General features: G+C 35.7%; 4 protein-coding genes across 15 annotated transcripts; 3 read left to right on the top strand and 1 right to left on the bottom strand.

The window, feature by feature from the left end:
- Positions 1-8,200: 8,200 nt before the first annotated feature.
- Positions 8,201-16,901, top strand: LOC113499169 (probable DNA mismatch repair protein Msh6; the record flags this gene model as incomplete). Its single annotated transcript, XM_026879530.1, is given in 13 exon segments — positions 8,201-8,340; positions 8,784-8,918; positions 9,447-9,636; positions 9,850-10,156; positions 10,393-10,548; positions 10,883-11,129; positions 11,584-11,739; positions 12,069-12,203; positions 12,546-12,767; positions 13,188-13,367; positions 13,788-13,965; positions 14,589-14,740; positions 15,168-16,901. Coding segments are annotated over 13 exon segments (2,480 nt in total), but the record flags the coding sequence as incomplete, so codon positions are not given.
- An 842-nt stretch (positions 16,902-17,743) lies between these two features.
- Positions 17,744-32,004, bottom strand: LOC113499166 (palmitoyltransferase ZDHHC15B). 8 transcript variants are annotated; one of them, XM_026879520.1, is made up of 10 exons: positions 31,763-32,000; positions 31,557-31,678; positions 29,151-29,257; positions 26,577-26,814; positions 26,254-26,337; positions 24,645-24,783; positions 23,706-23,783; positions 23,097-23,223; positions 21,904-22,011; positions 20,105-20,250 (listed from the first exon to the last, which is right to left on the bottom strand). In XM_026879520.1, exons 1-10 carry the CDS (start codon positions 31,926-31,928, stop codon positions 20,175-20,177), a joined length of 1,245 nt encoding a protein of 414 aa, XP_026735321.1. In that variant the 5' UTR covers positions 31,929-32,000; the 3' UTR covers positions 20,105-20,174. The 8 variants fall into 8 exon arrangements, with proteins under 8 accessions (XP_026735323.1, XP_026735328.1, XP_026735321.1 ...); XM_026879522.1 differs by lacking the exons at positions 20,105-20,250; positions 21,904-22,011 and adding an exon at positions 17,744-19,472 and having other exon boundaries at positions 31,763-32,004; XM_026879525.1 differs by lacking the exon at positions 23,706-23,783.
- A 221-nt stretch (positions 32,005-32,225) lies between these two features.
- LOC113499168 (dynein light chain Tctex-type) lies at positions 32,226-33,308 on the top strand. The gene is made up of 3 exons (XM_026879529.1): positions 32,226-32,386; positions 32,464-32,629; positions 32,788-33,308. Exons 1-3 carry the CDS (start codon positions 32,351-32,353, stop codon positions 32,934-32,936), a joined length of 351 nt encoding a protein of 116 aa, XP_026735330.1. The 5' UTR covers positions 32,226-32,350; the 3' UTR covers positions 32,937-33,308.
- Positions 33,309-35,408: 2,100 nt separating this feature from the next.
- On the top strand, positions 35,409-65,577 carry LOC113499164 (putative transcription factor capicua). 5 transcript variants are annotated; one of them, XM_026879518.1, is made up of 31 exons: positions 35,409-35,936; positions 43,109-43,258; positions 44,883-45,563; positions 46,794-46,949; positions 47,477-47,666; positions 50,164-50,263; positions 50,572-50,802; positions 51,854-51,993; positions 52,386-52,539; positions 52,876-52,969; positions 53,044-53,745; positions 54,121-54,207; positions 55,269-55,353; positions 55,799-56,002; positions 56,324-56,454; positions 56,765-56,944; positions 57,412-57,513; positions 57,690-57,812; positions 58,116-58,276; positions 58,508-58,617; positions 58,928-59,166; positions 59,603-59,729; positions 59,899-60,033; positions 60,515-60,620; positions 60,989-61,086; positions 61,443-61,632; positions 62,171-62,307; positions 62,742-62,900; positions 63,296-63,477; positions 63,957-64,077; positions 64,415-65,577. In XM_026879518.1, the coding sequence occupies exons 2-31, from the start codon at positions 43,157-43,159 to the stop codon at positions 64,420-64,422; spliced, it is 5,235 nt and encodes a 1,744-aa protein (XP_026735319.1). In that variant the 5' UTR covers positions 35,409-35,936; positions 43,109-43,156; the 3' UTR covers positions 64,423-65,577. The 5 variants fall into 5 exon arrangements, with proteins under 5 accessions (XP_026735319.1, XP_026735316.1, XP_026735317.1 ...); XM_026879515.1 differs by having other exon boundaries at positions 35,410-35,936; positions 60,518-60,620; positions 64,420-65,577; XM_026879516.1 differs by having other exon boundaries at positions 35,410-35,936; positions 61,455-61,632; positions 64,420-65,577.
- The last annotated feature ends 3,034 nt before the right edge of the window (positions 65,578-68,611 follow it).

Raw genomic sequence — 68,611 nt, 5'->3', positions numbered from 1 at the left:
AGCCGCGCTTTATAACTTCCACGAACCGCATTATTTCTGCTTCATCTGTGTCTACGTTAATTAGGAATATTTGATACGAAAATTGTAGGGTTGAAACTTGCTTGGAAATAGATATCAAAACTGCATATACATATGTATGTTATAAATATTGTAATATGGATGCTGGAAGTAAACAGAAAATCGACTAGTTCACAGTAAAGCAGACACTGTTCAGCAGGGATTAGGTCTATGCCAGCATATGCGAATAAAAGTACAAAAAAATTACATGCAGCTATTAGTCAAACGAAAACGCTTCAACTCAACTCGACGGGGGCTTAGCGGGGCTCATTGTCGGCGCAATACCGTCCGCCTTCGCGAAACGAAAACTTTTCGAAATGCCCCGTCGGTCGAGCCTTTATTAAAACCTACCCAGCATATTGCATAACTGACGGCAATAAGTAAGGCGACCGCCTCTCCTCGCCACAACGAATTCAATATTCAGAGCGAGTTGGAAAGTTTTATTATTGCGGCGTAAATATAATGAGTGCAGGTGAGTCAGTTTTGTCTGCCGGGATTTACGGGCGGCCATTATTCCCGAGCCGGGAAGACAGCGCACGCTGAAATTAACTTATGCCGCGAGTACTTACTTAAATCAGTTGCTAGTTTTAACATTGACTGAGAAGTCTTGAGATGCGCTGAAACCACTTCAGACATTGACATTTTAACTGAATTTTATAATTAAATATTTTATATAATCTTCAAGTCCGAGTATATTAACCCCAGTCTATTAATAAGTCAGCTAACAACCCATAAAAAGCTCTAATTAAATTAGTACCTCACTTTGAAAGTGGATCATTGGACTCCGGTCTCATCCTACTTTTGAACATCTATACCTGCTGTTCTAAATGCAGAACTGAAACAGCTCCTTTTGATTCCAAGTAACGTTTTTTGTCTCAGAATCAAAAATAGAAACTATACACAACTACTACATTTGCATAAGTAAGACAGAGATAGAAATAATAGGAAGTGAAGCTATAATGTATCGATGGTGTGCAAGAAGCACCACAAATAGCGCAATCGCATGTCATTTTTGTACGATATAAAAGACATTTTATACGTCTCAGCATTTATATTGTACACCATTACAGCCTTACTTAGTTATGACAAACGACTTTTATGAGCTCATCATAATAAAGACAGTTCTAAAGCTCCACATGGATGCAGTAATAGAATATTTATTGAAGAATAACTACTACTAAATGAATACGTACAGTTCTAGGTCAGTTTGAAAAGTACAACGCATAAAATCCATCAATTTTAGCCATATATTTTATAATTTCGAATTTTCTTAGATTTATAATAATATTTGTATTACATTAAATAAATCAATTTCGAATAATGTTGTAATTTAACCTTAATTCCCATTATCGGATACTCCAACAAGTAATCCACCTGGTCTCAAACAAGGTAATCCCCATCTAATGTGTTTACCTTGTCTACAGACCAATTACCCACCACAAAACCATGTCGTCCTCAAGGCTAATGACTTCATTAAATATTATAACGAGGTTATAATAAAATTACCAGCGGGTCGCATGTGTGGCGTTTTGTGGGTTACCTTCGTCATCTAGCGCCCTGCCTTTTGGAGGTACGTCTGGTTAAAAACCGCTGTTCATAATTTTATGAACATCATTCATTTACAGTATGAATTGCTTTTGAGTTTCTCTCTGTATTACTGGGTCATGTCTACAGAGCGAAAAATCATGTAAATTAGAGGTTTTTGTTCGCTGAGCATAATATTTATCGTTTTTTTTTAACTCTGAAAACATGTTATTTTGTTCCTATTACATGAAATTGCCATCTGCTTTTTATCTCCTCTTAGCACTGATATCCTATCAATCCAAATCCATTTTGAAGCATTCCACCTTTTCATATTTCTCTACAATCAAATCCCTCCCTATCCTATTATCAGACAATTCTGTAACATCTAAGTTCATCTTCCCCTGCACCGGAGCCACCGAACAATATTTAATGCAGATTTCCGTCACATAAATCACAATAGGCCCAAGGTGCGCATATTTCATACTTAATTCTTTCCAACACTGGTTTCTGGTTTACGAGCCTTCAGTCTTTACCGCTGTTAAATGCACCTGTACTGTTATGTTTTTGGTAAATTTATTTTCGTTATGGCTGTTTGTTTAAGGAACTTATTTTTATAGAATTTATTTTTTCGATGTATTCATTTCAATAAATCACATGATTTAGACCTATGGTCTCCAAATATTAGAATAGAATATTCTTTAATGCACACCATGTAAGTACATCTGTTCATTTTCGTTAACCAACTTTATCTCTCTTCTCTTTTTATTCAAAAATCTGCCCAAAACCAAACCATTAAGCACATACACACACACAGCATCAAGACATTAATTTCGTAAACGTGTACCTTCAAAGTCAAGTAAAGAATTATGGATAAAGTTAATGCTGTATCTTTAGTGTTCAGCATTCAAAACTCATAAACAAAGATTTGTATATATATCTGACAAAACATGTAGTTATAATGCTAACCTCTGTTGGACAGCAACGTATTATTCGTGGGGCTATAAATCAATTCGTGTGAATCTCAGCTGTGTGGTCTCCCTCGGCGGCCATATATCGCGGTACAAGACGCCGGCCAAGACGCACTTTCACACAACCAAGACTTGAAGCTAGACGTAGAGCTATAGAAGTAGGGAGGCTGGGATTTTGATTTATGATTTACGTACGTTTATATTTAATTGTTATATTATTGTTTTTTTTTTAATTGTGTGAAGGTTTTGTTAAGAGGCAGCGTCGTAAAGATATTTATTTCAATCCAAGATAATGCAATTGCAATATCTTGTGAAACGCGAATGTAATGAGAGAGAAAAGCTGAGTTATTCACTTTATTTAAATCAAATCTCAAGCTGACTCCTAAACCCACCAACCTACTAACAAGTCCCATTCAAAAACATACGTGCTAATAAATATGCAACAATTCTACACATTCGAGACTTAATTAGGGAGAGACCGTCCTTCACTCTTCAAAGCTTAAACTTGCGAATGAGTTATCAGCAAATTGTGTATAGGTGGTGTCCCATGTAAATGATGGGCCATCACAATAGACTCAGAACAAGTTCTGTAGGCTCTTTGATTTTCAAATTCACACCCCGTTTTACGCTCACTAATTTTCTTGTCCGGACACAATTTCGGCGGCCGTGGACCCTTCACAATAATAATTCGGACGGGAACTATTATAGTCGATCCTCTCTAGCCAGTAATTAATTTCGCCATAAACTGGGTCAATTGAAGCGTAAAGATTTCGTGTAGGCTGACTTGGCGGAGTTTTGTGAATGGTAATTAATTTGGACCCGACGCCGTTGTATTTTTAACAAAGTTTTGTTGAATAAACTGAACGTTTTAGAGTTATCAGTTGCGAGTAATTTATAAGTCAATTAAATTTTATTATCATTGATTTTGTGATATTATGTTTCATTAATTTGATTTTTTATGAAACTTAATTAAAATCGAAAAACATCTTGGGACATTCTTGGATAGCAAAATATGAAAAAGTAAATAGTCTCCATTCTTCGAAACTTATTCTCTTGGAAGTACTAGGAACACATAGAAATGCATAACAAAGTGAGTGTTACCTTTACGACGCCGCATATGCAATAAGATACATCACAATACCGGCGAAGTTTCGAGAACAAAGCCACAACTTGCGTCCTCCACTTATATTGTACAAGTACCTATTCCTGCATTGTCGAATTCACTTATACGTCAACTACACAAGAGGGTTTAGTGTAGCGAGCGTTAGCAAAACTTTTATACAAGACTTTAATAACGCAAAGTAGGTACGCTTCTTTTTTTCTTTAAATAAGTAGACTTGCTGGTAGTGTAAAATGTTATCAAAAAACAAAGTAATTACTGTTTTTACTGACAATTTGTAAAAAAGTAAATCTTTTTTTGAAATCCCAAATTTCAAGACACAAATATTCCTGTTCCAAAAGAACGCCGACGTAACATATAAAATCATCCTTTATTTGATATAATATACCAAGTTACTCAACAAATTTTTTAACTTAATTTAATTTTAAACCCTGTTTCTCATACACTAGCTAAATAGTGTCTAGTGCAGTCTCTATACAACTAAAAATATACTATAACTCCTTACCCCGCGCTTCCTAAACTCAAATACAGTACATTGAACTGGTTTAGTTAAAATATTGGCATATTTGAATGGCAGTATGTGTACAAAGTTAACATGGGCATTATTGGTTCGCGGGCAGCGTCTAGCCAGTTGGCGTCTAGCACATTCTCACCTGGGGCCCGACTTACTAAGACTTCCCAACTCTGACGGCCATTCCTGAATTACTCAAGGAACGCCACAATCGAAGCCTTTTGTGTGATGTGTCAGAGTTACGTAGTTATTTAGGGTGTATAACATTTGACGTAATATGAAATTCGGATAATTTGTTAACTGTATATTTTTTTATGTTGTGTCAAAATGAAAAAGAATTCAGTACTAAATAAATAAGCTACAAAATATACTTAATAGCGACCATTACAGGCAACGAAATTTCATTATTTTATAAGCCGATAGTAACATTGATATTATAGCCAGCAGCTTATATCTTCATAAAACAAAACACAACTAATAGAGAATTCCCTCACAACTAATAAACCCCCGCGCTGTTCGACACGTCGACATCACTTCAATACTTTACTCATCCTAATTAACACAGCACGACACGCGAGAGCCACGTTCACCATAATACAGCAAGAAATCGGACCATCCCATAAATTCCCTCTCGTAAAAGGCTGTGCGATTATGTTAGAGGGTGGTATTAGCAAAGTTTGTCCGATCGTAGGGTGTTCCCCCCTCTTATAATACATTTTTCGTTGATGTAACACGATTTCTCGTCGAGTCTCGGTTACGTGATGGATTAAGAAGCGGCTTGCTCTCCGCCACCGACGATTAAGACGAAGCTTTAATATTTAGGGCATCGCCAGCTAATATACAATGTTTGCCTGTCGATAGACTTAACGGAAATGCGATGGGTGAAGGAATCTAAGGGGCCTTTATTTATCTTCATAACTTGTAACATGTGTTAACGGTGCGAAGGGGATTTTGTTGTTGTAAATATCCTTTTGCACGTCAGCGGTTCCTCATAGGATAGCCTTTGTTTGAAGAAACACGTAGCGCAATATATTCAGGTATATTGTTTTCTAACAAACGACCTCAATTTCTGGTAGCATACACTACCATGGAACAAAACTTTACACACAAATATATCTACTACTCTCAATAGATATAAAATCAATTGTAACTAAACTCTAATATTTCGTTTTATGAAAAAAAAACAAATAAACAATACACCGCCTTCCCAAACATTATTCCAATTTAAACGGAGATTTAGTCAACATTATTTCCTATTACCGGAGCGAAATAAAACAGTTTAAAACAAGCTCCTTCTTGAAGCAGCCGCATTACCCTAAAGCTCTGGCGCCTATTCTTTACACGTAAGTTGAGACAATAATCATAAATACATTACGCACGATCAGCGACGTTATCCTGTCGTAAACAAAGAGGCTTTGTTACCAACTCTTTGGGACCTATCTAACTTGGCGGGATTTTATTAATACCACCATCTTTTAGTTCGCTTCGAATTCGATTACAGTATTCATTCTTATTGGAAATCAATTTGCGAGAATATGTTCGGAGAAAGCTTTTTCGTCACGAGTTTACTTGGTTTTATAAAATTATTTTCTTGCAAATGTTTGAAAATAAAGTTGTAAATAACGATTCTTATTTCGTTCAATATAAGTACATAATTAAACGACTTAATACATTGTTAAATGTATTCTATTGGAGTTAATGTTATTCTTAGAAAGGGTTATACTTACAATATTGATGGATGCTAATTACAGCAAATTTTACAAATTTTCCTTACATCGGTCGACGTCTAGAGACGAGTGGCAGCCCCCTAAACGTATAAATACTGAATAAGCAGTAAACTGTATTACTTCGGCGAACCCTTTTCACTTGGCGAATTAGTAAAAAGCTACTGGGGAGTGAAAATTTTAACTTAAATGCGTCCGTAAGCTGGCGTACCTGCGAGTGTGTTTGACAGTCCGAAGTGATTACATTGCATACCCTTCCTTTTGTTTGTTTTGATTTGGCTTAATTTGATTCGTGACATTTTTCACTCTTACCCACCGTGAAAACGATTAGCGCTGTTAATTATTCGCACACGTTAAATGGCAATTAGGGAGAGCTTATTATTTTGTGTTTTCTTTGGCGCTCCGACTGGCGAGGCCACTTATCATTCTCAATAAAAACACTCAAGCAAACGAGAATTAGACAACAATGATGTTAATTGTGTGCTTTGTGTAAATGCTTGTTAAGCGGCCCAGTGGCACAACACGCCCGCTATTCCAGACAAAATTATCACGCGTAATTAAAAATGCCAACATACTCGCAGACGTGCCGGAGGCCTGTCTAATTAGCAAAAAGTTAATAAACAGACGTACGGGCTTGACAGTGACAAGCTCCCGTGAAAATGCCAAGATGAAACACGTTTAATTTGCATACTCGTACGGCGTGCTCGTAACTCGACGACTAGGTAGCGGCCACACATGACAATCAAGCTAAATAGAATACACCGTTTAGTCCCAGGTAGGGTTGTTGAATCAGGGACTCTAAATTAACTAATTTGTCTACTTTCATAAAGTCTTGATGAGAACTGTAGATGCCTCAACATTTATAGTTTTTGTTTACGATTCTTTGTTACACAGTCCATTGTCACAATACCATGTTATTTAAAGCTGCATCTTCATACAGTGAAGATAATTCTACCCATCAAGACCCACCACACACACGCGTATTCCTCTTGACATTTGATCTTAAGCTCAAACAACACGACACAGTAAGCCAACTAGGCATAGCTATAAAACTTAAGGGCAATAATGTATTCACCACCACGACCTGAACTCTGTTCATTAGGTTGGCTACCAGCCTTTTGTGTGCAAAATAAAGGGTGAAGCCACTGGGGTGATGTGTCTTATACTCACACATTCAAATATAACGTTTCCGTATGTCATAATTTGCATGCAATCAAGCGTTACGTTATTGTAATGCTATTTTTGGGCCCCTCACTAGGTACTTGGTAATTTGTAGACGGTACGTAGTTTATGAGTTCAAAGAAATAGTGAAACAAAAGTTTCAACTCGCAACCTCGTCGCTACACGTTTTAGATGCAGTGCTAGAAACTATTTTTTTTAAATTAAATTGTTTAACAATTTTGTCAAGGAGTAAACTTTGTCAGCAATTTCAAGAGTCTTGCAAAAAAACAAAGTTATTCTTCAGATGCGTATTATTATAATGGTAGATAAATGGCAAAGAAATAAAAACAAATCTCTCTGACACCTTTTAAAAATAAATTCTGACATTTATTGCAGTCATTTCCAAATTCCTTCGTAAATACTTACAGATCGCTCCACTGCTAACAAGCTTCATTCAACATCTCGGTGTTCTACTCTCCACTCGCCCACATTCATCTCAATTATGACACATCATAGACTTCCTCTTAGAATGATCGTACGACGGGTCATTAAGGTGACCTCACACGACCGAAGACGCGCGACCATCCATCGATCTGTCAAATTAGTTGGCCGAGATCGAGGACCATCTCAGGTGCTGGAACGGGTAACAAAGCCAATCAGGCACACGCCCTAACGGATAATCTATCATAATGACATCGATTTCCCATCTGTCTCCGTACGTGACGACTTGGGATGCATCTTGAGGGTACTTTTGAAGTGCCCTTCAGTACATGCGTAAGTGGGCTAGGTGTATGTATTGTTAAGTCCTAATTGCGTGTGGTCAGATTGTAGTTTAGCAGAAGTTGGAATAAGTAAAATTTAGGTTTAAATTAAACTTTGATAGGTTCCTTTTCTCCTTCAATTAAACTATGATTTATTTTTTTATATTATTTTCATTTGTGATCAATTTGAGAAATGATTTTCACTCAGAACTCATTGGACTTCCCTTTCTCATATTAACGCCACAGCAATCTTGCTCGCATTATCCCAAAAAAAAATCAAAAGCAGCTTATGTTCTTTCATCTATTCCACCACAAAATATTATATCTATACAACTGTTTATCAACCATAAAATATACTTTTCTTTGTTTAACAGCGGGTCAAAACACGAAATGGGATAAGGTGGTCCGTCGCGAGATATGCCAGGTGACGATGCAGGGCGCGCAGGTGTGCGGTCTGCAGGACAACGGCCCTGCCGACCCCACTGCCGCGTACATGATGGCGATAGCTGAAGAGGTGAGTTTGCTATGAAAATGTAGGAATATTGAGAAAAGGTTCGAGTGCAGATTGCATTATTAACAGCACGCCATCTAGTCTCAAAGTAAGCAAAGCTTGTATTATGAGTACTAGACAACGATAAACATATACAACGATATATTCTAAATACATGCATATTATACAAAAATTACACCCAGACACAGAACAAATGATTGTGCAAACTTTCTTCACACAAACATTTGTCCTGGGTGGGATTCGAACCACCGACCTCCGGTATAGCAGTCAGGGTTCCCAACCTCCAGTGGTTAGGAACCCTGACTGCTATACCAATAGGCCAGTCAAAACAACAAGCTAGTAACAATTAACTAGCATTCACCTTAATGGCATAGTATTTTTTTTAGTTTTGTAGGATTTTGTTGGATTTATGGTCATAAATTGATTTGTAAGTATGTTTGTCTCAGGAAAGCAACGGCTGCAGTACTTACGGCATATGCTTCGTGGACACGTCAATAGGTTTGTTCCACTTGGGGCAGTTCCAAGATGACAAGCATTCGTCGCGACTGCTCACTACACTGGCGCATTATCCACCGGCATTGGTAAGCGAAACAATCTTATAATCAGATGTTTACTCAAATTGACTATTTTTCACTCACTTTTTGTTTATTTCTTTGTCGTTCCGGTTGGATCTTTACTAATAAATTTTGTGGCACTTCCCGATAAGCTAACAGGCTAAATTTTGCGGGTAGCTTCAAACCCGATGACAATGCTATTTACAACTATAAAACGGCTGGACCGAATTTGATTTTGATATTTAAAAAAGTGGGCTTTTAAACTTTTTAAATCTATAAATTTTTTAGGGTTCCGTACCCAAAGGGTGAAAGCGGAAACTATTACTGGTCTATCACCAGGCTTCAGAACCGTGGTAGCTAGACATTTAAAATTTTCATAAAATTTCTACCAGTGCTTTGTTTTAAAAAGCAATAATTATCTTTCATGTATATTTTGTACTAAAGAGTTTACTATTACAACATTTAAGCAAGTCCAACTTTTCCAAGAATACATTGATCACTAGCCACGTTTTTCCTAATTCGTTCTTATTTTTTCTGTAATAAAAATATCCACAGCTAATATACGACCGTAAAACAACAACAGCTCGTACAACTAAATTGCTGAGTACCCACTGCCACAGTGCAAGACGAGAGCCTCAAGCCATGTGGACCCCTGAAAAGACCCTCAAGACGTTAGCGGAAAAGTATTATAGGACCAACGCTGATGGAGAGTGGCCCGACGGTATTAAGCCATTCCTGCACGAAGGTAGGTGTTGCCATCTATTTGTGTTTTAATGTTGCCATGATAATTGGAAATTTTGAGTTTGGACTACTGATTTGTTTAGCTCAGCTGGTATTAATATAAATAAAAGAGAAGTTAAAAGCAAAATGTTTTTTTTCATGTAAACTCTTTCTGAAAGTGTTTTTTTTATGTAATTTACAATTAAACCTCTGCTACAAAATCTCTATACATTTTCAGGCGATGCTTTAGGCCTAACGCCAGCTGCGAACTGCTACCTAGCCATCAAAGCATTAGGAGGCTGCGTTTCCTGCCTAACAGACTGCCTTCTCGACATACAAGTATTAGGCATGAACCAATTTACCTCCTACGCACCTCCCGACGTGCTAAACGAGACCTTATCGCAAGAGCTGAAGGATGAAAATCGCTGGGAAGGCGGCAGCACGATGGTCTTAGATGCTATTACGTTGAGGAACTTAAGAATTGTTCAGGATGAAGGATGCCTGTACGAAAGGTTGAATTTCTGTTCAACTCATATGGGAAAGAGGTTTGTACAATCCCTATAGTGTATTTGCATCTGGTTTTATGTTTAAAACTATTTTTTTTCTTTCTATACAAATCAAAACATTATTCCGAATCAATTCGTTATAACTATGTTATTATAGATGGACTCATTAGTTTTCAGTCGGATTCCAAAGTAAAAGAGCAATATAAAATTTCTTTTTTTTTATAATACCTCGCTTCCCTTGGTTGCTAAAATATGATATCTAATATGATGTACAGGTTACTTTACCAATGGGTTTGCGCACCAAGTTGCAATCTGTCGGTGATCAAAGAGAGACAGGAAGCAGTGAAGGAGCTATTTGAAAACCAGGAGATCTGCCAAGACGCTAAGAGCATACTAACTACACTACCCGATTTGGAAAGGCTATTGGCCAAGTAAGTATAGCCTACATGTATAGTTTTAGACATTTTAATTCAACATTATCCTAATCTTTTCCCAACTATGTTGGGCTCGGCTCCCAATATCTGATCTCAACCCAGATACCCAGGCAACACTATACTCCTGTTTGTTTTCCCAAATAAAATACATAAAAAGACACAATATAAATTTTATTGAATATAAGAAATAATGTATAGACTTTATCGTATAGTCTTAAATATTTAAAACAGACTTCAAAAAAGGAAGGAAAATTATTCTTGTTCATTTAGTTTTTATTAGTTAAAGCACCCCAGTATTTAATTGCAAAAAATAATAATATCAATCTCACAGGGTCCACGCATTAGGTAACCTCAAGCGATCGAAACAGCATCCTGACGCGAGAGCAATCTTCTACGAAGAGAAAACTTATTCTAAACGGAAAGTTTTAGACTTTATATCTGTTTTAAACGGGTTCACCGCGGCTTTGAAACTTGTTGAGTTGTTTAACGGTACTGATGCTAAACTCTTGAAGCGGATCATGCAGTTCCAGCCCGATGGGAAGTATCCCGATTATAGAGATACTTTGAAGTTTTTTAAGGTAAGGAATTTTGAGTTTGTTTCTTTGAAATTATATTGTTGAAGGTCCCACTGAGTTCCACCAGCCATTTCCTGACCGCTCTTTGAAACGGACATCAAAAATCAGGAGGTTCTCATTCGACGGCATTTTTTTAGATGTTACCTCAGAACTCCTAAATTAAGTAGCTGATGTTATTGATTCCTTTTTCATTTAACCTGAAAAAAAAAACTTTAAGTTTGGCTTACTAGTTTATATTTGAAGTCGGTTGTACGTTTTTATTCTTAAAGAAATTAATAAAGCGCTCTGATATGCTTCAAAAACAATGCTCAACTTAGCTTAGACCTTACAATAGTGTGTGACTCAACCGCCAAATCATCATCATCATCCCAAATTCGTCCACTGCTGGACATAGTCCTCCCCAATTGCACGCCATCGAGATCTATCTGGCCACCAAATATATTTTCATCATTTGCAGGAAGCTTTCAATCAAACACAAGCTGAAAAGGAAGGTCGTATATTACCGGGCGAGGGTGTTGATCAAGAGTACGATAATACCATCCAACTTATTAAGGAAATCGAAGAGGAATTGAAAGAATACCTCAGCGAACAAGAAAAGTATTTTAAATGTCGGGTAAGTTTTATTTTTATGTTTAAAAAACATTTAAATTTTAAGTATCATTTGGCCTGTCTCTAATTTTAGGATTAAAAGTTTCGGTATAGACATATATTTTTTTAATGCAGCTTTGGATAATAATTAAATGATTACCGTACTCAAGCATTTATCGAGATCGCTCGACTAGTTTCGGACATGACCCGAGTTTCAAATCGGACGTCGGCTGCTAATTCGTGTTAGTGAAACGTTGCATCATCTTCAGAAAAATATAGCGTTTGATTAAATTTTCTTTACAAGTATTGTTAGATTGGCTTTTTTTCAATAAGTCTCTATTAATAAAATTCCAGTTATCTTACGTGGGCAGCGACAAAAAACGGTATCAAATAGAGATACCACAAAGCGCTGCTGCGAAAGCTGGCTCCAAATACACTATGGAAGGCGCTAGGAAAGGATATAAACGATTCTCCACCCATGAAACAAAGGTAAGAACTTAAATAGATGCATGTCTTTATCCATTCCGTAAAAATATTAAAAATTAGTCTCATCTTCATTTATTTAATTTAATGATTAGCATGGCTTGAAGCCAATTACATACAATTAATTACATAAATCACATAATAACAGCCAGAAGTCGCCGACTCGATTCCTGGCTTAACCTTGGTTTTAGCCAAACCGCAGTGGAAACACTCTGATAACTTAAAATCCGAACCGAGACCATAGGCGTAAGTTTACATTCATTTCAGCCTGTAAAAGTCGCCCAAGAAAAGGCCTATTCCCATAGACAGAATGTTGGTCACGATTCGTTAACTGTTTCCCATTTTCAGGAGTTGCTAGCACGCATGATAGCTGCTGAAGAGCAAAAGACGAACGTCTTAAAAGACTTGAGTCGTCGAATATTCGAGAAGTTCTCCTCACACTACAACCAATGGGAGACCGCTGTACAATGCTTATCGACGTTGGATATCTTGCTGGCATTCACTGAGTTCGCGAGGCAGCAGAGCGATGGAGTTTGCTTACCGGAGATCACGTATAATGAAGATCAAAAGGTATAAGGTCCTTTGGCTCTTGCAAAGACATAAAAGTTTAAAAAAAACGCCCCCGCATTTAGGAATTTAATTTTACTTGTGTCGTGGGGGGTTACATGAACATAAATTTTATATGCAACAAGACGAAACGTCGTCCTACGCGGGGAACGAACCCGTCGCACACAGTGTGTTGACGTGATGACCTCAACCACTCTGCTATCCGTGCAGTCGGTTTTTAAGTATCTATGTAGAATTGTAGATGTTGCATTACCTGATGTCTAATTTGCTTGGTAATATCGGGTTACTATACAAATTGTATAAAGGAATCAAATATTCACTTTCAGTATAGACTAACACTAAAAATGACGCTGCTTCAACATATTACACACATAGATGATCAAGATGTATATTATAGCACCTAATCTTGCATTTCTATTCCAGCCTTACATAAACATAACAGAGGGTCGTCACCCGTGCATAGCAAACGTAACAGACTTTATTCCTAACGATACGCGGTTGGGTATGGACGGGACCAGCCTCTTACTACTGACTGGTCCCAACATGGGCGGCAAGTCCACGCTCATGCGGCAAGCTGGACTCATCACTGTGTTGGCACATTTGGTAAGTAAGATGACAAACTTATTTTTTAACGACAGTGGTACGGGTGGGACCAACCAGTTATTGCTGTGTGGTCCCAATATTTATGCGGCAACCTTGACTCGTTACTGTGTTGCTGTTAATGTTATAACTATTTCGTAATAGTGAACAAAATACATCAACAATTAACGCACGAAGTCACACAGTTACAAGACTAAGACATAACAAAATACCTACAGTAACTCGGTATTGGGACTAGGTAAGGACACATAACTTTAACATCTACTGAAAGATTTCCAAAATATTAAGAAGTAATTAGCATTATAACCATCTACAATTGTAAACCATCTACAAACGCTAAATATGTCTATAGAATTACCATTTAATTTAACCACACTTACTATTAACACAGCACATGCTTTATAATCTTGATACTTGTTACAGGGTAGCTACGTACCAGCAGAGCAGTGTTCCCTAAGCCTAGTGGACCGTATCTTCACGCGGCTCGGCGCCTCAGATGACATCTTCTCCGGACAGTCCACATTCCTCGTGGAAATGAACGAGACAGCAGCTATCATTAGACATGCGACTTTACAATCTCTTGTACTGCTTGATGAGTTGGGTATGTGGATGTTTTGTGCTCTTGTTAGTGGAGCAATTTGGTTAGATTGTTTTTGATCATTCGTATTTAAGTAACTGATTTGGCTTTATTTTTCCCACGCTTTTATACTCACTTTTCTTAACAAACACTTAACTTGTTTGTTTTTCTTTCCGGTTGAATTTTTGCAACTCAATTTTGGGGCTCTTTCTGATAAGCTAGCAGGTTGACATTTTTAGAGTAGCTTCAAACCCGATTAAAATGCAATTTATAACTATAAATTGGCCGGACCGATTTTTATAAAATTTGAATGGTGACAATAAAAACTAGGGATTTAGATTTTTTAAATCTATTACTTATAACATGCGTCAAGGGTCTTCTAATCTCGCTAAATTGAGTGAGACTCAATTTACTTACTAAAAACTAAGTAAAAATCTACGAACATCGGCTCCTGTTGCCCATTTTCCCCTCAGCCTTTGAATCACCACTGCTGAGTTAGAATTGTTTTTGTGTATACGCAAAGAAGCATCTGACTCACAAACTCTGGCAGAACGACGTTTGCCAAATCAGCTTGTATCATTAGATCGAACTAAACATCCCCAATCCTAAGTACCACTAGTTTAGTAAGTAATGTATCCGCTTGGCAGGTCGCGGCACGTCCACGTACGACGGCACGGCCATAGCGTCGGGCGTGTGCGCGGCGCTGGCGGACCGCGCCTGTCGCGTCATATTCTCCACGCACTACCACTCACTCGTACACCATCTGTCTGCACATCCGGGGATCATGTTGGGACATATGGTAAGTACTGAGCTTTTGTTACTTTTGATATACAAGTGAGCTGTTTTACCAGTGTTTTTTAAGTGAAAGTTGTTTATCGGCTTTGACAATATTTTATGCCACGCGGCCTTCTTTTTTTAAATGTTACTAATGCAGTCGTAGCACTGTCTCTTTGGTGTTGTTTCAGATGTAGTTTCTGTACTTAAAAATAAGTAACTTTGAACATAAAGCATCACGAAAACAATCATTTCTTAAATAAAGTAGGCTATTTACATTACGGATGTCACAAATGTAGTGCCACCCATTATACAAAAATGTCAACAATCAATCATATTTTTCTTGGTATTCCCAGATATCTCTTAGATGTATATTTCCATATGAAAAATATAAACATGTTGACTGCACAAAGCTAGCAAAAAAGTATTTCATAATCCTCTTTTCAAAACAGGCGTGCATGGTAGAAACAGACGAATCGACACCGGACAGTGAAGACCAGATCCCTGAAGAAACGATAACATTCCTTTACAAGTTGTCCCCCGGCGCTTGTCCCAAGTCCTACGGTTTTAACGCCGCACGCCTCGCTGGCATACCTAAGGAAATAACTCTAAGAGCACACAAAATATCCAAAAACTTGGAGAAAGAGGCCACGTGTGTGCGGGCCTTTAGGGATATCTTGAAATTTGAAAAGACAAGCGATGTCCGCTCTATGTTGGCAGCCTTGAGTATTTAATGTTACCAGCTTTATTTCAGTGTTGTCAGCACTGAATGAGTATTGACAGTTATCGTACTCGTCTGTTTTATTTTGTGCCAGTATTTTTTGAATCTTTTTAAATGTTAGATTATTGTTACTGTGCTATCAGAATTAATGATATTTTGCATACTTGTGTTTTCTCATCTCAGTTTTTATACGAGACAAAGACATGTTTTATTCGTTCTTTATTTGTTGGTAGACAGTTCTGATAGAATTTGTTTAATGTTATAAAGGCGTGAAATTGTTATCGCCTGATATTGATAATGTGATTATTTTGTGATCATTATTTTACCTGTATAAGCTCCCACCTATTTGATATTATGATTCTTCATTAAAAAAATAAGAAAAATAATGCTTTTTATTGTTGTAATCATTTGACATCATTGCAGGCGAAAGTCTCTTTCTAAGATTTAGACTGCTGTCCGTGTCGTTGGAGACATTAAAGAATCGAAGTCGTATTGCATCCTCTATAAAGGGGCTTAAATATTAGCAAGAAGGTTTAAGTTAAAACAAGTAAATAATTTGTTTTCTTTATTTCACACATCACCATTGTACTTAAATTACAAAATCATTGCACACCATGCCATCTCATATTCCAAGGATATTCAAATTTATTTACAGCCTGATAAGCATCAACATATAAGAAAATAAATATAGAATATAATTTTGTGATTCCAATTCGCTTATGAATATTTTATTTATAAAAATGCTTTTGAATCTCACACATAGAGGAATAAACCGTTTGTGACTAGTACGTGAAGAAGTAAATATACATATTTATATTTTTAATGATATGCCGAAAGTAATTCAAATGCTTAATTTTGTTTTATGACGAAACACATTTAACTATTTTTTATCTGTATCTTTACAAATTTAACATAACAGCAAGAGTGAAGGACGTATTATTTAGAATCTCGTGTTGCTTTCTAAAACTATTTTAAGATACGTATCTACACATTAAGTAATGAAATTATTGAATATTTCGTCCTAATATTAAGACTTTGTACACGAGGCATGGCAAATCTCATTTTATTTTCTTTTAAAAGCGAGTTCCGTATTAATGAATTCATATTATCTATCGCAAGGAGTTTCACAGATATTCAAGTCACATGCACAAAGATACCCAGGTTCGGAACATGCATTCGTGGATCACACAAATGCTTGTCTTAGGGATTCGAACCCGCGTCACGTCGCGCACAGTGGATTTGGCGTGTTGACCTCAACCACTGGGCTCTCCGTGCAATCTATAACGTTATCACACGATGCGTGTAGAACGCTAACTTGGAGACAAGGCTTGTATTACCACGTGTACATTAGTCTTCAGTACCAATAAACAATTACGTATATTGATAATAATATTAAATTCTCAATTTGCCACTGCTTAAGCTTATATTGAAAATAATTGAAAAAAAAAAATGCACTCTAAAAATACTTTAGCTATTTACGAAAATAAAAGCTACATCAAAATCTAAAAAAGAAAAACAATTTAAAAAATAAACGTGATAAATTTATTCTGTTAATTTTAAAAACTACTAAAATGGTATAAATTCATTGTGGAATGTCATTCAATTAATACTGTTGTGAAATACAAGACAATAAGAGAGCAGGTACAGTACAAATAAATAAAGTAATTTTATTTGTGTTCGTACCCTTGGTTTAGTATATAAAAAATGGGTTATTTTCATTACTTATACATCTTTAAATATAAAAATATTTAAACATTAATCTCATCACTTATATAACACAAACACTATGTATTGTAATTTACTAAATATATAATGTTATATTTTTAATGACAAGATTATCATTTTTAAACCGGTAAAAGTTGAGGTTTCAATAAACAGAGAACAAGAGGGACTCTCACTTATAAACAAAGTCAAATAAATTGGCAATCGTTAGATACATCCGAGTTATTATAAAATGGAAGAAAACTTAAATATTTTTATACTTGAAGAGAACCATACATACTTTACAGGAAAAACACTTCAACAGGATAAATAAAAATTTCATTATAACAGATTGCATAAAGCCCTTCGTCCATGGATAAATCATATTTTTACAAGCGTTATCGATACTAGATATCGCTCAGATTTGTAGACATTTACTCGATATGCCACGTGACTAAGAGTCGAAATAAAAAAGCCTTGTCACATGGTCATTATATAGAATGCCAGACGGCTCGATTTATTTCCCTTACGGCATCAACGGTGGTTTCAACAATTTCTACCAGTTTCGTGTAATGATCGCAATGGATACAATTTGGAAATTGTACTGTGTTGTTGAATCCGTTCCTAACAGGCTCCTAGTGACTTATCTTTAATGTCTTTTTCACTATCACTTTCTTTTCCTACGGCAAACTCCTGATATTTCAATGGTTCGGTATATAGTTGACACCTGAGCGATTCGATCGGCGATAACGATTGTCAAAATATAATTAATCTATGGAAATAATACATCATTTTAGACATATTTTCTCAAGTTATAGTAACACCGCTTTTAAATTAGAATGAATAATTTCCCAAAATAAGGACTTAAACGGTTTTATCCGTTCAAATATTGATCGTCTAATTCGTCTATCGTTTGAAATATGCACTTTATTGCAGTCTTGTCATTAATAAGCATAACTTACATAGTTTTACAGTATTATGATGTGTTCTTTGACCCTATGCTAAGAATTAAGTAAGATAAAATATGGAAAATGGAAAACAGTTGAGTATAAGGTTTTATTTTGACAGATGAACAACGTGTAATAGTAAGAACTTATATTACAAGCCTCTTAGTTTAAAAAAACTATGTATAGGTTATTTTTTTTTCAATAGTAAAACAAACTCCTTTACTTACAAACTGAGTATCACAGGTTATGGCAGAATATTATAGGTGGGTATTATACAGATAAAACACAAATTAAAGTCACAACGAAGAATAATGGAGAAGGATAACGAGTTTTGCATAACAATCCAAGAGTCTGACATAAAACAAAAATAAAAAATAAAAATAGACATTCAAAAAAATCTTAGCTTTAAGACGTCCTTGTCTATCAGTCGCTACGTACTACACAGAGTGACAGGGACAAGACGAGCTTACTTAAACCCAAGTAAGATTTCAGTATTCGTACACAAATTTGTTCATCTGCAAAATTAAAACAATGGAAGTCTCAAAGAACACTGACTGGACGCTAAATAAAGATTAAATATATCTTTAACTATTTCCTAGAATTATATACTAAACAGTGATGATATAACTTCAGCATTCTATGTCTGGTTAAGCCAAAGCTGACTACCAATGACCAAATTCACTGTTTCATAACATTATATCGTTCAGCACCATTTTACTCAATTTACCTAATGTACAATTCATACTTTACCGTTGGCGTTGTGAACGGCCTGAAGTGCAGACTTGCCACAACATAAGTACAAACTATAAAACTATATGGCTGACTTTGTACTAACATAACAGAGTTCCAATCTTGAAAGTATTAGCGGGGCTTACAGAAAAACACGTAACGTTCAATTATTATCTAATTTCGAGCAAATATCTAGCATTTATAAGTAAAGAAAGGGAAATTCATTAAATTCGACAACAAACTCGCTTCACATACAAACCAGTATAATGGAAAAGCTTATCCTAACGAAAATACTCGCCCATTAGCAAACTCCAAAATCATACCAGTTTATTACCAATCTATTAAAGCTGAACTAAAGGTTGGGACATACTTGTAGCAGACTACGCGTTTCGAAATAGTCGAAAGATTATTAAGTACTACAATTGAGCACGTGACGCGTGGTATGTAACAAGTGTGTGCTAGCCTTTTTCCTGTATTCCAAGCCTGCACTTCACACGGCCGCTACAACGGCTTACACTCATAGTTCGTCGAAGGAGGAGCTCTCGCGCTCGTCGAAGGGTCGCGCGCGCTCGCCCCAGCGGTCCCACCGCTCCGAGCTGATGAGAGACTCCGACTCTTCGTCCAGACTCGGCACAGGATACACGATGCCGTCCCCGAAGCTACACCGTCCATGTTTCAATTATATTTGCATTTTTGATGAAACATATTTGTGAATATGATGGTTTGTGTAGCTACCTATTTTTTATTCTGGTAATCATTTAAAAGTAACTTTGTGTCTTAATTTTGTACATTTTTAAACTAAGAATATACCTATTGTCTTTTTTATATGATACGATTGTGTATTGTATGCTTATATAACATTGTTTCGTTTTTTTATTAGTTAACAAATGTGATGTTAATGTAATGAATGTAGTTTGAATCGGTTGTGTAGTGTACTAAGATTACATAATTAAAATAACAGGTATATTATTTTGTATACTGGGACATGTTAGTGATCATTGCGGATTGTGGTTTAACTCTACAACTTGTGCTACTACACAACTGAGGCAATTCTACAGCGTGCTATATATAACAATACAAGCGCAAATTATCATCATATTGCGCATTTTAGCATCTAAATAAAGCTCCTAGGGACAGCTAAAAAATTAGCATGCAAAGGGACACCAATGGGACAGCCTACATAAAAAAGAACACCAATAAATGGGTCGCCTACATAAAAAAAGAAGTGAATGACATAATTTTGGAGTTTCTATCAAAAAGGTTGGATGACGCCAATGAATGAAAAGCAACGTTAATTAGTCGAACGGATTTATTTAAATATCGTAATAAAATATAGCGAAATGGTAAATGTTTTAGGATCCTTATACTATTTGCGGGACGGTCCTGCCCTTTCTCGGACAGAGTCTCCATCTCTCAGTCTCGCGGGCCATCTCCGAGCTAAAAATGTTAATAAATATTCTTATTTTTCTATAATAACTTAACCGGTACAATATAATAGAGTTTAGAATATAAGAATAAATATTTGAAAAAATGAAGCGCAGGTACTACAGATGGTGAAGTTTTATTTTTAAGTTGTACTATCATGTCAAAAGTACAAAGTTTTATTTCATCATAAAACTAATAAAAAAAATGTAAGTTTTTATATTAATAATTAAATAATGCCCGTTTTTTTTGCATAGCTTTCGAACTTAAAAGAGAAAATAAATATTTTATTCGCATATATTCTGAATTAACGCATTTTAAATGTATCGCGACACACATCTGTAATACCCAAAAACATGCAATAGACTGAGAGAATAAGAGAAAAGAGTACTTAATTTTGAGATAAATGTAAATCAAATATACAGCACACAGACGTTTCAAATTAGAAAAATTAGTAATACACTCCCAACGATAATGATCTATGTTTAAATAATATTATTGGATCCATTTGCTTGCTAATTACTACAAGGAGTCTAGCCAAGAAACACTACTGCAAAATAACGCCAAAATGCAATCAAATGAGGTTTCAAGCCAGGAGACTCAAAACGTATCATTTCAAAACATTTTGTCGTTTCAAATACTTGTTTGATTGCAGCAATGTCACGTGACAGCTCCCAAATATCTACGCTAGCGTGTGTACGGTAAACCGCCGAAGCGCTGTGTAGCATCGTGAAATAAAAAACAAAATCAAAGAACAAAATATTTTTATTGTGCACAAAACATACTTACAAAATACATTTCTAACTTTATCAGTCTTGTGTGTTGTATATAGCTCAGAAATAAATGCATTAAAAAGCAATTTGCACGTTGGAACAGTATTCTTCGTTATTGAATCATAATTATTAAAGTATGAACACATGTCAGCCGATACTACACGTTACTTGAGCATATTATACATAGCAACAGTATGTGGTACATACAGACAACATTATACTCGCCTTAAGTATTAAAGCTTTGTCAATTTAAAATATTGGAAGACATTCTATTAAAATGTATCTATAAAGTTTAATTGAGCACTTAATGTCAAGGCACTGTGTAAATTTGATTGATGAATAGTATAATTATTCTATTACGTATTAAATTTTAAATATATTTTACGATCGATATTATGCACAACTCGACTGAACAACCGAAGATTTATCATATAATTCCTTAAGAGTATTTAAATCGCCGATGATTGCGATTAAAATCGCTATAAATATTCGAGTACTCAAAATCGACTATAAAGAGATGCCAATAAATAGAAAATTAGTTTTATTTATGCTGGCAAGATTCGAAGACATAAATGCTATGGAGATTAAATTCATTCCAATTAATATTAGTTAGCGTTCGTTATATAGACAGCATTTCGTGCTCACCTTTTTATCTAAAAGGAACAACACTAGAATTAAATAGGTCTTCAACACCTAAAGAGTATATTTACTGGAACCAATCCAGTAGCGTGTAATTGACCTATTTATTTTCTAAGTAAATAACCATACGCGCCACGTATCAGCAGGTTACAATTAATTGCTTTTGACCGGTGTGTTTTTAAGTTCTATTTTTGGGGTGATAATATCCTCAAGTATGTGTTTGGAGCTGGCTGTGCCGTGTTCGTCCTTGTCTGACCTTGACCGCGTGGTGCCCATGGACTCGTACCCATGAGTCTCCTGGGGCGTGGTAAACGTCTGGAGTTGGTGCTCGCGTCGGACAGGGAATTCGCACCCGTCTCCGAGGCTGACAAAATGATCACCATTTGAAAGGGTGTAGACATACGTGGCGAGGACGACCCTTTGGTCTTAATATCGATTAAACGAAAGTGGGAAAATAATTATAACAGAAAACTATGTGCGAAATAACTAAAGTGCCAAAACCTACTAAAAAAATGAATAAATATGTAATAAAACTGAAAAATTTGGCTGTTGAAAACAAAAAATCAATCAAAAGCAAATAAAATAAACAATAATCCAAATTTTCGACCCCGCCACGTCAGCGTTCGCTAAGGACATACTAAACCTTGCCATTTCTATTCACAATATATACAATAGCTTGCCTAAAGTGGCAGTTAGCAAGTGGGATGATGTTAAGAATATGACGGATGATATGAAAAGGAATGCTAGACTTTGTTACTTCTATAAATAGTCCAAATACCCAATAAAACTCAAGGCATTGCTTTTTTATTTGTTAATAGCAAACCCACATACATACTAGCGTTATAGAAAGCCAATTTTAAATAGCCCTTCTTAAAATTGACTAAATCGAGTTACCGAGTAAATCAACTAATTTAATGTGCGTTGGTGAAAGATGCTATTTTGGGAGAATTTATACATAACCTTAAAGTGACAAAAAATAAATAAATATCATATTCTACTTTAAATCAATTCGACTTTTCGGTTGTAATGGCAAGCCGCAATGCTATTAGTATTGCATCGTACATATAAAATATTGTTACATTATTAGTGTTCCAATTCCGATGTTTTGTGAGACCCTGCCTCATGCCTAGTTAGTATTTGTTCTCTCCTTCAAGAACATGTTATTTCCAGAACATTTCTACACACTAACATCTGTTAGATTTGGTCATTCACTTCTTTTTTCACACAATTTAAGGGGCATGCACACAGCAACACATCGCTAGACATATGTTACATAATTTACAACATCCGATATTGAAAAACACCTAATATTTAATATACGTGCGCATTTTCTACTCTTTATCCAAACATGCTGTATCAGGCCAAGTTCGGTGTTACCACAGTCATATCAGTGTTGCCAGAACCAAAATGGCCCATGATTTTAAATTTGATGAATAAAAAAGGTTTTACCTGGTGAAGACTGGTACCATCCAGAGGTTTGGACTGTTACCGAAAACCTCCTTGAAGTTATTGAAGGCACCGATTGAGAAGCCGTTCTTGTCAGCGCCTCCTCGGAACATAGGCGCTCTAAACGCTTCTGAAATTGTTAAGTCGAAGGATTTTAATATTTAAATAAAAACTCATTGAGCTGATAGTCGCTTCAATCGCGCTTAAATCTACAATACGTAAATTCTACACAACATTAAATAGTTATTACCGTTTATAAATCGAATATCATTGCGATGATTAGTCAACACCAACTTCCAACATTAGTTTAATACTTTCCTACGAAACATAAAGATGTCTCATATATATATATATATATATATATATCCTGGGACAACTCACACACGGTTATCTGATCCCAAGCTAAGCAGAGCTTGTGTTATGGTAACCATACAACAATAAATACATACCAGACAACTGATAAACTTACTTAAATATTTCTAAATACATACATATTATAGATAAATTACATTTATTAGATAAAATATATCTAAATATGTTCCACAGACTACATACAATTAAATTCTAAAACAAATCTAATGGTAACAACGAATTGGAAGTGACTGCAATTACCATTGACCAAAGTCTTAAGCATTGTGTTTATGATCTGTCCTGTAGGACTGCCAAGGCGGCGGTAAGATACGAGCACATCTGAAATAAAACTATAATTTAGTCTTATAATAATATCTAGTTTTTGACCAGAAAATAATTTAAACGGTCATTGTAATTGCAGTCAGCCTTTGAAAAAGTTACCAATATTTTTTCAGTAAGATGGCTTACAAACAGAATATACATAAAATAAATACACAAACACATACAAAACAAATATTTTCGCTGGATTTCACTTTCTAATCGAGATTGTTTACAAAAACAACAGTTATGAATTCATCTGAGACTATGCAGCAAACAATTGCTAGTTTATATTGAGGATAGACTGAGGCGCTGCGCAAATGTGGACACTTTATGTTGGCCTCACGGTACACCGTCTTAGGGAGTGCTGTTACTGTGTTGTGGCGGTGATAAGAGGCAGTCGAATAACAACACTCCTGGTTTGTTTTAATTTCCAGCTTCCAACATAAACCAATTTTTGATGGCTAGGTCACCCTAATACATACTGTATTTAGTGTAAACAAGTGGAAATAAATATATTTATGCGCGGGGAGTGGATGATTACTGGATGGTACTGTTAATGTTGAAGTTACAGGTTTCATAGAAGTATAATATTCATATATAGCTATCTCACACAAGACAAAAGTATCTATGTTTGCGCCCTGCCTAAAGCTCAGTTTCTCAAAGAATCTGACTTTTACGAGTCTTGCATTACGCATGTTCAAAATTATGTTGTGACGACAGTTGTTTTATAATTTTTAAGATTCTAGTGAATAGATATCGCTTGAGTTAATGGCTTGTCGCACAGCTTCATTGAAGCTATATTTAATGTGTTACTGTATGTTGTGTAACTTAAAACTATGAACAATTTACTATGCTACATTAGTTTAATATTAATCTTACCTAATGTAGTCCTATTATTTGCGACGAGGTAGCAATGGTACCCGAATAGCGAGCCCAGCGATATAGCGAACATTAACGCTACAAAAAAAGCGAAGACTATGTGATATCGACCCGCGCTCGCAGCTGTACCGAAGTCACCCTGAAATCATACTCGCCACATTACCTTATATTCAACATGTTTTTTTTACGTATAGCAACACCGTTGATGTAACATAGACATGACGTTTCACTGACGTTTATGTGCAATATATATTATAAAGACGACACTAAACAATAAGCTCGAAAAATTGCCCTGATTTTTCAATGCTCGTGTGATGCTTCAGGTGCATGTTCAATGTTAATTCAACAGTATTGAACGTAATTCAATATTTGGATATAATGAGGAACAGTATGAAAAAAGTTATAAATTTCAGTCAATTCTAATTTGGAACTTTTTTCCGTAAGGTTGGCCAAGAGAGAGTCTGTCGCTCGCAGGTTAGAAATTTATTCGCTTTTATAGAACAACGGGTGGATTTTAGTATACATAAACATTTTCCAGCGAATTACTCACATCCATGTGTTTAAAGTTATCGCTATTTTGTTTACATATGAAATGTTTTCAAAACTGGTAGATACTGGTAAGTAGTAGACTTACTACCTTGGCCAACCTTACTATTAAAAGATATTGGTATAATATTTTATTGTATTTATATTATTTAAAGGCATTTATTAAGGTAAAATAAATACATATAAAAAATAAGAGCAAGGCGAAGAACATTTTTCATTAATCATACACGATTCATTATAATCAAACGGTACTTTCAGGTACTTTAAAAATACATTTTCATGATAATCTGATTCACTAAGAAATCTTATCTCCTACTCTACACTACATGCAGTAAGTACGCGATAAGCAATGGATTAAAAAAAAAAAGATTCTTGCACTGATATTGAAAAAATAACATCAGATAAATTCCACACTGTTTAAATTTAAGTCAACTTTTTAATTAAAATAATTAAAGTCATTCCCACTGCGATACCGGTATAGATGAAATAAATTTAAACAATGTGGAAAATATGACTCAGTTAATGTGTTCTGGTCCTGATGGATTTAGCTAATTCTGATAAAGTCTTATCAATGGTCAGGTAGATAAACAAGGAATCATATTTTGATAGCAAACTACGTTTAATACCAATGGCTTGACGCAACAACTAATATGAAAAGTGATTGTTTGATGCATGGGTCGGAGTTGCTTGACAAGGTTTTAATGATACCGTAATTAATTTATGAAAGCTAATTCATAATAACTTGATTATCCACTTTATTCTGAACGAAAAAAATCGTCATCGTATTGATATCGTAAACAACCGTGGTAATGATAATCAACCATGTAAATCAAGATTGAGATGGATTCATTTTTAACCTTCGGTATTGCCTTTTCATTTTGCTGATTACATTAATTCACTTGTCGCCCAACGTCGATACATGATAACGTTTACTATAATTGGATACGAATTAAACTTTACACTGCGCAAAACAACAAAATCTAATCTAAATAGCAACAATTAACCTATTGAACGTGTCAAAGCAAAACATGCTTGTGTTATGTGAAAATAATTAAACAATTACGTTAATCATATCCATGCATATTTTAGAAACAGAGCCTTTTTCAATCAAACGGTCGCAGTGGGCATGCTTGTATTCCTGATACATCTGTAAATTGGCATCCCGTTACAAATCATAAATTAAATACTGAACGTAATTATTACGTAATACCACTGCTTCCAAGAAAGTGCAGTTAAATAGCAACTTTTGACAAACTATACACCAAAGATTAATCACACTAGAAATTAAAAAAAAACTAGCAAAAAAAGGGTTCAATAGAGGTGTAAAATTTAAGTAATTGTGGGCAAAATTAAAAAAAAATGTATATTAGGGAAAAATATAAATACCTTCCAGAATCGAATGAAGTAAGGCAGGCACGTTGCCATGATGAAGAGACAATACATGAGAGCGTAGCCGAGGAAGAGCATGAAAAACTTGTAGTTGTGGAAGCAAACGCAGTTGTTGACCCACGGACAGTGGTGGTCCATTTTGAGGACACAACGGGAGCAAATGCTGCAGTGGTGGGCGCGGTCGGGCTTCACGAGCACGCACCGGTTGCAATAGCGGACCGAGCCTGACATTGTCCTGTAATTATAAATGTTTTAACGATCCCATAGTAATTAGGATTAGCCGTATATGAACTACCACTCGTGTTTAAAGTACGAAAGTATGAGTGTCTGGCATTCACTCGAGCTCTGTCTCTTTAATTCTCCAGGATTTTTGAACGTTTGAAGAAACAGTGCTTTCATACCCCCCGCCCCCATGTTAGCGTTTGACGTTTAACGCAACCTTCTTGGATTCACTTCTAAAAATTTGTCTGGCCGCCTGCCACCAAATCTTAAATTATTACCGTTGCAGTTTTAGACTGGAGATGCTGGTCTATGCTGTGCAGGACACGGCATTGTCTCCACAAGTGCAAGTGTTACTTTAACACTGTCTTGTCTATAGACGCAATAGCAATGCTCAAATATGAATCACGGGACAGGGTCAGGTCAAGATTTAGTGTACCCCAAAAAAAAACCTTGCGTCTGGTGCAAAAAAGTGACGTCATTGTGATGTCATAACTTTAAATAGGTTATTCTACTCAGTTTTTTCTTCTTTGGTTTCCCATATTTTTGGTACGAAATTTAAGAACTAAACATTTTTGTTCTCATGCCTGACATCTTTCTTTGGGAGGCGATCTACGAATAACAGTTGGTATAAACGTCTAAATTAGAAACTATCAATATTTGTTTTCCTCAATTCTAGCTACAGAGAAACAAATGGACAACAAACCTCGTTAACACGGGTATAGTATTTGCATAGCTTTCTAATATTTCTTTTTGGGTTTCCATTTTAATGAAATTTCCGATAATTAGCGCGCTGTACTTTCTGATTTGAATTCTGAGTCTAGAATTGAGAAAAAAAACTGAGTAAAATAAAATAAACTTATAAAAACACTACTATGCCTCAAAAACACCCAATAGGACTTTGGGTTTTGTTTACACGTTTAAAATGGCCACTTATGGGGCTCTATCATCAGCAGAGTTCGCATAATAATAATATATGTAACATACAGTATTGTAACTGGTCTTATTCAAAATTTATTTTAACCGAATGTAAAGAAGTAGTCATAGTTAGCGTCATTCAACAAAGAATAAAAAAAAAACTTAGGAGGGAAAATCTGAAAACGATTTACGATTATCTGTGCATTTCTAAACCTAACGAAGAACATGCGAAAAATTTATTTTTTTACAAATTAATACGTAATAACTTTGTCATTTTGACCCGGAAACAGCTTAACGCAACAGTTTATCAGTTAAGTAGGTAATGTATGAGTAGTAGTTGTAAACACTCGCTGTTTTTATACACAGAAACGTAGCGCGGGAGGTTGGGTCCGGTTGAGATAAAAAGGTGAATGGCGTTCCTCACATTTTTAAATACAAAAATGAAACAAAGACTGTTTGTCTTCGAGGTAACGCCCCCTTCTTTATTAACTCTTGTTTATGCTATATTTACTGTAGGCACTACTTATAGACATAAATATTTTATGTGATTGTCTTGGTTAAATTTTAACACCTCTATATTATTATGTTAACTTTCATGAGGCGGATTCATATTTGTGGAGTATCTATTCGAATTCTCACGGTTAATTAATCACTCGTATTTATCAGGATTGCCCGATTAGTTTCGGACGAAATCGGAGTCTAGTTCGAAAGCACTATCCACCTTTTCTTCGCAACTTTGATTAAAACTACTTTTGAGCATAATTTTTTCAACAAGTAGGTCAAATTTGTCGTAAATAATAAAAACGAATACGGGACTTGTTGGCGTTTCCTTAGACATCTTTTCACCGATTAGTTTCTTTCATCATCAGCAGTACCTACATATTGTGTCGACCCTGAACTTTTATAACGCGTTGCCAGATTCTTTTTTTTGACAAGTCGGGACTTGGTACTGTTTGAGTGAAAATAGCGGGATTCTTCCGTCAGAAGCGGGACATAGTAAAGTTGATGTCTTATGTTCCGCGCGCAAATAACTTAAATTCGCGAAAAATATATTGAGCTCTTTTTTAGATGCGTATTTAGAGTGAATCCGCCCCGGGCGACGGTGAACCACGCTACAATAGTCTGTGTGAATCCTACGAAAGGCGTACGGTCAAGTTCGCTCCGTAAAGCGGGAGTGAGGCTGTCCCGCGCGGGACATCAAAATTTGATTTAAAAATCGGTACGTCCCGCCAAAATCGGGACGTCTAGCAATGCTTCTTTTATAGAAGTTTCCTAAAGCCCATAAAAAAAAACAATAGATTCAGAAACCTTAACCACCTTTCCCTTCTCATTGGGGCTTCATAGTATCTAAGATGGTCCCTTAAAGTTTCTAGTAATTACTTTAACTTAGAGCTAACATTAAAATTATAAAAAAAATATGTTTATATACATTACCTAGTGACAATGGGGAGATCTTTAGCAAAGTTCTCTAATATTGTTCGCTGAGCATCCTCTGATTCAGCCGCCAATAATTTTTCTAATTCACTCTCAGGCAATTTGTACTGAAACAAACAAGAATTTTAGAATATATCTTTAGAAACATACACTATAACAGTATGTCAAAAATACATTGTTATAAAAAGTTGCCATTATACAAAAATCGAAAACACAATTTTTTTACAGTCAATTTCGTAAGTTTGGCCAAAGAATAAAAAAAAACACCTATGATGACCAAAGAATGAGGAATCCCTTACATTTAAAGGTGTCCATAATCATATAGTTTAAATATAATCCTGGGAATTTCCACATGGCATTTTCCTGATAACATAACACAACACATGGTATGCATTACATAGAACATGTGGGGTTTCCCACCAATATTAGAAAGTTGGATAAAAATTAAGTGGCAAACAATCTTATATTATACATAACTAGCAAACATTGTTTTGCCATATATTACATGTATACAAATAGTGGTGCACAATTTGTAATATTAATTTTACAAAGGGCCGATTTTTCAATCGCCAGATAACTTTTATTCGACGAATATGTTTGACGTTTTGACAGCTTTAGAAAACAATAATAAGTCAAACAGCCATATTTATATCTCAGATAAAAGTTATCTTACGATTGAAAAATCAGTCCTAAAATTGGTCAAGCTGTTTTGGAGGAGACAACAAAACATTGTGACTTGAAATTTTAGATTTTAAGATATTGTTAGTATATTCGATCTACATGATTTAACTACTTCACATGCACTGGCTATTACAACCCGTATGCAGAACTGGCTCGCACAGTAATTCAGTACAATAATGGCTCTGATGCCATTGAGGAAAACAGAGTTAATTATGATTATGGTAGACTAAAGGTGAAAGCTATTTAAGTTGACTCTTCTTATTCTAGTTTATTTATAAAGGAATTCTTTTTGCTTATTGAAAGTCACACTTTCTATTTACCCGATTATGTATTGAACTTTCGTGAATAGTTTTTTGATCTTAATATAACATAAAAATACTTAATATTAAGTACTTTTTTTTGTATTGAGTTCTGCTTTGCAAATCCTTATCAAAGAATTATGTCAATTTAATGAATGGTTTAATAAATATTGCACATAACATAAAATCATATAATTTATATAGATTTGTAGGTCATTGTACTCAAGATGTTTATGTGTTAATTAATTGAAGTTACTGATAAAACTATGAAACTGATAAAAGTTTTAATAATATGAAGAATATACTTGACTTAAATATAGAAAATAAATACGATGTGGTCACAATGTTTAGCTTAATTTTAGAACTTAATAATAGAGAACACTTAGTTTATGTAATTGTGTCCTCTGATTCCAAAGACAATTGTTATTATAGGCTAGAACTTTAATAAAACTTTCAAGGAGTAGCTTGAATATTAAGCTGCTCTTGCTGTCTTAATTTATATACCTAAATTAAAATGACTGTAAATGTCAGTAACAGGAACACAAACACAATCTCTTTTGATATTTACAATATTAGTATTGAATATAGTAACTATCACATTATTTATAGTTAAACACGAAGAAATCATTGATATTAGAGCCAAACCTTGTTCATTAGGCACTTATTTTGGGGTTTAATATACAGAATTCACTAATAAAGTGAATTTGTAATAGAATGAACAAAATTGATTCCGTAAATCTATGATTATACAACTTCAATAAACTTTTCCTCATTCTAATATTAATATAGATTATAAACATAAGATTGATGACTCAAATACAATAATGACTTACCAAATATAATATATCATTATCATACCATGATAATATAAGAGATTTTATGAATAATAAAATATGGAATACAAGATACTTGAAAGGAAATCTTTATGTTACTTAGAGTCAATAAAATATGGGTGATTAGTTTATTAATACACTTCTTAAATACACAGAAGAAACAAATAACTTAAAATTTATAATGAATCTAATATACATAGACCTTTATTTGAAAAAGGCCTTAGGAATGTAGGTCAAAGATAGTATGCCATTAAACTCAAATTAATTAATGACCCCTATAATAACAGGTGCTTAGTTTCCATACTAATCTAACTTGTATGACTCACAAAATATATATGACATAGTTTTCAATGACTTCATTGTCACATAAAAGTAATTCAATTTTAAATATTTTGTTATTAACACAGGAATTATGTACAAAAATATACAGTTTTGGAACTTCGCAATTTATAAATGGATAATGTATGTAAATACTCATTTGGCTAACTTAGAACAGAAAATCTAAGCCAAACAGAAGTAGGTTGCCTTTGTATACTAAACAAGTCAATGAGCACACATTCAGGAAGTCACGACAATTTGATTAGAAAGCTTACCTTGTCTGGAATTAGTTTGACTTCAGCGAAAATAGTTCGCCAATATGACCAGCCAAACATTATCAGAAGAATATGATATAACACCAAATAGACACACTGTTGGACCGTACTCTCAATGGTAACTGAAAAGCAATTCATTCTGTAAATCACACAAAATGCATACATAATCAATCTGTTATTAATCAACTATTTATTCAAATACTAACAAATGCATAACTGGATAACGTAGGCATAATAAGACCAAGTTATAATGGACACTATTAACAATACAGGGAGCCACTTAAAAGCTCTCCAACACCACATATTGCACGTTCTACAACACACACAGTATCCAGGTGGCGAAACTCTATTGTTTTGCACTGATGAAGCCATTTTTATTAATATAATAAGAAACTGAAAATATCCATGTTCTCCTCACAAAAAGGATAATAAAAAGTGACATAAACCCAGAGATTGCCAGTAGCAATAAAGACGATGACACAAATATGGAATGAGGATTTTAGTTTTTGATGTTGGTAATTCGTTCGGATGAAAAAAGGCTGAAGTTAATAGTGTTGTTCCTCAATTCAGAACTAATCAACTATGGGTGGAACCACAGATTTGTAAAGGGAGCAAAGTCAATGGCATAGACTATAGATTGAATGGTTGGTCAAGCTCTAACCGATACCAACGCTTAGAAAATTTGTGTCAATTTGGGAGTCGATTTCTTTCTGTAGCGTCAAAAATTTTGTTGTTTTTGTATTAAACGAATTCCTGAAATCTCGACATACTCATATAGCGTTTCGTTTTAAATCATGGAGGTCAAAGAATGTAACGATTTAGCTGAAGAAGTAAGTTATTGCACAGATTGAATTGTGTTCGGATTGTAAATATTGATTCATATTTTTACCGACATGACGTGTTTCAGAATCAATTCATTGCGGACGATGTGAGTAAAATTATTAAAGAAGCTATCGAAAATTTAATTGGAAGTACCGCCTATCAGCATAATAAAGTCAATCAATGGACATCTGCTGTCGTGGAGTCTTGTTTGGGACAAATGACGAAGTTACAAAAGCCTTACAAATATATAGGTGAGTTGAAAGTAGGAGCCTACATGCTGACCAGTGTTTGAAACATACGTTTTTATTTTTGCAGAGCCAGCAGCACTCCTTTTCTTTTGTCAAGTGTTATTATTTATTTTAGACATTTGGCATCTAACTGTTAATTTAAACAAATGTTTATGTTTCAGTAACATGCACGATAATGCAAAAGAATGGCGCAGGCCTACATACGGCATCCTCTTGTTTTTGGGACAACAATACTGACGGCTCATGCACTGTGCGCTGGGAAAACAAAACTATGTACTGTATCGTCTCCGTATTTGGCCTTGGCATCTAAATTTAAAATTAATTCTTTCAAATAATATTCCATAAAATGCATAACATCGTAAAACCAATTCAAATACTGCATAGATGAAAAAAAACATTATGTTATATTTGAGTAAATTGCTAGTAAGCTAAAAGAACTAATAATTACTCGTAAGACATTATTTTTAAGTTATCGTAAATTTGTATTGATGAGTTGAAAGTAACATACAGAGAAACGTTTATTTATGGTATTGTAGGTTAAAATTATAATTTGCTAAAATAAATCCCTAAAAACAGCACACTCTTATTTTTCTCAGTTGTAACAGACTTGTTTTATAGTCATTACTTAATTTTAAGTAAGTAGGATATATTTTCGTACACAATAAAGTATATCAAAAACACTTTTAGTTTGTTTTTATTGTTATAATTACTATGCGAAATCATTTCATGGCATAAATTTGTATTCATTCTATATTCTAACTTAAATTTAGAATGTATTAACTTAATTAGAAATATATCTATGGGCCACTGGCCACATAAAACTAATTAGAAAATAGTGATGTACTTCATTAGTCTTTAGATTTCATGCTATGTATCTTAAAGAAATTGTGATGGTAATAATATTAAATAAATAAGCAAATTCATCAAAATGTTATTAGTTTCCATGGCTACATCCACACCATGAAATGCTTGACTTTGTTAGACCCCTTAGTCCATACTTCATAATGTCATATACAATTTTTTGATATTTCTTAATGTTTTTAAATCTATTTTGTTGATGAATTATAGCCAATCACAATATGTTTTCTTTGTCTCTAGCCATGTGTAAATTTGGCATAAGTTCAGTTTTGTCGCAAGAGTTTACCATCATCCATTTTTATGTTTAGCCGTGTATAGTGTCCCTATGCAGGTCAAATGACTTTCTTTAATTCTTAAACTATCTGTAATATCTATAACGTTTTTTAGGGCATCCTCTACTAGAAACCTTCATATAGTTTTATCATCGCATCCATTCCCCTTTCATAATTATTCAATCAAGCAGGTACATGATCTACAGACTTCTACACGTTTTTCTCAATCATCGCGTTCAACATTGTGACGAGGTGAGGCGTTGCGGGGCGAATACTTCTCGGATAATACCTCTACGACTAGGCCAGAGCAGTTAAATGACTCAGCTTAAATTTAAGAATGCAGAGAGTTTAGTTGACTTTGTTTAGTTTAGCTAAACACGAAGAGATAAATTAGCAGTGTAGTCAAGATTCTGCATAGAATGCTTGAATTTTAACGATTCATTTAAAGAATAGGTATAATTTCACCGGTAGGCAGTGTCTTACTAGGCAGTATTAACTTATGCCTATTCGAACATGCAATCATGCATATTACGAGACAGGTTATTGAACCGACACCGATGTGTGCATCAGAGTGGTTAACAGTGGTTAAACTACAAAATTTTGAATAGTTTACACTTACCTGTATTTTTCTTTTTCAATGTAAGTTATAGTGCAAGCGTTACCCTTAGAACTACCCTCTAAGATGTTAATGTGAATAGCAAGGCCTTGCATGAAACTATGCTACTCGTAAAACCTAATTAAGATGCCAGTTATCCATTTAAAGTGACGAAAGACAAAAGCGCTGGTCTTAAAATAACACTAACTCTTCTTGGTATTTACTACGGCTCTTGCACCTTTTATTGGTTCAAATACTCCTGCTCTACAAATAGATTTAATTAGCTGTAACTATCTCTTGCTTACATTCGGTAAAATTCAAATACGGAAGATTCAAAAGCTCTATCTAAAATTAATACTGCTACATGTAAAAAATATGGATTATTAAGATCACTGGATACCATTTAAACATTTACACCGCATTAATATAAGTACTGAAGCAAAGGATAAAGCTAATTACCGAAAATAGCTGTAATTTATATTTTCTTCCTCTTTTTTCAGGAAATTATGTGTTTTTAAAGAAGGGAAAATCAATGTAAAATTATTGTGAGTTTGGTATATTAATTAGGTCTGTAACTTCTGCAGTGAAGTCAGAACAATGCATTGAACTCGAAAAAATGGTTCTATTCCTATCGTGGAGTCGTGAACTATTTAGAATAATAGTAGCAGTCGCTCATATCCACCTAAGACAGAAAATTATTGTACTAAATTTATATAAACTATAGTTTTCTCTAAGTATTATTGATTAGGAAACAAATTAAATTGACCAAACGTGAAATCTTATGCACAAAGACTTCATTAATGGTAAGGCCTTTTAAAACTGTAAAAAGATAAGTAAATATTAAAAAAAAAACCTTTAAAATATTTGAGTAACGTCAGCTTAATGAACATAAGATTAATAAGAGTATTCTTACATTTTAAATTAATCCACGCTAATACCACCGTTTGAATATTGGCGCGCTAACGAAAGCGCTACATATTTGTGTCACGTGACTGTCATCGATCCAATGGTTGAACGCTTCTCGGGTCCATTCAACTCAGCTCGGCCATCGCCGGGGAGAGGGACACTTCACAACACCGATTCTATTCATACATAGGAAATATTTATATATCGCTGTCTCTTTCGCTCGTATTGAGAAATAATTAAATGAATGGTGAACGAGCGAAACAGGAATATGTTCGAGTGGAAATTATTGAAAGCTGGGCCAGGCCAGTCGCCATGTAGAATTTTTTGATGTGGGTGTTGTGTCTTGGAACGTCAAACGCTTCAATGATTATTATTTTCAAGTGGACATTAATTTTAGTGTAAATCGACATTTGACTATTCGTTTAGTGTTTTAAGTGAATTTAGTGAACAATAGTATATATTGCTTTGTGATTGTGAGCCATCTAATCTGGTGACGGCAGATAATAAACTGGAGGGGGGCTGCTAAAATACTACGATAGGATAGTAACGACGTTTTACAACTCGAGAGCGCTCATAAAATTTCTCATCTCAGTGCGGGCGAGTCGGACTTCCATTTTGTTTTATTATGTGGTTTGGTTGTTTACACTGTGCGTCGCGTTGTGGACAATGGAAAGCGACGGTGAGTATTGCTTATCCAGTAGTATAAGGAGAGAGGATTAATATGATGTCTGCGCATGTAGGGCGCACATGACAATAAACATGCAACAGTGAATAAGTAATGGTATTCGATTTTGTGCATCGTGTGGCGCAGCCGTGGTGGTGGCAGGTCTCATTAGTCATAGTAGCGAGGAGCACGCGCCGGCAACGGCGACTAGCGCGCTAGGTACGCGCTACACACGTTCCGTTGGGCTAATTGATTTCAGTTATATCTGTAAGCATGCGCCGATCGTGTGCAGTACGCCTATGTAGGTACGTAGCAGGCGCGTTTACATCGGCCTTATCAGCTGATTACAGTCCACCAGTGCAGTGGCTACCTTGCACCACCAAATGTTTTTATTAACCACAGCCACGGTATGTGTATTCATTATCCATCAACTAAAAATTGGAATACTGGACAAGTGATTACAGTATTTGTGAATTCATCTGAAATTGGAATTGGCTTGTATGTATTGTATTTCCAATTTCTTAGTACACATCTTTTTATAATATTTTATTGAAGTAGATTTTTTTATCAACTGAGTGACAAATTAGATTGTAACAGAAATGAAAACAAGTGTTCTACAAAAACAATATTATAGGTTGTGATAATAATAATATCTATTCATAAACAGTGTATGGATACAATTTATGTGTAAATTTATCCTGGATTGTCAATTGACATTCCTCTTTATATTAAGTCACTGCAGTACCTATATCAAGTTAGGTAAACTCCAAGTGGCTATAGTATGATTCAAGTTAAATTAATTAATAAGGTTACACTATCATTAAAAATGACAGCATGAATGTCACTCTAAACTTGTTCTATTTTGAAATTGATTTACTATTTTTTTCCTTCCTTTTGCATAGTCAGTTTTGATAAACAGATTCTGTTTGCAACCAGTGTCAAGCTATTTGATTTATTTATATCTTTATGTGGACATCTCACCATGTAGTTTGCATACATTTATGTACTTTGCTTTGGTACCTTGGCTTTAAAATTTAGAAAGCAGTGCTTAAATTGCAAACATTACCCGGTAAATTATTTAGTTTTTATAAGTTTTTTAACACTAGTGCAATTATCTCACCCTTTTATGCCCTCGTTTTGCACAATAATCATGTATCTTACATGACCTGGACTATATTGCTTAAATAAATGCTTGATTTATATGTAGACCAACAATGTCGCTTATACCACCATTAAACCTTGAATAGAAGGAATTAATTAATTTTACAAATAAATAAAATTTATCTTACCAACAAAATTTGACCCTGAACTTTTTAATACCAACTTTTTAGTATTACTATAGCAATTTAGCATTATAAGTTTCATATTGTGTTATAATATTGTTACCAAATAATACAAAACATGCCAGACATCATGTTATTTGCAGATATAGCATATAAATTGCTCTGAGAGGTGGAAGGTGAATAAAAGTGACACATAGATAATAACTAGGCACTTGCATGAGTCACAAACAGCAGCTATAATATGTATTTTGTATACAAATACAATATACACATAATCATGTGTTATCTTAGCCTACATACAGCATAGTATGAATCGTTGACCAAGGCCAAGCGGGCCTTTGGACACGTTTGAACTTGTTCCTTTACTATAAGTAGGTATAATGTAAATGGGGCTAAGAGGGACACGTCTAAGTGCATTCACTTCTTGGTAAATTTCTTTCATGTATAAATTTTTGTTGTTGATATTTTCACGTGAATTTTATTAATAACTTGATGTAAAATGATAAATTGATATCTAAGAGATTTTTTTTATGAAATGATATGAAATAGTTTATTCTGTAATCAGGATATAACATCATTTTTCATGACTGTCTTCTTTTTGTTTTTATAATTTACAACCTTCTTTATAACATTTAAAAAATAATCAAACTAACTTTTTGATGTAAATTTTCTGATTCTCAGACAGTGATTTTCCTATTTCTTTCTGCATACTCAAGTAGTAGATTACACAGCAACAGACCAACAGTTATTCTAGTTGCAGTGTCATTAATTTACATAAATCTGTTTCCAAGAAGTAATTGTATTGTACCATACAGTGTTCCATCTATTGTGTTCAATGTGAACTGATACAGGTATTTACTTAAAGTAACTGTCTCATTGATAACTAGTATTAATTCTTCCTAGATACCTAACACCACATTTTTATAGGTTTTTATTACCAATATTTTTTTCGTATTGCGTAAACTAACAGTCTAAGTTTAGTCTTAATATACACACTACATAGTCTCTTATTATTTATCTTATAAACTCATAAATAACGGCATAAATGGTCACGCGAAGGCTGTATTTTTTGTGCGTCTTTGTGGTGTATGGTGTAAACGACCACGCCTTTACAAATGTTATTTACACAACGACAATCATATAAAAATAATAGCATATTTAGTAATCATAACAAATGACATTGAATATAATTTTAATTTTAAGGATAATGCGAGCACTGGTCAACGCTGTAGTTATCAATAAATCGCTTCAATCATTAACTAAATGCTAATAACAATTCATAATTCATAAAGAAATTACTTTCTACTCGTACCGAAGCGTAGTTCAGTAGCGTCGCCTGGCCGTGAGATGAGAGATAGGCATCGCAACGGAAACGCTCCGAAGTTCCCTTCTCCCATCCTATTCCTCTTATTTCTCCGCCTCGGCCTAACTAAATATACTTAGGTAATACAGCTAAAAACACTCTCCGCCTTTCCCATCTTCGCTTGTTCGTTAGCCAGCTTCAATGCCTTCAATATTCAGCCTTAGAATCAACTTTAGTTTTTTTGCCACCATTTAGGTGCACACGCCTATCTCGATCGTCGTGAAACCGGTGTTTAAGACGCGAGTAACATTTTACGATCGTTCTATTGTACACGAATGATAGGGGGAATATATCTCTAAAAGATACCACGTGTGAAAAGATTAAACAAAAGGAGTTAGGAGACCTCTCGGTTTATTGATCCTAGCTGAATCTATTTAAAATTAACTGAAAATAGCGGAGTGCTCCGAATGCATTAGCAGAAAAAAGGTAAATAAAAACTTCTCACGTCAATTAAAAAGTTGCTTTTATATTTATCGTTAGTTTATTTCAAGTTCTAACTTGTAAAAAGCATTTCTAATGAATGTTCTACAAATGTACGGAGTTTCTATGTTCAGCTCTGCAGATATTTAATCTCGTATTTCCATTACTCATCACCCGTTTTTTCCAATTCTTTTTTTATCTAACCACATAACAAGTTCTTAGCCCCTCGTAAATCGGTGTCTAGTTGGACTTACATAGCAATTAGGAAAAGATTTGAGCACTTTATAGTGTTTCACATTAATAGATCTTATTGAATCTAAATTATTTTTTTGCTTTTTTTTTAAGTTTCATTGTCTGTTAATATACTATGTACATGCTACAATATTAAATGTGCGATTATGTCAAACAATGCTATTTGATTGTTTGAAAAGGAAGACTCCAAATGGATACAGTTTATTTGCCAATAACCTAACCCTTTTTTTTGGTATACTGTAAAGTTCTTTGTCTTGAAGTATCGTTCTAACTTAGACTATTAATATTATAGAGATTGAAGTCTCTCCATCCATGTAATTTGACGCATAAAATGCTTTTTCATTTAAAAGCATCAAATTATGACATGAAAACAGTTCCGAGTGTGGTATACGGCTATAGGTGTATAATCAGATATTCCGCGCCCGCATCTCAGCTTGTTTTATTGCTCTGGCCTTTCCTACCTACATTGTTTTTCAAGGGTTTCCTCTCTACTGCAGTCTTGGTTTGCAATATTACACAACTACTTAGTGAGATTACTACTTTTACTTCAGAGTTGCTTAGGTCTTAGGAAAAGGTAACCGCACTACATTGGTCGGTGGTTGTTTCAGCATTCACTCTCCCTGTCTTCAAAGAAGTAAGGTTGATTTTTGTTATTCGTTTTTCGTCAATGTGATGAGGTAGACTGCTACATTGTACAATGAGGGTTATTGCAAAAGGGTCTTGACCCCATCTAATCACGTACCGTGACGATTTGGCCAAATATCGGTGAACTGTGCAATGCATCAGTAACTTCTCTTTGTTAGCGTATAAAATAACAAACACGTAAAGTACAAAAATGCAGCTAAGTGTTATCTCATTCTATGGTTCTCTATTTTTAAGCTCTAGCTTAAAACCATTTCGCTGTCCAATTGGAAGCTGTCCGACGGGCGTGCCTTTAATAGGTTCCACTTTAGGAATTAGATTAAAAATAAAACCACCTGGAAAATGGATGCTCGGAATATTAGGATAGAACCGGTAGAATCTCAACGAAATTATACTCGTGATCTTATTATGAGAAAGGCACTTCATTCTATCTAGTTTCAATACACTGGCGAGCAGGTTTTATGACTCACTTTCTGTGAATCAGTTTGAAGATATCGTTTAGTCCGTAACATTCTCTATTGTTAATGTGACAAAGTGTGTTTTCGTTTAAATTCGTTAAGCGTTTTTATTACAGGATATTTATATTGTTGTCATGAGTAAAACTCGTATCTTAGGCATTTTACTTTAACGTATCATGTTTCAATAAGGTCATACTGATTTGATCATTAGGGTTGTCATGTATGAGAAACACAAACAAATAAAAATTCTCCGTCGTACTCGTTCTGATTGTGACTGACAGTACAATAAGACGGAGAGAATAGCATAGCAGAATATTAATGATCGTGTACTGCGAACATTTAATATTAAATCCAGAACTGTTTTTGATACGACGCGACGCCGCCGCCGGATATCTCCAAAACTAGGACAAATTCTGAGAAACCAGGACGGCCGGCAACCCTAGATATCGAGAAACATTGTACAGTGCAAAGCCGACCACTGGAGACGCGTAATGCATATAATATTAAGTGATACAACAGGTACTAGCGTCATACTCGTACTCTGTATACTCTCGTAGTCCGTGGTGTCATTTTAAATGGTGTTTTATGTCACCTGGTGCTCAATGCCACTTGCATGACATGTGAGTTAAATTAACAGTTCACTTGTTAGTAGTGCCTGCCGAGCACTTATCGTAATGATGCAGAACATCGTTAGAAGTTATTTTAATATTATATTATTTATGTTAGCGCTGCAGTATGAAACACGTGGTTTATATTATTACACGAGAGCGCGCTTTTATCGATATTGCTCATTCAGTCGAGAAATGATTTACTGTCATTTAACATTACGAAACTGGCACGGCTGTCTAGAAATTAGAATACTTTTTGAGTACTAAGTCTTGATAGGTACTTATCGACAATCGGGTCATCGATATGACATTTAAAAAAGATGCTATCAGATCCTTTTGTGTGAGGCCGTCGCGCATCGCTTCGTGTACAATATTTAAATGATTTGAGCCTTGTTACTTTACAATCGTGTTATCTACAGTGATCTGTTTTAAACCTTTGTTTCTTTCAATTGGTCTACGCACTGCCGATATTGAGATGATGCAAGTACGCGCAATACGTATGTAGGCGACTATAGGTAGCCTAGCAACCATCTGAAGTGAAGATTTACCACTACACAAATACAATACCTGTTTGGTACAGTGTAATTAGGTCAGTAGCCTAATGCTGCTGGTATGTGGGTCGAATTATACTAATGTTAGCTTATATGCATGTATTTTCAGTGTGGAACGAAAGCATTGATTTTTTTAACATTATAAATTTAATTAAATTTTTGCAATTTTGAACTAAATTGTGTAAAAAATAAGCAAGTACCTTAAGCAAGGTACACAATAAATTCGATCTACAAATTCAAATAATAAATGTTCAATTATTTTGGTCTGCGTTATTCTTTAGTAGCTGTTTAAAATTGTCGATAAATGAAGACGTACCAAAACACAGTTTACGTATAATTAGCAGTTGTAGGAGTTGGCTTAATTATGCGTTTCCTTTCATTATCAATAACCGACCAGATTGTCTTTGTAGATAGATTACAATAATTACTTATTATATAGGTACTTACTTAATGTAACATTGTATCATAATGTGGCAATAAGTGTTTCATATTGCACTATACGCGTAGCAAATTTTAATTATATTATTATTAAAAAAAAAAACAATAAGATGTACTTATGGTACAAATTGTAGCAAATAAAATGTGATTTCAAAATATAAGGAGCCCGTGAGAATTAAGTGACCATGAATCATAAACTGAAGCGATATAACATGACAATGACGGCAGTATCAATTACAAATTATCATTAATATTGTTGATGACTTCAAACAAATATTTACTACCATTGTCCCAAGTCAGCTGTGGCTGTGTAGTGTAGCGTTATTAAATCTATTGATGACTTCATGACTAATTCGTTTAGCAAATATCGGTGAGGATACCATTTCCTGTAGGCTAAATAAAATGCCATATGTTTAGATAATGGGTCACTGTTTACTACCAACACCAAGATTTGATTGAATTTGTTCTTTGACAATTTATATTTAGAAAAATCAGCCACCGTGCTTTGTATGTTCTTGTTCATTATTTAATGTTGCCAAGCCCACGAGTTTACGTCAGTTAATTCTTTTGTTCAGAGATATTTTATTGTATGCCTTGCATCTTGTTAATGAGTAGAAGATATTACTGATTATTGATAGGCACTCGTAACATAATGTCATATAGTTAAGATCGTTTCTAATGTGCCTGCTATGGAGTTTTCACGAGACCACCTCAAGTCTATACCAAGGGTTGAATCTCATAGTATATCCTATGTAATCTTCACGCTCGTCATTTTTATCAATTCTTAATAAACATTGGCCATTGAAATAGGGGATTTGACATAAAAAAACTGTTAAGTCCGTTAGACAGATTTTCAAAATATATCGGATACGAAGTTTTTCATTTATTTCGTAAACTAAAGATGAACTGAACACTGATACAGTGAAATAAAATCTCGTGTGACGTCAGTTACCAGTACGCTTTTACTAGCAAGTGATGTTACTAGCCTCTACTACCATATATTTCATAGCTTTTAATCTTCCCAAATTTTTATTGGCGTGAAAAATATGTATTCAATATTTTTGGAATCCTGTTTTTGACGGACAACAACGCAAATACTCTACTTGATCCTGTGTACAACCACTCTTGATCCTGTGTTTTGCATTATATTAAACCTTTCTTGTTTCCGCCAGGTATGCGTTTCGTGCGCGATGAGTGATCGGTGGTAGCGGGAGGCGGTGATGCAGCGAGCCCACGCGGGCGGCGCCCCGCATGCGCAGGCCTCCGCCACCGCTCACCCGCACGTACGCACGCACAACTCTTACGCAGACATCGATGATCAGGTAACACACACACTACAACATCATTTACATACAGATAAAGCTTCGACGGTTACTCATAATCATTCATAACGAATTATATTCATTATTATGTTTGGACCTCCAGTTTTTAGTAGTAGCTTCGAAAGTGTGACGTCACAATATATGGCGAAAATTTTCGTCTTGCTTCAATAGCTCCAGTACTTTTATTGCACTCCATATGTTAAACAGGTGTTACATAATATAAGTATAGTACGCTATGGACCCTGTAGGGCACGGCAATGTAGAAGAGAGGAGGATGCTAACTTTATTTAGATTTTGTATTATATTAGTTTGAGCTACCAGTTTCTGCAAATTCCTCTTAAAAAGGTCTGGTGACTGTCTGGTCTATACTGCTGCGCTTAAGAGTTTTCATATATTTAGGGCTGAACAGAAGTCTGTTTTGTTACAATAAAAAGTAAACCACGTGACAAGGAAAAAATCTTGTTTAAATTCTAAGTATCTACAACATATTTTGCTGTAGGCGAAACTATGTTCTTAGTCACTCTGTAATTTATCAGCTACTTAAATGTAAAGTTTTAACATACATTTTGGCGACGTGATCTAAAAAATTGTCAATAAAACACTATATCAAATATTTGAATCGAAATTCTTTATCGGCGATACTACTGATATTATCGGTTGTAAATGTTTTTATGATACAATCGATAGTCGATATGACTTCGATATCATCCAGACACGTGGATTGGTGTCGGAATCCGTTACGTCAATTGCTGCGTAAAATGTCCGCGATATCTAGGCTGCCAGTGCTAAGAGAGGTGTGTCTTAATACACTCTAAAAACTTACATAGTAGTTATTAAATTATACCAAAGAGGTTTTAATTGCTATTTTTTCTCCTTCATCAGTAACCTCTAATTATTGTTTTCGTATAAGTCCATAATATAACATTAATTTTAAATCGTGGTATAAAACAGGAACCTTCGTACATAAATTCAGTACTAACTATATTATATTCGAGTTCGCTGTTAAAATATTAATTGCTGCCTTATTAGGCGAGACAGTCAGTATAGCGCCTAAAATAAACTGATTTATCTTTCAAATTAATGTGGTTTCAGCTATATTATATACTACATTTATTACCTGTTACAAATAATTACCAACTTGAATCGTTATTTAATGTCAACAGGAATATCTTATGAATTTACTGAGCTCATGACGAATAATATTATCGCTCGCGTCATTGATTTCATGGCGGTCCTTTCAATGAATGAAATAGTGATGAATGTGTGTTGATTATTATATATTATGAACTAAGTTTTGTTTATTAATTAAAAGATATTATTATGATTCTACGTAATCTGCGTCGGATTAAATATTGATAGAAGTCGAAGTAAGTTTTGATCGTTCCAAGTGTTTAGGGAAAATGTGTATACTTATCTAATTAGCTAATGTAAAACGGCGATACGATGCACCTACTACTCAATAATTTAAAGCCAGTAAACAAGATAAATAACATGCCTAGTCCAAAGGTCAACGAGGAAAACGAACGGCTAATATAGTAAATCATTTTTAATTCACTATCTCCTTAGTTTATATCTTGGAACTCAAATACTCGGTACATAATTAATATTCTGTTTTTCTTTGCAGATCCCTGCTTCAGTGATAAGCAGTGTGGGCACAGTGAGCCTGTCTCAATCATCGACCCATCCTACTCCAAATATAACTATGGCGAATCCAACGAACCTTGGAAACGCTAGCAGCGGGAATGCCCAGCCCGCTGCGCAACAGACACCAACCCAGGCACCAGTACGCAACCTGCCCAAGAAACGGAAATTCGATCCCTCCGTGCTAGAAGAAATGAATTGCGGAAACAATAACACGGTGAACGCTCCTCTGCCGGTGGAATACCAACCGCATTACCAACAACCCGTCATGCAGCCATCCCCGATAGTCCAGCACCCATCTCCTCCATCCGAGATGAAGTCTTACATCTCCTACCCAAACATCGACCTGTCCGAGTGGCGTGATCACAGGGTACTCGCCAAACAGCGCGGCCTCTACGTCCCAGGAGTCATCCGTCAGGCCGAAGGTTGTAAAGTGGTAGTGGAGTTCGACGGGCTTGAGAACGACCCCGTTGAATATAGTGATGTGTTCGGTATGAACAAGAACGATGTGATTAGTGACGCGAGCCCGCAAATGAGTCACTTGCATATGGGCTCGCTGTGTGTCGTGAGGACTACGGACCCCAGCCGGGAGAACGTGCAAAATGTTTTCGTTGAAGGCCTCGTATACGAAGTGCTTAATTCTCCCATCAGAATACGAGTTAAGGTAAGCATTTAATATACTAAACGATAGTTTTAAAATAATGTCTAACAAAACAGTTTCTCAAGATCAGTTTCAAAATAATAAAAGATTTGCTTCAAAATATTGGTCTAGTGTAGGTCTAAGATTAATTGAAATGTGTAATTGCATTGTCAATTAATACTTGAACACGCGTTTTAATTTACTAATTTACATTTAAATAACATGGGGACTAGTTTCTGTCTGAATATTTTTCCTCGTTTAGTTTTCTAGGCTGCATCGATTGAGCGCGCTAGACCGTAATCTGTTAAATAAAAAAGTTAAATAATGTCTATGCTTATCTGAAATGTTGTGATTGACTTTTAACCACAGTTATTTGCTTAGTGGACTAGAATGCTACTAAACATAGATAACTTGCATAATAACAATATTGTTATTGATATTTGCGTAAGTTGAGGTAACGAGTGCCGAATGTTACTTCAAACATTAATTGGTACTTCAAACGCGCTTAGCCGTGATTTTGCCAATTCTTTTTTCAAGTGGTTGCCATAACGATTGGGAATCAGCGTTAAGAGGTCGAAAAAGCTTTTTATTAGTAAGCTTTGTTTTTTTGAAGATCATTAAGCGATTGGAAAAGAGTTCTTTCAACATTATTATCCCTCATTATGGAAGATATGGATAGATACTTCAGAATTGAAAATTCAGAACAATATTTCTTTAATTGGTAATGTTGACCAGTTTATTTTGGTGACCTGTTGTGTACAGTTGTAAGACGATTAACCTCTGTGGAGAGTAGATAGTTACACGATAGTATAATAAACAAATGACACACCTGTTATCAATTGTTGATGTCATTGTAGAAGACATTTTGATCTAGTATATCACCTTCTAAAGAGTTCAACTCCAAAAACGGTCAAATAATATTAACGGTTAAAGTATATGTAACCTGCGATATAATATTATAGACATGCTTATGTATGACGAAAACTCGTTAAACCAATATCAATGTAAAGGTTAAGTTGCTGGCATATTTAATACTGCCAAAAGTTTTATGTAAAAGATAAGCTTTAACTATATCTAAAGTTCCTCTGCGATTTTTTTTACTTCTTACTCTTAAATCTACTACTAGGTATAAACCACAAATTTTGTCCTTGTTACATCCTTAAATAAAATCCGAACTCTGAATTAAAGGTAACTTATAAGACTATGAAGGTGTTCGACAGTGGAACATTTTCATTTAATGTAAACTTGGTACAGGTATCAGACGGCGACCTCTGCAAGGAGATGGTGGAGGTGAAGCGAGCGGACATCAGGCTCCTGCAGCCGCCCTGGGCTGATGAGTTAGAAGACGCTGGAACTCACGCCGCGTCCACCCTGCACCCGGCGATGCGCATACATCATGTGCCTACACAGGTAACGAACCCGCGATTATTTTGCCATTATGTATAATATATGTGAATAAAAAATGCCGGTTTTTTTCCATATGAATAACACTTTGGAATCGTGCAACTAGAGTCACCACTGACACCAACTCACACCAACTTTTTAAAAGTGCCAGGGAAACGGCCTATCTGAAATAAAAACTTGATTTTGATTTTGAAATGTTTTATTTGCATATTTATTTTTCAAATATTACATGTACAATACGGTAAAAAAAAAACCAACATAAAAGAAGTACCTATGGTAGTACAAGTCCAGTAATTTTGAGTGCAATTTTAATATAGTTAATTATGATAGTTAACTTTTGATCAGATAAGTGATAGGTTATTATTACTTTAAAAATACCTCATGGAATTAAATTGATTGTAAACTTTGTGTGATATAACCAATAATTTTTACTGTAAAGTGAACTGTATCCTAAAAAACCATTATATGATTTGTGGTTCTGATTTTGCTAAAAATGGTCTTTGCTTAAAATAATTCATTTATTTCTCACTCAGATGGGTGGCGACAACTTCTACACATCATCACCGATGCCGGGCGCGGGCGCTGGCGGCGTGGTGACCGTGGGCGCGCTGTCCAACGGCTCCATGGACGACCTGCGCAAGCGCGCCTTCGACGACTACGGCGAGAGCGACGACGATCTTCGCCGGGAGGACATCATGTTCCCCGCTGATGTCTCACATATGGGTATGCTTGTTATACAGTACCTATAAAACTTATGAAGAACGGTCTTTTAATGTACGTCGGCCATCGGTGACCGATCAACCCGAAAGAGATTTTAATTTTCTTTTTAGCTTCTCAATAAATTTTTAATCCTTTATTAAATTTTTACTTAATTGGCCCGCGCGGGCTATAAATGTGCTGGAGAAAATTTAAATCGAAAAGAACAGAAATCATTAAAGGAATTATTGAAAATGATTTTTTTTAATTATATAAATGTTAATAGCTATACAGCAAAATCTTAATTATATAACACAAACATTAAAATCTCATAGTTATAATTTTGGTCGATCTGTCAAACGGTTGTACACACGTGCTACGGAAAGAATGCATTTTCACAGAAATAGTTCTACTTTCATGCATTTAGCTACACTACACCCAACATTCACTTCCATACGTAAGTTTAGGTAGAGTGCATACCATTGTGGACAGTCAGCCGTGCCTTTTACACGGTAATAATTTTAAACAGCTATTTATATAGATATGTGATATTCGTTCACGAGGTCTTGTTGCTATCGAGTATCGAGTCGATGGAGTATTGCTATAGTTTTGGTTGAGCGACTGTTTTTGATTAAAATTAATAAATATAGGTACAAGATCTTTACACTCATATTTCATTATACATATTTTATAATATATGTTTATTAATTGTAGTTGTAGACGGCGTAACTCATGAACTGGAGGCCCACAAAACAGTACATTCTTTGCTATTTTAGTAAAATTAATAGCAAACTATTTTATAGCTAAAGTAAATCATTATGGGTAATGTCTTTTTAATCTTAAGAACGTTAGTTTTTATAAAGCCGCGGGCTTCGCATCGCCTATTTAAAAATAATCAAATTGTAGGTCATATCACGTATTATAAATATAAAACAAAAGACTTAAAGACTATTGATAATTAATTCCAATCAGAAATTTTACTGACAAAAAATTTGGTCTAATCTTCGATATATCTTAGAAATTAATTATGTTGTGTAGGTCAGACGACCACTCGCAGCGTTTAATTAATTGGGTGCATGAACTTAAGAAGTTAACAACGAGCTTAAATGTATCAATCCATACTAGTATTTTTTATACTATTTCTAATGACTTTAGACACTTGAATAAAAAGAAACAATAGATTTACAATTTAACAGATAGGACTGCTCTTTGTATTTTTTGCTTGTCTAGACATCTCATTGTGTATGAGTATATAAGTCACAGAAGAACAGTTGTGATACATTCCTAACGCTTTTTTTATTTTGACAACTAAAGGAGTGCGTATTTTAAAGGCCCATTTTTAAAGTGTTTATTTGTATCTGGTGTTATCTTTTCTTTGGTGGTAGTAGCCTATACGGCAAAATGGTTAAGCCGTTAAAATTCTTAACAATTTTAAATACATGTATGTACATAAGCTTTTGGCCGCAACTTTGGCAACCTAGATATTGTCGGTTATTGCAGAAAAAAAAGCAATTCCAGCACTATCCTCAAAATTGTTGTAGTGGTTTAATAGTTAAAGCGTAACCAACATACTCACATTCATATTATAAAGCTGTTTGAACGTCGACTGAAATTTAAATCTCGCGAGTAATAATGTTTTCGAATATCTTTCTTGTTGTAGTTGAGGTAATTAAAAATTGTTGGCACGATCGCATCGTACATTTTTGTTGAGTGACGATTAATGTCAAGGGAAACTATGTTATGCTGCAATATTAAAAAGTTCAAATTTAAATCTATTTTTGTAGATAACTTTGTTAAAAAAAAGTATCCGTTTAATATGATAATGTTTATGATGTATCCATAAATTTACTTCAGATATATCACCTTTAACGACAGGCTTGCATTCCCACACGGACATTTTAATTGATATTTCAAAAATCATGTTTATTACTAGTGAAATGTAATATTTATCGTACTTTCAACTATCACGTAGGCTTTTAATAATTTTAATGTGATCGTGATAACGTCAGAATCGCTAAAAGCATAATATCCGGGTATTTTGACAGTTATAATTGATTGTTGAGTTTCGAATGCAATTGTTAAGATCATATTTTATAAGCAAGGCTTTTGTGATACATTTACATATATAACGGTACGCAGCGTGGCAGCGTTTCAAACTAAAAATGTTGCTTTTTAACACGAATGTATGCGTCATATGTAAAATACTTAATGTTATGAATGCAAGCTGTTAATTGCGCTACGTTTTTTTTTATTATAAGGTGACGTCCTAATTGCATAATTAACTATGGTACAACACTGAGAAGCGCCCTCAAGAAAGCTATACCAAAATTGCTGCCTGTAAACAAATCAAAAATACTAACGTTTCCATGTCACAACCAGCTTCGTTGACTTCTTCGGTGCAATTTCAATGGTCTTCTATTATTAATTTCCCTAAATACTTATATTCATTTCGAAAAGTTTGGAGAATTAAGTTTGGAAAATATAATTGATATTGGAAATACCTAACAGCATATTTTGTCCGCAGACTGCAGCAACAGCAAACGCAGTAGTCTTCAGAGCCGAGGAAGCACCTCCAGCTTGTTGGAGCGCAGCCTCACACCCAGATCTCAACCTCCCACTCCTAGGTAACTTAAACTATAATATTTCTAAAAGACTTGAGATACATCTTTTAATCATACTATTGTGTTTTGTTCTGCTTGCAACTGAGCATCTAGGAATTTTCAGCTGCAACTGAAATCGAAGAAACCTCTTAGTCTAAGCAGAATCTTCTAAGATGTTAGAAGAACACAAAATATTTGTATGTTTGTGAAACCCCCCGCGACACAAGGATTAAATTCCTTAGAGCGGGAGTCGTTTATAAAAAAAAATGTAAGAGTCTAAAATATGATACACGTTTACCTAAGTATGTTAATAATGATTAAATTTTCGCCAGATCTCAAGCGGCGACCCCGCACAAATATAAGAAGGGCGACGTGGTGTCTACTCCCACTGGCATCCGTAAGAAGTTCAACGGCAAGCAGTGGCGGCGCCTCTGCTCCAAGGACGGCTGCACCAAGGAGAGCCAGCGGCGCGGGTTCTGTTCAAGGCATCTGTCGCTACGGGGCGTGACCAGGTCCTCAAACACTCCGCTAGCTCAAGGCTCTGCTCATACCCCGCAGCAGAGGTAAGCTTGAAGCTTTGTCAGAAAGGATTTTTGCCACGTTTTTATACACTCACTTTCTTGTTTGTTTGTTTATTTGTCTTTCTGGTAAGATTTTTGTAACTTAATTTTGAGGCACTTCCCGATAAGCTATCAAGCTGAAATTTTCAGGGTAGCTTAAAACCCGATGACAATGCATTTTTCAACTATAAAAACGGCTTCACCGACATTGATAAAATGTGAATGGACTGACATTTAATAATGTGGGTATTTAGATTTTTTAAATCTATTATTGTGTATTAATATCACACTCGGCCCTTTATCTCATGAATTAGGATATTTACAGTTATAATAATCCTAGACAAGTAAAAAAGGACTAGAAACGACGGCATATATAAGCAATATATGTTTTTTCCCGATTTATTATAATATAAATTTTGTATACACAGGAAATTTGTAATCTTGTATACAAAACCACATTCAAATGGGTTTATACTTATAAGTATTTATTCTACCTAATATAATATATATTTGTTGTGTGTTTATGCGAAAAACAAATATAAATTACGACTACGCAGTACATTTAAACATTTCAAAGTTACAAACCTATAAACTTTATTCTATAAATATAGTTTAGTTAATAGTTTTTCCTAATAAATTATTTCTAGTTGTATGTATCTTTTAATGCCACATTATAAAAAAATAAAAGCAAATAATTTCGTCCAAAAAATAAAATATATTTTTTTAGTTAGAGCAACCCTTAACACTTAGGGGTATGAAAAATAGATGTTGTTCTATTCTCAGACCTACCCAATATGTATACAAAATTTGGTAAAAATCGGTAAAGCCGTCTCGGTGGAGTACTAACATCGTGACACGGGAATTTTATATATTAGATAGAAGATATTCAAGATATATATTAGATTTAATGAAGAAAGTCTCAGTAAACTCCTCGTGAGGAGTTCTATTTTCTCTTATCTGAAGTTTATTGACGTCACAATTAACACATCTCCATATAGGAAACCTCTTTCTCAGTTAATTTATCCTCCACTTTAACAAACAAAACTTGTTTCAGGAGTAGCAGTAAATCCCTATCATCCAGCGGCACGGGCGTCGAAGGTGACGAGACATCACGAGAGTCCGACACCACGCCGCCGCACTACCGCGTCACTGGACGCTTTGACTCAGATGAAACTGAGGCTGCTAATATGCTGGGTATGTTGTTATTGCTATTCATTAAATTATAAAGTGTAAAAAATTACACATCGGTCACAGGTGGCCGAAAATTCCTAGTCAATCAAGTTAATAGTTCTTTTTGTTCCCAGCACTTATAATTTTGCGGATTTAGATTATGAAAAGCGATCAAGATACTCTTAACTTAGGTTTTGTTCAGATTTTTGGTTGGTCGACTTTTAAATGTTTAATTAAAACGTTATATCTGAAATTAAAAGACAATTGCCACAGCAAAATCTTACCTGCGTACATGCTCAGGCTCCGTACGACTTTACGTTTTTTTTTAACGTCATTGCACATCGACAGAAAAATAACATGTTAGTGACCCACAATCGCCTTAAACTGTGCCTAATGTATGTTGTCCTGTCACGCAGTGTCGCTGGGCAGCTCCCGCTCGGGCAGCCCGGGCGCGTCGCCGGTGGGCGGCGGCGGCTCGCCGGGGCTGCGCAACAACCTGTTCGTGCCCATCTCCTCGCCGCAGCCGCAGCCGCACCATCCCGCCGCGCTCTACCACCACCATCTCATCAGGTCACCTATCTATTCATCGTTAAACCCCTGATTTCTTAAAAATTTGTCCATTGCAAATTTTTGATTTACCACTCATTTTGCTCTTGTCTCTTTGAGACTCAGAATTTCAAACAGAAATATAAAGCTTCTCTAAAGGCCGATTTTACAATCGCCAGATAATTTTTATTCGACAAATATGTTTGACGTTTTTACAGCTTTTGTATAGAAAATATGTCAAAAGACCATATTTATTCCTCAAATAAAAGTTAATTGATGATTAAAAAATTGGCCCTAAAGGGAGTAGTTAAACAACCATCAAATGTTTCTTACGGTAACCAAAAGCTTTTTATTTTTTAGGCCTGAATTAGTACGACCTAGCCGTGTCAACTCTCCAGCCAGTGTAGCAACAAGCGTGATCCGAGTTTCGCCAGGACCAAACTACCATTATCAGGTACTATAACTAGAAGCAATATAATTAACATCGATAACAAGAAATACTCGAAAATCAAAACCAAGTTAAATTAGACATTTGTCTCTCAGGTGGAGAACAGGAATGGTCCAACAATCGTTCAGACGAACAACGTATCCCAGTCGAACGTCATTGGAGTCCAGACATCGGGACTCAATCTTCAAAACACAATTCACACCAGCATAAACGCTACTACAACAACTCTGTCCAGCCTGACATTGCCATCGAGTATATCCCTTAACTTGAATAACATTAATACTCAAAGTTTGCAAACAAGTATTGCGAACACAATCCGCAGTACCAACGACTTAGCTCACAACTTAATAGTCCCGAGGGCCATACCAACTTCAAACGGGATTGACGTAGAACCGATATACCGTCAGCCGATACACCAGCGGAACGGGATACACGACCAGTACCGCCGCGACACCGAAATGTCGCCGCCATTAAACAATCATGAAAATTTTCTGAATAGGAGAGTCTCGGAGTACGACGACGAAGACCATTCGGCGTCGCAGAGAGAGAATAATATACTTCGTAATGTTATTGATAATAGACCCCCAGAGCTATCCGAGGCTCGTGTTATAGAGGAGAAACAGAGGATCTTGAAGCCGGCGCCGCTGCAGGCGCGCCTGCTGTCAGTACTGGAGCCTGATGTCAAGGACCCAGTGAAGAGGTACTATGTGACCATGGTGCCGCAGAACACTGCTGAAAAGAAGTACGTGTTTATTAAGAACGAACCGGCGGAAACTGTTCAAGTGAGTTTTATACTAATAAGGCATATTTAGATGACGATAGAAACCACGCGTGAGTCCCACACATTGCCCGCAATGAATGGTATCTCTGGAATTAACTTTTATCGTCATATTATAATATCTTGATGTGTTTAGAATGATCTCGAGGTTGAAAATTTGTTTGTAAAATAATTTGGTTCAGTCACAAAATTATTTTAGCCATAGTTTGCTAGGTATCAACAGTACGTAATCGATAGCTCGTGCATTTATCAGTAGATGTTTTATAACAGTAAGTTTACGGTAGACGGCCCAAAACTTTCAGATACACTGAATTAGGATTTTCGTTGCAGATGAGAGAATATTTGTGTTGTAGTTACTTATGTCGGTACTCAATTCCAGATTGAACAGAGGCTGAATCATCTGACACAACAAATCAACAACAACGATTCGGAACCCGAACACCGGAGCTTGGATAACGGTGATCATGTAAGTTACATTATCATTAAGTCAACGATTAACAACTGAAAGATTTAAAAATATAATACATGATCATAACAAGCCCTCCAATCACGCATTCTACTTAAACTACTGCAAAAATCTTCAATGGTAACCAACGCACGTTTACGGGATGTTTAATAGAGCGAAAATATCGTCTAAAAGTATGCTTCCATTACAAGGAGTCTCAGGAAAAGTACGGCTTTTGTTTTTATAGTATAATAGTGTACCAGAGTCATATAACCAAAGGAAATATTTCAGAACATAGTGTAACTTCACTTGTACACTTATGAGACGAAACACGCCCGGTGAGAGATTCGTCGCGTGCCCTATTCAGCGATGATCATGTGATCATACAACTATTATATAATTACAGACACCTCTATTCACCGGATATACTAGTAGTATTATATATAATCAGATTCAATGACGTTATACAGGTTATTGTTAGGTAGTAACAATGTCATATGTTACTGAGAATTTCTTAAAGGAAAAACCCAATAATACTCGGTCTGACCTTGGAATCTGTATAGATACTTAACATGTGTAATAAGTTGTTTTAAAGAGGGTTTACGGCGTATGTTTAACAGACAAAATCCGAAAGTCCACATTATGTAACAAGTCATAACATTTTTTGTGTCAGTTGCCCAGCAATCAACTTAAATAAAATCAAAATATGTAACATATTAATATGACGTCTTTTGTGATCGATTATCAATTAATTATGATAAAAAATCCAGTTGCGTAATTTCTTTATCATTATGAAATATTTTGCATGCAATTAGAAAGACACTGTAGACGATGTTAATGGATTGACCGTCTTTAATGGCAGAATTCGTTTGGTAATGTAATGATGATACTACTAGCTCTTCTTTAGATCCAGACAAGGTCAGTAAGGCATTAGAAATGACTACGAATAAAAACCTTCAAATGTACTTAAAAGGGAGTCTTCCTTGGCAAGTGGCGTAGACTGACTTGTCATTTTGTTAAGCCAAACATCATCCAAAAAATATTTACCACCATACTTAAAACCTTTAATACATCTGTCATAGGTAAACAACGTGAACAGCGCGGTGATCGTCCACCCGAACCAGTTGTTGCCGGTATTGCCGCCACCTACGTCACACACGATTATCGGTGAGTACATATTTCAATTCTTTAATGATATGCGTTTTGTGAATGTTGTGAATGCTATCTACCGAACTATCGGCGGATTTGAATGGCGTACGTGCTTGGTGAAGTTGATGCATTGTAGACTTAATGGCGACGTAATTATAGTAGTGACTTTAAAGCTGTTTTCTCAATATTTTGTGTATGTGGTAATAATATGATTCCTTTAACATAAAAAAAAACAGGTTGTCATTTTTTTAATGTTTTAATATTTTAGTATTAAGATGACTTCTCTATACTTCTACCTATGTTATACGCTTAGTGACTAACTGCGAATTTTACGTTTATAATTCTTGGTAATGAGCAAGCGTGGATTTCAAGATTTATATTTTTTCAGCCACTGATAACCGATAATGCGTACTTACGGAAACTTTACTTAGAGAACCTATATGAATAGCTGTATGTTGTTTAGTGTCGGGCAACACGTTCCCGTGGCAGTCGCTGGTCCCGCTGCTGAGCGGCTCCCCGCCGCCGAGCGCGGGCGCGGCGCCGGCCCCGGCCGCGCCGCCCTCGCCGCGCACGCCGCGCACGCCGCGCACCCCACACACGCCGCACACGCCGCACACGCCGGCGCCGCTCATCAAAACTGAGGACCAGATCAAGACGGAGGCTGGCGGTATGGACCTATACTACTTAAATGATTAATATCTGTAATTACGGGAAATATTTTTTTTTACGAAATTTCAATAGTTTTGTATGCCGATAGTGCCATGCTGCTTCCGCAAAAAGCATAGTTATTAGGCTGGCATGCCTAAGAAAGACCACCTCGGCCACTGCATCCCACATGTTTTAACAGATCCGACAATTCATACATTTCTTTGATGGCATAAGCCAGTCTTTTTACACAGAAGCGCTATTACTATTACTCAGAAGCCCTTGAAGGGCAGTCAATAAGGTACACATCTGTAACTTATTAAAATGTGTTATTCTTTCCCAGATCCTCCTATGTGCACTGATGAAGATGATGAGGTATTTGAAAGCGAAGACTCTGGGACCGGCGGCGACGACTCTACCAAGAGACCCTCGCAAAACACATCAGCGCTCAACTCTCCTGCTACACAGGAAAAGGTAAAATAGTCTAAATATTTGTTTTAAATTTTTTTTTCATAGATATAGGTATATTATAATAAGCTTTATACTAAGGTGGAGACTAAATAACACTATTTTATCAGCATCTTAAAATTAAATAAAATACTGCAAGTTATTGATACTCAGTCAAAATCTTCAATAACAAATCTCTTTCTCCCGAAATCCGGAGAAATATCTACTTACCCTCCATATATTTTTGCTCTGTGAACAGTAGTGAACATAGTCCTTAACGTTTCATCTTTTAAATTTGTTCCTATTGGAGCTTCAAGTTTGTCTTGAAATCGTACAGAAGGAGCGCCGTATCCGCCGGCCCATGAACGCGTTCATGATCTTCTCGAAGCGTCACCGCCAGATCGTGCACCAGATGCACCCGAACCAGGACAACCGCACCGTCAGCAAGATCCTCGGCGAGTGGTGGTACTCGCTCAAGCCTGAGGAGAAGCAGAAGTACAATGAGCTGGCTAGCGAGGTCAGTACACATATATTGAGATTTCTGTATGAAGTATTGTTTTTTTTTTTGTAAAGGAGCACTAAATTTGTCGTATAATGTTTGAATATATAAATGTCTGAAGTTATTTAGTTTTAAGTACCTTGGGTCTTATGTTGTCGCTCTCAATTTAAATAACTTCGGATAGGCATTTTAAAATGCTACTAATATTATAAACGTGAAAACGTTACTCTTTCACTCAAAAACTACTGAACGGATTTAGACGATGGTACACAGATAGTTTATAACCTGGATTTACACATAGGATACATTTTTATCCCGATTTTATGTTCCCGTGACATAATTTTCGATTTCTAGCGGGTTAGACCGCGGACAACAGCTAATGGTACATAATATACATAATAATATATTTCATAGAGGATATATTTCGAAATCAATAATCAGTATCTCAATCAGGTCTTTGTTACAATTATAATATTTTCTCTCAGGTAAAAGAAGCCCACTTCAAAGCGCATCCGGAATGGAAATGGTGCAATAAAGACCGCAGGAAGTCGTCTAGCAGTAAAGATCCAACTGGATCCATGCCACAGGTATGGAATACATTCATACAATTACTTAAATAATTTGCCATTGCTAGGATGGTTCAAACTTTGTAAGTTATGAGGGAAGTTTTTGTGGAAACTTACAAGTGAGTTACACTTGGGAGAATTTAATTTTTACACATTTTCCTTATCTTTGTTTTCTTATAAATGTTTTATCTTTACAGAGTCCACGAACTCCGTCTGAAGTGGGTCTCAGCGGTGCTCTGTCAGCTAGTTCAGACTTGCCCGTGCCTGTGGCTTCGTACAACCACATCGGATCGCCGCAGCTTAGCGACGATGAGCAAATGGTATGTCCTACTACTTGCACATCGAGCAATCAAAGTCTATATACACCATAAGATATATAAGCCTCCTGAACACATTTCAGCTACAATCACTTTGTATCGAGACACAAGTAGCTTAAGCACTAGAATTTTAAACTTGCTGATTTCCATATTGTAGTTAATTTTTAACATTTTATTTCTTCTTATTTCGTACACCTACTGTCGACGCAAACCACACCATACTTATTACTATTGCACAATAACCGATATTGGTAAATGCAAGCGGACTATGAAATATGTAATTTAATGTATTTTGTCAAATTTCAGCCATCGCAACCAGAAGAACCGCCCCCTGCGGTCCAGAGCATAGAGATCGATCTCAAATGTGGTGAGAAGGTGACCGACTCGGACTCCGAAGGACTGGATACCAGGGACTACTTGCCGTCGCATCACGACCACACCCGAAGGCCTAAACCTATTAAAGCTCGGTAAGCAAGTTATTTAATATTTCAAGTGGAATTTACAAATTTTTTTTCAAGCTGATTTTGTACATGGGCTAGCAGACAACGATGAGCCACTATTTTTTAAACTTATGTGCCTTTTCAAATTTCTCGAAAGAGATTCTCATTTCGATTATTTCCGTGTTATATTAAACTCTCTAGCGTATAGTCTTTCTTCCTGCAAATTATTGTAAATCTAATGATATCTTTATATTTCAGCGCTGGATCGTCTGACAATCTTCTGGGCGGGATAACTGCGTCCAGTCCAGGAGGACCTAAGGGCTTCCAACCCACTGGTGGTGCATTTAAATCCACTCACGCTGATACAAGTAAGTTTATAACTTCTTTGTTTGTATGTATAATTTTCATGATACATGATAACTTACTATGACTGTAGTTTTACTATATGTGTAAGTTAGAGGGTCATTTGGTCTTAGTCTTCATTCTGAGTCTAATAAACTACTCCATTGTGATATCATTAGTCTCAAATGAGGTAGGTATTTGACATTAATAAAAAAGAAACAGTCTTTCAAAATTGCATCGTGTTTTCGTTGATCAGATACAGATAGACCACCCCGAAAATAAAAAAGCAAGATTCTTCTACACGATGACATACTCACACCCAACTGTACCTTCCAGATGAGAACCACAGGCAATGGACAGCATTCACGCAGCTGAGCAAGCCGCAGGCCGTGGCGAGCTCCCCGCAGGCGGCGGGCGCGGCGGGCGCGGCGGGCGCGGGGGGGGCCAGCGCGCACAGCCTGTCGCACAGCGTGCAGGGCATCTCGCTGGGCACGCCCAACCTGTCGGCGCAGGCCGCGCTCGACAACGCCATCGCTTCCATCATGAACTCGCCCACCTCCACGTGCGGGGTGCAGGTACGGGATGAGTAGCTGAGTCATATCTCACTGTGCGGGAGCCGGGTGGATGATGGTCACTTAGCCAAACCCACTGAGCGCCATGAGTCGCCATGAGTCTCGATCATGGCGTAGTACAAGCATTTGTATGATTCTCGAATGCTTGTCTTGAGTCTGGGTGCCTTTGTGATTGTGTGTAATTTGAAATACTGTGAAAACACCCCGCGATGTAAAGATTGAATTCCTTAATTCGGAAGTCGTGTTTTTTTTTAATAAAAAGTCTAAAATTATATTTTAGCTTGTTTACTTAATAAACTTAAAAAGTAAATTTTTCAGTATCTAATACACAAATCGACAGATTGGTCTGACGACAAGATAGAAGTTAGAATTCTTCATAAGTGCAATTCAATAAATGTTTATTGATTCTCCATCACCTTCATGTTAATGCATATTGTAGGTAATATCGAGCGGCATGTCCAACACGATCTCGACGCCGACGTCCACGCCGCTGACGACGCCTCTCGCCAACCCCGTGCTGAAGAGCTTCACTATCGTCAAGAGGAGTATTGGTGATAACTCGCCCTGTAAGTTTACTTGAAATTATAAATCCTCTACTGTTATACTGACATACTCGAATATCCTCTACTGTTGTATTGATATACATTATTACCCATATTAACACTTGAACGCCATATGCAGCTGATAATACACGCCATATTTTGTGTGATACAGTAATATATTGTGTTTTACCAGGTCCTCTCACCCTGTCGCTGGACGCGTCCGGCAACCTGCTTTTAAAGCCGAGCCAATCGTCGGACAGTCCCGCTTCAGACCAGTCGATGCACTGCGTTCATCTACAAAGACTTTATGTGCCAACCTTCAATACGGGTGAGTTTTGTTTGCTCACCGTACTACTAATTGGATTATGACTTTGTTGAAGTGGATTGAATAATTGTGTAGTTTATAATCATTTAGTTATGAAAAATCTGACTTTAAAAATAAAACATTATTTTGTTTTCTGACTTACTTCTGATACTACACTTTTGTTTGTCTATTGCAGAAGCAAGTGATTTCTAAATGTCAATTGTCTACTTAATGTCCTATTTAACTTGTAGTTAATACTAGTAAAGCCGCGCATCCGTCGCCGGACGACTTCTAACACAGTTTCGTTTTCGAAGAATAAGGCCTTGTGTCTTATGACCTTTTTTAATGGAATAATTGTAACGTTTTGAAAGTGCCTGGAATACGGACTACTTGAAATAAAAACTTAAAAATAAAAATCACGAATATTTATATTTAAAGTTACTGGTTCTTTAGAAACGTAGTAACTTTATTTAGTCGGGTACTTTAAAGCTGTAATTGTTCACAGAAGTAGAGACCCCGAAGAGTACCCCCCAGCCCGCGCAGAGCGTGCAGGCCGCGCAGTCCGTCATCGTGTCGCAGAGCAACACCAACACCGCGCCCAAGCCTGCCACGTGAGTACTGCATACTTCAAAATGTAGAGCCAAAACATAAATGTAAAGCACTTCTTGGATTGAATAACTATTTATAACAATTTACTATCGAGTAGGTAATGCCCTACTAGCTTTTAGTTTGTTTGCGACCCAATCTAGCAGCACGATCCCTGACGTATTACGTTACTAAATCGTTACTAAATATGTGGGTTACGAGTCAAACTATTTGCATGGTACCACTTCGGTATGTGGTACGAATAACATGAATAAGAAACATACAACAAAGTCTATGCAACTACTCTTTATAAGGTTTCCAAAACAACATGAAACTTTATTGAGTTACGTTAAACCATTTAGCAATAATATATGTTTTTCCTAATTTTTTGTAGCCAATGGCATTCATCTGTCGAAGAAACCCGTCCATTCCCGTTAGCACCAACTCCGGCGCAGCTTGGCAGAGCGCCTTTACAGAAGAGACTTAGTCGAGGTACCTATAACGTTTTACTTTTACCTAATAAACCTTTGTTCCCCTACAGTCTGAAATTATTGTTCTATTTGTCAAAAGTCTACCCATTGTTCTTCATTGTAATCTAATAAATGTAAATGTGATTCAAACTGCCTTAAGAAATTATTGTATCTATTTAATTGTATATGCTAACAATGTTTCCTTTCTGGTTAGAATCACAATATAAAAATTTCACAAAGTATATTTTTCTTTAATGACGAAAACTGTATATTTATAGCTTAAAGTCTTAACATTTCGGCCTACTCGCTTCGGCTGTGAATAGGCAACAAAAGGGAAGAATTTGTAGCACCAAGAAGTCACATCTCATAATCCCCTAGGCACGTCAACAGGCTCGACGGGCAGCGAGCCGGCCACGTCCGCGGCGGGCGGCAGCGGCGCCCTCGCGCGGCACGACGCCGGCGGCGCCGCCAGCTCCGACGACGCGGCCTCGCCCAAGCACTGCGACCTGCCCAGCCCCTCGCACAAGAAGAGCCTCTTCAAGAAGAGGAATGAGGACGGCAGGGACAAGTATGTGGCTCTTTACACTATTTTATCTAATGGAAAAGTAGAGAACTATGTATAATTTAAGGTTTTCGAATAACTTTATGTATTTTAATAGTAACTATAGTGGGACTGATTCATTATTAAATGATACAACGGTTTATTCACGCGATTTATCGGGAGTGCCCGACTAGTTCGACTCGCGATCCCACGGCGTCAGCTTATGATTAAGGACTCCGGTTGGGTCCGAAACTAGTCGGGAAATCCTGATAAACACGCGTGGGTAAACCGTTGCATCATTTAATAACCTTAATGTATTCAGTATACAGGATGTATTTCATAGATATACATACTTTCTACGATGTTACAATGCATTCTATCTGTATAAAAACTTAGACATACAACTCTAGTCATAGTAATCCAACTGCTGGGCATCCTTTCTAAAACAATCGAAACTGTTCTGAGTCTCTTTCTTGACCTGATTAGTGTACGTACTTACCTTTCTTAACCTCTATATCTATAAAATAATATGCATTTCTTACCCAAGTACAATTGCTTTCTACAGAGTGTTGGAGACAGTGAACTTTGAGCAGAAGTTCAGCACGTTGCCGCAGTTCAAGCCCGAGGCTTGCAGCCCGAGCGCTATGGTGGTGCCTAGGAGTCCGCAACTTTATACCATGAGGAAGAAACACAGCAAAATGGGTAAGTACTCTTTTTTGACTGATTTTATTGATCTGATTGATACCCATTTAAATTATAATAATAATAGGTAGTTAATAATTGATTTGCAGCGGCAAAGATGAAGCAAACTGTCTCTTCAATCTGAAAAGATATGTAGGAATTATACGATGTTTTTCACCTTTCTTGAGTTCAGTTTATCCACTTTTTTTAATTAGCCTAAGTAAGATCTTACTACTAGATAGGCCTACTTATTCTCCGTCCAAAGTACTTTACATTTTGCAATTTCGGGCTACGTCGCCCCCAAGATCGTCACAGTAACTGCCGCTGCGACAGCCAATGACACAGTTTACAAATTACAAAATACGCATAAGTTTTACACTTCAATACTGATTTGTTTTTGCGATATCTCATAATATATCAACCATATTAATTGTTACAATATTGATAACCAACAGAAGATGAGCCTACAGTAGTGACGCCGCAGCTGGAGCCCGAGGTCATGAACGGCAACGGCATGCCCACCCCGCACTCGTATGGTACGCCGCATACAACCACCAACAAGCTGGTTGGGAACACTTTCTTCGGACCAGATTTCAATCTGGATACTTATAGAGGTATGTGTATTTTTATTTTATTTCCGATGACTATATACTGTATTATATTTGTATTTAAAAAATATTGGATGTCATGGATTGCGGAATAATATTTTTTTACAATCGCTTCAACTAAATTTTTTATCAATTTAAAGTTGAGTAATACAGTTCATAAATTAAAATTGTGATATTTTTTTATAACTGTTGTCGTTGTCGTTGTCGTTATGTGTTTGCGCGCGTTCTCTATTTCATAATGCAAACAGTCCAGCACGCGTCAGTGGTAGTGACCTTTGCTGGTCCATGAGGTTGGAGTCACGTCGTCACTCTGCTCCCGTGTAGTGTCCAGCACGGGTCAGTAGTACTGTCCAGTGCTGGCCATGAGGTTTGATGTGTATTCTCACGCGCCTGCCCCGCAGTGTCGTCGGAGGGCCTGGAGGAGATGTCCCCGCGCACGCCGTGCTCGGCGGGCGGCGCGGCGGGCGCGGCGCGCGGCGAGGCGGGCCACCGCCGCGTGCTGGAGCAGCGCCGCCATCTCGTGCTCAAGCTGTTCCAGGAGCACGGCATGTTCCCCACCACGCAGGCCACCACGCACTTCCAGGTAACACACGCGACTACCGCGTACTAATTATTCTGCTACTCTATTCATGAAGAGAGCTCCAAAACTAACACCGAACTCCCTAATGATAAAAACCTAACCTGCGAGGAGGCAAAAACCATGGACCATGGGAACGTGACGCAAACTGCCTATCCTATTTCATACAGTAAATCTTCATAGATATCTGATCTCAAAATAGAGCCGACTCTTGATTACTATTATTTATAGAATATTTTTAATAAATGGTAAATAAAATAATCGCAACAAGATACTACGACACTCTCTGAAGTTTCATGAAAAGTATCGTATTAGCTAAAGCAACAAATGCTTTTATAAATTTTTTTGTCAATTTGTTTCAAAAGGGAACAACTGATTTACATTTTATCTCGTTTCAAATATTGACTATCCTAATACAGCACACAATCATAATTCGTTGTTAAGTTATTACATCTATTTACTAATGAAATATTGTGACTACTCAGGCTACTCACATGGACATATTCCCAACAAAGATGGCTCTGCAGCTAAAGATACGCGAAGTGCGGCAGAAACTGATGGCCCAGTCGAACCTCACGCCCCACTCCGAAGTCAATACGCCAACTAGTAAGTATTTCTGAATTTAATATAGAAAATGCGGCGCCTCATAACTGTTCAGGTATAGAAACAATATTTAAATAATGGCCATTTTAACGGGAGACGTCTTTGATACACGCTAATTAATTTTATAAAGCAATAAATAATTCCGAGTAAAAGATAGTGATATAAAAATTGAACTGTAAACTCCTTATGGTATACTATCAAATTTTTTATGTTTCTGGACTCAAAGTTATTATTATTATGAATACTCGCAAGTTACACGGCGAACTGTCGATTAGGTATTTACTACCGACTGAAATAAATTTCTAATAATTGTTGTTTTCAAAAGAACATTAATTTTTATTTCAGTAAATTCTCCAATCGCGTCCGCGCCCTTGCAGCCGACGTCGACGGCCAGTTAGCGATGCGGAATCACTATCTCCATTGTGGTGCAGGAGTAAAACGTTATAGGGATTTAGCTCTCACACTTATACATACACAATACATAAATACACATTTACGACTAACAACTACAATACAAACATCAGTTATCGAAACGAGGCTCAGTTTAAGATTGGCATTCATCATTGAACTTAAGAATACATTCTTAAGATCTTAAAGTGAGCTTTGTTCGGGTGTATAAACCACTGTATCGTCAATTAAATGTATGTAAATTTGATCTTCAATAGAAGCTTTCAGTGTTATATCTCTATGACGTTAAAATGGAGATTGGATTGGATTCGCAAAATGATCGATAAATGCATAAGCATTTAAAACAGTGATTAGTATAATGTATAGCTACTCGTTTATAGTATTTTATTATTATCCAGATATACTTTTTTAAATAATAAAAAGTTTAAAAAATCGAAAAAATTAATCGGTAATGTTAAGTCCGTGAGAATTGGCGATGCATGGTCTAATTTGATTTAAATTGTATGTTTTATGTAAAATGTAGTTTTATCTGAAAATAACAATGGTACTAATGGTTTGTCCCCTTTTCATACGTCTTAACCAATGTTGATCCTGTTATACTTATAACGCACTAGGTAGAGAGATTATTAGCCAACCCAATCCGTTAATGCGTACATTTGATTGGCTAATATGTCTATCAGCCTAGTGCGTACTTATCTGTGTAAATGAGAAAGACAGACGAATGGTTACGAGATGTTTCATATCTATAGTGTTTCATGTTACAATAATACAAAAAAAGTAAAAAAAAATAACAAAAAAATCCGACCTCTATCATCCGAGTATTTACTTAAAGCCAATTTGTTAGCAACGTGACTTTGAGAATATTACTAACACTGTATTAGAATGTGTTAAAATCATTTCCATAAAAAATGTGTTTTTACATTTCTCTTACAAGAACTATTTTCCTCCATATACTATTAACATTTTTACTAGCCTTAATGCAGATCGAATCCCTCAAATGTAAGAAAGTGACATGTTCAATTTGCGAGTCTTAACGAAAACACGTCATTTTCATATATTCCAACAACTTCTATCATTATTATGGCTTGTTTAAATATATGAAATGAAATGAAATGAAATCATTTATTCTGTAAGTAGGATATATCATCACTTTTACATGTCTTCTTATTTTTTTGAGAACGCTGGAGTCGACATTTCCTATCTGACTACCCTGAGAAGAAATGTCGAAACAAACTCAAGGGGTCACAGTCTCTTTTAAAGTCCAGACAATTTCAATGTGAATAGATATGTATATATAGTTCTAGTAAGAAACATGTTAAGACACAATTAACTTACGGCTATGACTTTAAAATGTTTTACTACAGTCATCTGAGATCAATAGAAATATAAACATTCGCTTTTAATTGGTTAAATTACTAATCGATCATTTGTTTCATCGTAAAAGGCACATCTTTATGGGCACGATCTCAATACTTATCTGTATATTTGTATTTAAGATTTTTTTTCTGTGAATGCTGTATGACTGGTCTGTGTGAGACAAAATATCACGTGAATTACATTGAATCATTACTCTGTAAAATAGTTGTATGTCAGAATGTATGTTAATATACAGGTTTTTTCGCTCATTATCTACCGACTTAATTTTGTTGCCAATGCAAAAACATTGGCAGTGTTGCCAGGCACAAAATAAAATAAAAAAGTGATAGAAATTCATTGGATACTACTTAACGTTAACAATCGTTATGAGGCAATATGGTATGCGAATTTGAATACAGAATAAAACCTTTTTGTTTACTTCAATTTATTTACAATTCATGAACGAATATTATGAGGACTTTGTTGCAATATCATGTTTGCTTTACTTGTAATACATGTTATATATTTTAGAAAGTTATATATAAATCATAGTATATTTATATTCCATACACAAAGTATGATTCGTGTGTATATCAAACGATATTTTTATTTCAATATTGCCTTGACTCAATTAGATATTGAGCGAGTTGCGTGTTAGAATGTCTTATGGAAGTTAGTTTATAGATGCAAGATGTTTGTGTTAACTGAGGTCTCTGAATACATTACTTTATCATTAAATATTTAACTAGTAGAACGATCACTCAAAAGGTGACAGAGATGGCAACAATAACAGGATACAGGGGGCCTACCACACGAGTTAAAGTAAGGCCGTAGTAGTTGTGGAAGCAAGTTGGCTGGCTGCAAGGAGTAGAGCGGCATGTCTCTTCCACATCTGCCATTCTTTACTTCAAGAAGTCTTGGTACTTGGTAGGCCTCCTCGATATTAGTTTATCTTATACAATTAATAACAGAGATTATATTATCAAGGCTAAGACAAGTCTTCGACGAATGCATTTACAAGAGAAAAATTTAATTCATAAATAGTAAAGTACAGTATCTGACATAGTATGAGAGACCTAACGGAGTGCGAGTGCAGCGCGTGAGGTGCCACGTGAGGTGGAAGCAAGGAACTTTGGTGCGAACTTATTCACAAGTGTTAAGTCTCTAATTATTTTGTATTGTTTTCTATTTATGTTGTGATGTTGGTCTTCCAAGTGTTTCGAGTTTATTTCATTTTAATAGTTAATAATATCTACTTATTTAATTATTTTTAATAATGTACGTTGTACAGTGATTTATCATATGATTGTCGTGTGTTTTATGATGCATCTGTATGCCATGTTCGTGTGAATCAGTGGAGTGATACAAAATGTTATCATTTTAAACGATTACTACACTCTCTGTCAGCAAGCGGTCGACGTAGCGACCCAGTTTTAAAACATACTGCTATGGTTAACAAAAATAGCTCAAATCAGTAACGACACTAGATAAATCAATATTTATACGTTATAATCTCATTGTAAATATTAGTCGTATGGTATACTAGCACTAAGTATTCCTGGCTCTCAAAGTAATTAAGTTTTTATTTAGATAATACTAATTATATTATAGATAAAAAGATGAATATATAATTTATACATGTGAAATTTCGGCCAATACAAATGTTATGTATATCAAAATTGTATTTTTTAAATGATCTCTTCGGCGTTAATAGTATTTAGATAATTGCTTTAGGAGTCCGGAAGTGAAATGAATTTATTAAAAGTATAAAACTTAAGAGATATTTTCGCACGGTTAAATATTGTATCTCGATAGGCAAGTAGACGGGGTCAGTACCAAAACCCGGCAGTTTGTTTACAATACCATCTGGAGACAAATTACATAGTATAATAGTGTATCTTATCGATTTGAACTGTTCAGGCTGCCAACACTCAAGCTAGCGGGCTCTGGTACGCTCTCCGCGTAGTCAATTCATCATAATCGTCATTGTTGTCAAACATTTTAACTCATAAATAATAGAACTGTTGTTACCAGTTAGTAGTAATGTACACATATATTTTCGTCCCTAATTTGAATTAGTTATTCTAGACGCCGGCGCCGCGTCACCGGTACTTAGCGACTACTTCGTACCTTTAATTTGTATGCAGGGATGCAGGGTAATTAATTCAAAGTAAGGGCAAGCGATAGGCCTCTATTCTTAATCAGTGAAATTACTATACATTTGTTCCGGATAAACATCGTGTAATATGACCGGTTTTCCAATTTTACAGTATCATTATATAAAATAAAAATATATTTACTAATTCTATGTATCTTGTTGTCAGGTGAATATCATCCAGAGTTTGTGAAAACTTGATTTCTCCTTCGAGCTTTTAGACACGAAACGATTTTGATTCGATTATTTTAACGAAATTAATATGTAGGTTCATTTTTAATCACACGCACTACAGCATATATGTTTTCATAAAATTTCGTAATTCCTCTTGTATACATTTTAGAATGATAATCCAATATAATAATTAATACGTCATCTTGAAGTAAAAATTACGTAAAATCAGTTTTTGCATTTAGTTTGTCATACGAATATTAGAAATCAAGAAATTTGTATGAAAGCATACATGGTGATTTTATTTACACACTTTGTTGCAATATCTTATAAATATATAAAAATAGAAGTTTTCCTTAATGGTTTATGATTGCGATGGTTTGTACTAAATGTTTCAATTTGTTTTTGAACTGTCCATATCTTTAAGTTTGTCTCTTGTTGAAGTAA

The sequence above is a fragment of the Trichoplusia ni genome, chromosome 12 (assembly GCF_003590095.1).
Source record: "Trichoplusia ni isolate ovarian cell line Hi5 chromosome 12, tn1, whole genome shotgun sequence".
Classification (NCBI taxonomy): domain Eukaryota; kingdom Metazoa; phylum Arthropoda; class Insecta; order Lepidoptera; family Noctuidae; genus Trichoplusia; species Trichoplusia ni.
Note: the sequence above shows the minus strand (reverse complement) of the source record. Positions and strands in the feature narration are given on the sequence as shown.

What these genes read in the sequence shown, in the direction of transcription:
- LOC113499166 (XM_026879519.1), bottom strand. Translation starts at nt 31,928, where the DNA reads ATGGCTTCATCAGTGCAAAACAATAGAGTTTCGCCACCTGGATACTGT. An exon ending in CGTTATCCAGTTATGCATTT is followed by an intron (nt 31,679 to 31,762) that starts GTTAGTATTTGA and finishes ATTGCTTTTCAG; the next exon opens with TTACCATTGAGAGTACGGTC. An exon ending in TATGCATGGATATGATTAAC is followed by an intron (nt 24,784 to 26,253) that starts GTAATTGTTTAA and finishes GTATGATTTCAG; the next exon opens with GGTGACTTCGGTACAGCTGC.
- LOC113499168 (XM_026879529.1), top strand. Translation starts at nt 32,351, where the DNA reads ATGGAGGTCAAAGAATGTAACGATTTAGCTGAAGAA. An exon ending in GTAACGATTTAGCTGAAGAA is followed by an intron (nt 32,387 to 32,463) that starts GTAAGTTATTGC and finishes GACGTGTTTCAG; the next exon opens with AATCAATTCATTGCGGACGA. An exon ending in AAAGCCTTACAAATATATAG is followed by an intron (nt 32,630 to 32,787) that starts GTGAGTTGAAAG and finishes TTTATGTTTCAG; the next exon opens with TAACATGCACGATAATGCAA.
- LOC113499164 (XM_026879514.1), top strand. Translation starts at nt 43,157, where the DNA reads ATGCAGCGAGCCCACGCGGGCGGCGCCCCGCATGCGCAGGCCTCCGCC. An exon ending in TATTGGTGATAACTCGCCCT is followed by an intron (nt 59,730 to 59,898) that starts GTAAGTTTACTT and finishes GTGTTTTACCAG; the next exon opens with GTCCTCTCACCCTGTCGCTG. An exon ending in AATGAGGACGGCAGGGACAA is followed by an intron (nt 61,633 to 62,170) that starts GTATGTGGCTCT and finishes TGCTTTCTACAG; the next exon opens with AGTGTTGGAGACAGTGAACT.